The sequence below is a fragment of the Quercus suber genome, unplaced genomic scaffold (genome assembly GCF_002906115.3).
Source record: "Quercus suber isolate HL8 unplaced genomic scaffold, Cork oak 2.0 scaffold_960, whole genome shotgun sequence".
Lineage (NCBI taxonomy): Eukaryota > Viridiplantae > Streptophyta > Magnoliopsida > Fagales > Fagaceae > Quercus > Quercus suber.
Genome location: NW_027070380.1, coordinates 111,366 through 183,454, shown reverse-complemented (window position 1 = coordinate 183,454; position 72,089 = coordinate 111,366). Strand labels below are relative to the sequence as shown.

The window sequence follows — 72,089 nt, the reverse complement described above, 5'->3', positions numbered from 1 at the left end:
GGCATCCACTCCTGATGATCTCTTTATCATTAGACTAATACACCAATCTGTTTTTTGTGTAGGCGAGGATTGAACCTCAAATCTCTTATTCAATCATCAGAAACTTTACCAGTTAAGCTAACTGGAATCCACAGTGAAGTTATTAAATATATACGTAGATGGTAATTTTAATCACAGTGCAGTGAGTTTATAGAATTTTCCCCTAAAAGTATAATAATCATAAATACATTGAATCGATACCAAATTTCAACCTCTTAATTTTGTCTTAGAAAATAAGTGAAACATGTTTCAATTTTCAACATATATCATGTCCTAATTTCATTTCAAGAAAAAAATGTGTGAGATCTTATTTGAACGTGGACCTTAAATTCTTCAAAATATGCCTTGGGCAAAGGGGGTTCCAAAATTGGGAGCCACTTAATTTTTTTTTTTTCGTGAAACCTACCATAATTCTCAAGAGCTTTGAATTTTCTTGAAAAATACTGCAAAATAATGGACCCATTTGGCTTGTGCCACATGGCGACATGTCTCAGATGCTGAAGGATACGTCTAAGATTAAAGAAGACAATAGTATTATTCTTGTGTGATGCACAATTATATTCACAAAGCATGAACTGCATGAAATAAATTAAATTACCTAAAGAAGAAGAAGAATGAAGATCTCAAAATAGCAATAACTCATTTTATAAACAAACTAGCTTGAAACCCCTTGCATATGCATGGATACATTTAAAGATATACAATAAGATGCATAATATAATTCCTACATATATAATTTAAATACTATTAATAGTCATTTTTATATTTTGTTAAGTCTTTAAAAAAAATTTGTAAGGATATTTCAGTGGTCAAAAGGATCACAACACTCAAAGCATCAAGTTCAATTATTAGCTGCTGAATTCCCATCTCCTTAGCAAGAATCAACCCATCTCTAAGCGCCCACAGTTCAGCCAAGGCATTGCTAGTGTAATTGAGCCCCCTTGCAAAGCCTTTCAGCCAAGCCCCATCATGATCCCAAATCAAACCCCCTCCACCAGCTCTATCTGGATTTTTCATAGCTGAACCATCCGTGTTGAGCTTTGTGAGAGTGCCTTTTTTTCTTAGCACAGTGGCCCAAAGATCCTAGGCCAAATAATTGTTCTTGGTGGACTGGGCTTGGTTCACCACAGCGAAAAGGCTGTTTAAAAAACCAAGTGGTACACAAAACAAGCTCCCTACAACACAAATAAACTAACAAACGAAAATATATGTATTGAATAATAGTTCAACAGCAAGGAAATGCATAGCAAATAAAATACAGTATAAGAAAAAGTTAAGGATCCTTGAATTAGTGAGAGGCATTTTATTAATTTTCCTTAGTTATAATTACAGTACTCACTAAGACGTGATACAAGGTTCAACTAAGTTCAAAAATTATAGACTTTGATAGCTATTCAAGCTTCCAAAACTTGCAAAGTTTGAAGTTTTTGAATCCGAGTATGTGCTATAGTGGCTATCTCTAGGATACCATGAGCGGTTCCTCTGTTTTTCTCGAACTTTACAAAGTTCTTTCTATGGCTCTATATCTTTTCTGGGAGACCTAGAAAAATGGCGATGAATGCCTGAATAAAGAAAATTAGTGAATCGAAATCTGAATCCCATTAGCATGGATTCCTCTCTCCTTTTATAGTGCAGCTCTAGGGTTCCGGGGTACCAGCGATTTCCCCCTTTTGCCCCTCAGAGTTTGTGTTGTGCCAATTTTGCTCAGGGGCTGATCGTTTCCCTTTTTGTCACAACTTCTTGCTTTTGGTACGACCAAGCGGAAAGCCCCTAGCTGGTTTTCTATTTCCAAGTCCCCTTCGTTCGCTAATCTTCAACTACTTAGCCCTTTCTTCCACCTCTCCAGCTTTTGGTTGCACTCCAACCTTGTCATTTTCCTCAAATAGTTGGAATCTTTACTGCTGGGTTGAAAACTCCTTCCAGTCACCTCTTTTTTTTATGGTTTTCTCATTGTTGGTTCATTGAGGCACAGCTTCTGCGTTTTTGCTTCGTACTTTTTGATCCCACTGTACGTCTAGGCACATGAGACCCGCATGCTCTTTGTCTTTTATCCCTCTTTTGAATCTGCTTCAATCTTACTTCGTGCGTCCCAGGGATCCCCGAACTCTGGTGACTTCGGGGGTCCCAGCCCAGCTCTTCTTATTGGGCTCCTTTTGGTTTAGTCCTAGCCGGCTGGGCCTCTCCCTTGCTTCATGTGTTTTAAGGTCTGTTCTTCCATGGGTTTTTTTGGATCCCAATTCTTTGGACCTCTCACCCTTTTCTTCTTTCTTTTTTTTTTCCTTTTCTTCATTACGTCAGCCCAGCTCCCTTTTTCTTATTTTCTCTAGCTTCATTTTTTTTTTCATGAAATTAGCCCAATGTGCTATTTCTTTGGGCCTTGGACTGTGATCAATTTTGAACCTCAACAAGCTTCAACCAGCCTCTCGGTGGCTTCTCCCATCCCACAGGAACCACTATTTTCAATTGTTTGGTCCTAGTCACCAGCCCAATTGAAAAGAATTCAGCACTGCCTTGAATACATTTTCTCCAAACTTGAGAATTAATTGTTCCTGTCCTGAACAAAAAGTCATTCCTGTGAATCCACAAGTGCCACAAACCCATATGAAACAACACCTTCCAAGGCATCCCTTTGACTGTTGTATTCATCACATCCTTGCAATTGTATTCCAGCCACTCATTAAAGGGAAGATTGAAAAAGTGTCTGTAACAATGGGGAACCTGAACTTGCATCCAGAACTAAAGGGCAAACTCACATCCTCTGAACAAGTGCTCTATGGTTTCAAAACTCCTGTTACACACTTTACACATTGTATCGAGTTTAAACCTTTTAAACCCAGCATATGAGCCGTGGGAAGACTATTATGGAGGCATCACCAAATTAGGAATTGAATATTTGGAAGAGTATCAGTTTTCCAAACCCACTTGAAAGACAAAGAAACTGGGTTCAGGGGGTTTAAGCCTCTTGCTATAAGATAGGCTGCTTGAATAGAAAAAGAGCCGTTTTTGGAATAGGCCCATATGAGACTGTCACTATTTTGAGGCTCACAAGAGAATGGAGTGGCCATAATGGAATTAAGCACATTACTTGGGAGCTCAAAAGAAATGCTTTAAGGCATCCACACATGATTCTCATGAAAACATTGTCTAACAGTTAACTCATCTTCTCCTCAGGTTAAAGGGCCCTCAATAAGCTCCCTTAACCTCCCATAAGGTAACCAGAAATCCTTCCACATATTAACAGATTCCCCACTTCTGACTGTCCATCTCAAGCCTTTTACATATATTGGTCCTCCCTTTTTACTAGACATGGCAAAATGGGTAAGAATTTTCTGACCCGACCCGTTTGACCCGCAACCCGATTGACCAGTTTAAAAATGACCCGTTTTGACCCGCGACCCGATTGACCCGACCCGACCCGCCTGTTTTGCCATGTCTATCAACGTTAAGTGGATTGAGATTAAGGTGTAATTCTTATAAAATATTTACTTATTCTTTTTTACTTAGTATGTTATGTACTCCATTATAGTTTGTCATTCTTTACTTGCCACATTCATTTTCTTTTGCTACTTTAAACAGATCGAAGATTATACCAAGATTAGCTTCTAGAAAGCTGGAACAAGAATTGCACCAAATTTGGGTATCAAGTGTTTAGTGATAATTGGTAAGTGGTAACAGTATTACCGGTGAGAATCTAATCACAGTTAAGGAACTCAGAAACAATTGACAAATTGCATCTATTTCCAAAAAAAAAAAAAAAAAAAACTTGTTTAAAAAATATGGGTCAACTCAACCCGTCCCGTGACCCGACTCGACCCGCGACCCGATTGACCATTTTTTTTTTTTTTTTCGTGAAACCTACCATAATTCTCAAGAGCTTTGAATTTTCTTCAAAAATACTGCAAAATAATGGACCCATTTGGCTTGTGCCACATGGCGACATGTCTCAGATGCTGAAGGATACGACTAAGATTAAAGAAGACAATAGTATTATTCTTGTGTGATGCACAATTATATTCACAAAGCATGAACTGCATTACATAAATTAAATTACCTAAAGAAGAAGAAGAATGAAAAATTAGAAAAAAAGAAAGCCCCATTGCACTCGCAAAGCGCGTGTGATGAGGCTAGTATATTTATAAGAGATTTAAGACTATAAAAAGTAGGGAAATTCTTGGTGCACATCCGAAAATGTAGATGGTGCGCACGTATTGATGTGTAAAAGCGTAGTTAGTGCTAGCGAAAATGAATTTATTTGAGGGAAACCTTATCCTTGTCATTACTTTGTCAATACATTCACTTAATTTCATTTAGGGAAATGTTAACCAATGCGACATTAGTTTAAGAACTATTTTTAGAAACATTTTACTGGGAGAATGATAAAACAATAAATGTTGCTGAAGCATTTTATATTTTCCAAGAAAGTAGTTCCTAAAAATAGTTCCTAAACTATTTTATGTTTAGGAAATATTTTATGTTTCTAAAAATAGTTCCTAAACTAATGTTCTAAGGGCATTGGTTAACATTTCCTTAAATGAAATTAAGGGAATATATTGACAAAGTAATGATAAGGATAAGGTTTCCCTCAGATAAACTCATTCCATTGTAATCCAGAAAGATAAGGTATATGTATATTTTAATCACATGACTCACTAAATTATGAAAACAACTTATACAACGATGATGATGATGATTTCTTTCTCCATTTTTTTTTTTTTTTTTTGAGAAGGTACATGATGATTAAATACATTTTTTTTTTTTAAGTGAAATTTTTTTTGAGATGGTTTCAACCTATAGCATCTACTCCTGATGATCTCTTTATCATTAGACTAATACACCAATCTGTTTTTTGTGTAGACGAGGATTAAACCCCAAATCTCTTATTCAGCCATTAGAAACTGATAAGGGGAATTTTTAATTGGAAAAATAAGCTGAAAGAAGTAAGCTGAAGACAGTAAGCTGAAGGGAGTAAGCTGAAGGCAGTAAGCTGAAGGGAGTAAGCTGAAGGCAATAAGCTGAAGGGTAAGCTGAAGGCAATAAGCTGAAGGCAGTAAGCTGAAGGGAGTAAGCTGAAGGCAATAAGCTGAAGGGTAAGCTGAAGGCAATAAGCTGAAGGCAGTAAGCTGAAGGGAGTAAGCTGAAGACAGTAAGCTGAAGGCAATAAGCTGAAGGGTAAGCTGAAGGCAATAAGCTGAAGGCAGTAAGCTGAAGGTAATAAGCTGAAGGGTAAGCTGAAGGTAATAAGCTGAAGGCAGTAAGCTGAAGGGAGTAAGCTGAAGACAGTAAGCTGAAGGGTAAGCTGAAGGGTAAGCTGAAGGCAGTAAGCTGAAGATAGTAAGCAAACCTCCGTCGGGACCCATTAGTAAGTGACAATGTTAGGGAGTCCACAAAGCTCACCGCATAGCCGACGAATTGACCTTAGGCAATGAAGATGGGTAGCCGACGCTAATAAAGCTGACGACCCTAACGAGGTTGTAGGCAAAGCTGACGACCCTAAAGCTGACGACCCTAACGAGGTTGTAGGCAAAGCTGACGACCCTGACGATGGAGTAGGCAAAGCTGACGACCCTAACGAGGTCGTAGGCAAAGCTAACAATCCTGGCGAGGGAGTAGGCAAAGCTATGTGTAAAAGCATAGTTAGTGCTAGCGAAAATGAATTTATTTGAGGGAAACCTTATCCTTGTCATTACTTTGTCAATACATTCACTTAATTTCATTTAGGGAAATGTTAACCAATGCGACATTAGTTTAAGAACTATTTTTAGAAACATTTTATTGGGAGAATGATAAAACAATAAATGTTGTTGAAGCTTTTTATATTTTCCAAGAAAGTAGTTCCTAAAAATAGTTCCTAAACTATTTTATGTTTAGGAAATATTTTATGCTTCTAAAAATAGTTGATAACCTAATGTTCTAAGGGCATTGGTTAACATTTCCTTAAATGAAATTAAGGGAATATATTGACAAAGTAATGATAAGGATAAGGTTTCCCTCAGATAAACTCATTCCATTGTAATCCAGAAAGATAAGGTATATGTATATTTTAACCACATGACTCACTAAATTATCAAAACAACTTATACAATGATGATGATCATGATTTCTTTCTTTTTTTTCTTTTTTTTTTTTTGAGAAGGTACATGATGATTAAATACATTTTTTTTTTTAAAGTAAAATTTTTTTTGAGATGGTTTCAACCTATAGCATCCACTCCTGATGATCTCTTTATCATTAGACTAATACACCAATCTGTTTTTTGTGTAGGCAAGGATTGAACCCCAAATCTCTTATTCAATCATTAGAAACTTTTCCAGTTAAGCTAATTGGAATCCACAGTGAAGTTATTAAATATATACGTAGATGATAATTTTAATCGCAGTGCAGTGAGTTTATAGAATTTTCCCCTAAAAGTATAATAATCATAAATACATTGAATCGATACAAAATTTCAACATCTTAATTTTGTCTTAGAAAATAAGTGAAACATGTTTCAATTTTCAACATATATCATGTCCTAATTTCATTTCAAGAAAAAATGTGTGAGATCTTATTTGAATGTGGACCTTAAATTCTTCAAAATATGCCTTGGGCAAAGGGGGTTCCAAAATTGGGAGCCATTTAATTTTTTTCATTCGTGAAACCTACCACAATTCTCAAGAGCTTTGAGTTTTCTTCAAAAATACTGCAAAATAATAGACCCATTTGGCTTGAGCCACATGGCGACATGTCTCAGATGCTGAAGGATACGACTAAGATTAAAGAAGACAATAGTATTATTCTTGTGTGATGCACAATTATATTCACAAAGCATGAACTACATGAAATAAATTAAATTACCCAAAGAAGAAGAAGAATGAAAAATTAGAAAAAAAAAAGAAAAAAGAAAGCCCCATTGCACTCGCAAAGCGCGTGTGATGAGGCTAGTAAATTTATAAGAGATTTGAGACTATAAAAAGTAGGGAAATTCTTGGTGCACATCCGAAAATGTAGATGGTGTGCACGTATTGTTGTGTAAAAGCATAGTTAGTGCTAGCGAAAATGAATTTATTTGAGGGAAACCTTATCCTTGTCATTACTTTGTCAATACATTCACTTAATTTCATTTAGGGAAATGTTAACCAATGCGACATTAGTTTAAGAACTATTTTTAGAAACATTTTATTGGGAGAATGATAAAACAATAAATGTTGTTGAAGCTTTTTATATTTTCCAAGAAAGTAGTTCCTAAAAATAGTTCCTAAACTATTTTATGTTTAGGAAATATTTTATGACACTTTTTTTTTTTTTTTTTCGTGAAACCTACCATAATTCTCAAGAGCTTTGAATTTTCTTGAAAAATACTGCAAAATAATGGACCTATTTGGCCTGTGCCACATGGCGACATGTCTGAATGCGTGATAACGGATAGCTGTCCTTGGGGCAAGCCTTGTTTAAGTCAGTAAAATCCATACACATCTGCCACTTGTTGTTCGCCTTTTTAACCATTACTACGTTGGCCAACCAATTTGGATAGTACACCTCCCGTATAAACTTCGCCACTATCAGCTTTTGAACTGCGTCTTTAATAGCATTATCTCTCTCAAGAGCGAACACTCTTCTTTTTTGTCGTATTGGCTTGTAGGAAGGACACACATTTAGTCGGTAGGTGATGACATTAGGATCTATACCTAGCATATCCTTATGACTCCAGGCAAATACATCAATGTTTTTCCTCAGAAACTAGACGAGGTCCTTCTTAATTTCTTCTTCTAGATCTACACCAATCCTAGTACATCTTTCAAGGTTACTATCATCCAAGGAAACATCTTCTAACACTTCAATGAGTTTAGCCACAATTCTCCTTTCTTCAATGCTCATTGTCTGTTGTTGCTCATCCATGGCGAGCATGGCCAAATAACACTCTCTTGCTGCTAGTTGGTCTCCCTACACTTGCCCTACCCCATGCTCTATAGGAAACTTAACTGATAGGTGGTATGTGGATGTGACTGTCTTCCAACTATTTAAAGTCCGTCTTCCAATTATGTCATTGTAAGAGGACGAGTAATCTACCACAAGGAAGTTTACATTTTTGGTTACCTGCTGCGGATATGCCCCCACCACTACTGGCAGCGTAACAGTGCCAACAGGCTGTACCTTCATTCCTCCGAAGCCCACTAGAGGCGAGTGTACTGGACAGAGCTGGTCTCGTCCAACCCTCATTTGCTGAAAAGCTGGATAATATAGGATGTCTGCTGAGCTCCCATTGTCTATCAATACTCTTCTAGTTGTGTAGTCAGTAATAACTAAGGTGATGACAATAGCATCACCGTGAGGGTGGTGAATTCCTTTGGCATCTTTGTCCATGAAAGTGATTGCTTGCTCACATGTGGTCCTTGCTTTTGGTAGAAAGTTGGACACTCTGCACTACTTTCAAGTACGCCTTCTTTGACTTGGACGACTGTCCTGCCAAACTTCCCCCTATGATAACTCTTATCTCGCCTAGTGGTGGTCGTGATGATTCCTCTACCTTCCCTTTCAATTTCTCATCCTTATGGTCTCGTCCAAGGCAATTTCTCAGCTTCCCTTGCCTTGTGAGATTCTTAATCTGCTGCTTCAAATCAAAACACTCGTCTGTGTCATGCCCGTGGTCTCTATGGAAGCGACAATACTTATTCTTATTGTGCTTGCTGGGATCTCCCTTCATTTTCTCAGGTCATTTCAAGAATGGATTGTCCTTGATTTGCATAAGAACCTGCTCAAGTGGCACGTTCAAAGGGGTATATTGTTGATTCTGCGCTGAAGAACCTAGCTTCTTATTATCTCGGTCCTTTTTATCTTCTGTTCATCCCTTCTTTGGATGAGGACCCTGTCCAGAGTGACAAACAAGGTTTGTTTCCATTCTTTCAACTCTCTTCCTCCTTTTAGCTATGATCGCGTCTTCTGCATTCATGAAATTTTGGGCGGAGTGGACGAGTTTAGCCATGGACTGAGGTTCTTTTTCATAAAGTTTGTGTATGAACAAGTTAGAGTTAACCCCGTTGTGGAAAGCTGCCAACAGTAGCTTGTCATCTACCTCGTCCATGGTCAAGGCCTTCCTATTGAAGTGCATGATGAAGGAACGTAAGCTTTCATTCTCTCCTTGCTCTATAGTCAACAAGCTGGACGAGGAATGCTTGTGTCTGTCCCCCAATGAAATTATTAACAAATAATTTGCTTAACTCCTCAAAAGAACTTACTAAATTAGGGGGTATTTTGCTGAACCAGACTCGCGCAGATCCCTTAATAGTGGTGGGGAAGACTCTACACATTATCTCATCTAGAACCCCTTGAAGGTGCATGGTAGTCTTGAAGGTGGCGATATGGTCAAATGGGTCACGTGTCCCATCATATGAATCCAAGGAAGGCATCTTGAATTTCGGAGGCAGAGGATGGCCATTGATAGAGGCTGTGAAGGGGGAGTCTGTTCGGTGAACTAGATCTTTTACAGGGTTAGTTCTTCTCATGTTCTCCCACATCTTAACCATAATTTTCCTCATCTAATCCATCTCTCTTTCTAAGTGTGGCACCCTTCTTGGTGCGGTACCCCTCAATTGGCTTTCTGACTCTACATTCCTTCCATCTCCTTGGCTCTAACCATGCTCTTCTCCATAGACATCATATCGTTGTCCTCTGAGATTGACTTCCCTTCTCAATTCCTGGTTTTGGCAAGTTAATTCTGCCATGCCGGCAGCCATAGACTGCACATGTTGGACCGATGAAGGCTGCATGGCAGGTGCTGATTGACGGTCATGATAAGGGTTGCTGGAGGTGTCCCTTCTCTGTTGAGGGCCTGGACTAGTGGCCCTTGATCTTGTCCGGACCATTTTAGCTCTTTGTTGGAGAAAGAAATCGCAGAATTCAACGATGAAATTCAAACGCAAAAAATGTTATCTTTCGCACAGACGACGCCAATTGATGAATTATGTTATATCAATGGGTTGAAAGTCTCGGATGTTGACAATTTTGTAATTGAGTCCTGAGAAAATAAACACAGAATCAGAGGAGGCCAGTGGAAGCCGGCCAAGAATCCTCTGATGACAAAGTTAGTCTTTTTATAATTCCAAAAATGTTGGAAGTATCTGAATGTCTTACCCTCTCATTGGCGATCGTTTATATAGCATGTGAGCAACGGTTACTTATTTGATAACTGTTCCTATTGCTGAGTAGCACGAAAGATTCGGAAGTAACTTCCATAACTGCCATGGACGTTACATTATTTGGATATGCCTTCCACAACGGTTGGATTTGGCATAAAATGGTTCGACTTTTCTCACACCTGGTGAAAATATGCTCGTCTAAGGCTCAAGGTGTTCAAGACACAACAACCTCGTCCGTCCCTTAAGGATGGACGGATGAGGTCGCCATGGACGAGCATGGGGTAACTTCCTTCCTTCTCTTTGGACGATAGGTATGGACGAGACATGACTTGTGGATTTTTATTACACCATTAGTAGTTAATGTATGTGAGTTTTTCATGAAATGACATGTTTCTTCTTCTTCTATTAGCATGGTCATACTGCTTCCAAATTATTTTCTATTTTTATTAAACATGTTTTAGCACAGTTCCAGACCTGCCATTGCTTGTTAGCCTGTTAATGCACATATATACTCCCTTGTTGCACTAATCCATTTTAATTGGTGTCTCTAAGAAGTGAGATTGATTCTTATTCTATAATCATTGTTCGTTCTACAATGTTTGAATTTAAAGCAATGATTTGTTGTCAAAAGGATGCTGATTTTGAATCTCTTGTATACAGGATATTTTTGTCATTTAGAGTGCTTGTAAATTAGCTAATGTTATGTCTGATTAGCAGTTCTTTGATATCATTGAATTATATTGATTGCTGACGGGAATGACAAATCCGTCTAACATGGACGAGACTATAAAGACGGACGAGTATGCCTTCAGGCCTGATGGAGTGATCGTTCACACTAATGACGAAGACATCCAAGCCATTCAATGCAGTCAATCAAGCCTAGGACGGTTACAAGACCCGTTCCGTGGACCGTTGGAGTGCATTGATGCCATATTAAAACAGCGCCAAAACGTTTCGAAGAGGAACATTAAGACCTCCATTACTACTCCAACGGTCACAAGCTGTGAAGACATATATAAAGCTCCTACATCGCCAAGAATGGGGTAAGGACACATCGAAAGACTTATTTCTGCTATATCAATTCATTCTGTTTCATTATCGTTTAGCACCATATATTAACTTTGGCATCGGAACTGTTGTGGCAGGCACCACACCGGTGACCACTTGTCAAGGCTGAGGAATTCGTCCATCTGAGATTCTCGACTGACGAATTTATACTTCATCAATTGCACTTTGATCCATTATTTTAGTTTTTAATGATAGATTGAGTAGTGAAACAGGAATACAATTACCAGCTAAATATTAAATGGAACGAGTTACTTACTGTCAATGGTTATGTATCACATGCATGTTACAGTAATAATTATCCACCAAAAAAAAAAAATAAAGAAGAAGCGTGGTACAATAATGTCTGATTAGTTTTTGAGTATTGTTGCTCGTGTCTGTATTTCCACTTTGTTGCAGTGTTGGAACTTTCTGAGAAATATCAGAAGCGCTTTGGTCCTCTGCGTTATCTTGTTGCTGGATTTCTCAAGTTCTTAAGCTTGTTAAAGTACGACTATGAAGTGGAATATCTTCCAGCATCGAAAGAGGATTGAGAGGGAAAGTTCTCAGCTGACTGGGAGGTAGTTGACATGTCAGAACTTTACACAGACATTATGAGGAGATCAAGCAAAGACAGCATTCCTAGAGCCTCTAGTCTATCTAGTATTGACTCAATAATGACCCCTAGTCGAATGTCTGGAGAAGATTTGGATACAAGCTGTAGTAGTACCCATGCTAGCACTGAGCCATCTGACTATGTGCGTGGCCTAGATCTAAAAGTGAAACGCCTATCGTCTGGAAGGAGCAATGTAACAGCAGAGCCAGAGGTTATTCATCCTCAGCCACCTCTGTCAACAACTCCAATAGGAATGACTCATGGCTTCATGATCAAAAGGAATCTATTTTCAAAGTGGGCATATCAAATGAGCAAAAGTCTAATCAAGTAATGTAATAAGGAGGGCCTTGAAGTATTATAAAAAATAATAAAAAAATAAAAAGGAGGGTCTTGAAGTACTAGGGGTGTTTCTCTCTCCATGTTAAACCCTTTAACCGGATGGCTATATCTTTTATGATATAAATAAAATCAAGTACAAAAAAAGTCTAGGAAACATGGTCCTTATGCATCAACTAATAATTGCTCCCTAATGGATTGGTTCTTATAAATTTGATTGTGCTGGTATTTGAAATGAAATTCGGAGAAGAGGTAGTAATATGGAATGGTGGCATTTACTGTGGTTTAACTTGGCCATTCCCAAACATTCATTTGTTAGTTGGATGCTTATTATTAACAAGCTTTCAACAAAAGGTAGAATCTTGCAACAGGGTCTTCCAAGTTCCAGTGGATGGTTTGTGTGTTTTCTGCAGCTCTAGCATTGAGTTCAGGGACCAATTATTTTTCGGTTCTTCTTTTACCAAGAGTGTGAGGCCAAGAAAACATGGGTGGGATTTAAGTTTATATTTTTTTACAATAGAATTTTAATTTTAATAAAATTTATATTTGTTAAAGATTAAATGTATAACAATGATTCACTAATTAGCTGTTCTTAAAATGTTGATACTTTTACTTGGAGTAGAAGTCAAAAGATTGGATTTTTTTTTTTTTTGAGAAAGAAAGCATGCGTCATTGTCTGGGAGTTAAGTTTTTTTTTTTTTAATTAAAAACTTTTAATTTGAATAGAATTTAAATTTGTTGAAATATTTATGTTTAGAATTTTTTATAATAGACTTTCCATTTGAATAGAATTTAAATTTGTTGAAGTTTAAATGTAACCGTCAAATGTGACAAAAATATGATAAAATGTGACGATGGAACTGTTAAATGTGAGAAAAAAAATTCGAATATGACAAAAGTATAGTCAAATGTAATATTGAAACTACCCAATGTGACAATGAAACTGTCAAATGTGAAAAAATAATGCTCCCATGGAATGTGACAATAGTACGGTCCAATACGATGTTAGTACTACCCAATTTGATGATGAAACTGTCAAATGTGAGAAAAAAAATTATGGATAATTAGGGTATCAATGAATGTGACAAAAGTATGGTCACATGTGAAACTATTTCGGTAAGTTTCTAGGTTTCCAAGGCATTGCGGTCATTTTCTTAGGTTATAAGCATATTTAAGTAATTTTTTAGGTTACAAGGTCATTTCGGTCATTTTTTAGGTTTCAATGTCATTAAGTAAGTCTTTCGGTTTTAAGAGTCTTCTGGTAATTTTTGAGGGTTTCAAAGATATTTTGGTCATTTTCTAGTGTTATAGAGTTCTTCTGGTCATTGTTTTAGGTTTTTTGGTTATTTCGATCAAGTTTTATGTTTTAGGGTAATTTTGGTCATTTTTTTTAGGTTTTAGGATCATTGGGTCATTTTTTAGGTTGTAAGGGTATTTCGGTAATTGTTGAGGATTTCGGGGGTATTTTGGTCATTTTCAAGTTTTATGAGGTATTTTGGTCATTTTATAGGTTTCATGGGTATTTCAAAATTTTTTAAGGTTTTAGGGTCATTTCGGTAATTTTTAAGGTTCTATGGGTATTTCGATCATTTTTAGGTTTAAGGTGCATTATGGTCGTTTTATTAGGTTCTAAGGGCATTACTGTCACTTTTTAAGTTACAAGGTCATTTTACTCATTTTTTAGGTTTCATGGTCATTTTTTTTAGTATTTAAGGGTATTTCGATTATTTTTTAGGTTTAGAGGGTATTTTAGTGATTTTTTAGATTTTAGGGTCATTTCGGTCATTTTTTAGTATATTTAAGGGAATTTCAGGAATTTTAGAGATTTTAGGAGTACTATTTTTGTTATATATATATTTGTCAATTATTAGGTAATTCAGCAAGGTTAGGTTGGGTTGGCTACGCCCATATGTAATATTGGTACAACTTAATGTGACGATGGTTCCCTTAATTTTTTTTTTCTCACATTTGATGGTTCTATTGCCACATTAGGCAATACTAACATCTTATTTGACTGTACTTTTTTCACATTCGGCGGTACTTTAATTTTAACTCACATTTGATAGTTTTTATCGTCACATTAGGCAGTACCAATATCACATGTAACTATACTTTTGTCACATTCAATAGTTTTTTTTTTTTTTTTTTTTTTTCACATTTAATGGTTCCATTAACAGTTTAAATGTAACTATACTTTTGTCACATTCGATAGTTGTTTTTTTTTTTTTTTTTTTTTTTCACATTTAATAGTTCCATTAACACATTAAGTAATATCAACATCACATATGACAAAACTTTTGTCACATTCGGTTGTACTCATATTTTTTTTCTGACATTTGATGGTACTATCTTCAAATTGTGCAATACCAAAATCACATGTGATTGTACTTTTGTCATGTTTAGCAGTTCAATTTTTCTTTTCTCGTAAATGATGGTTCTATTATCACATTAGGCAGTACCAACATTACATTTGACTTATCAAAAAAAAAAAAAAAAACATCACATTTGATTGTACTTTATTTTTTTCTCACATTTGACGGTGCTGTCCTCACATTGTGTAATACAAACATCACATGTGACTGTACTTTTGTCACATTTGATGGTCTTTTTATTTTTTTCTCACATTTGATGGTTCTATTGTCACATTAGGTAATACCAACATCGCATTAGACCATACATTGCTCACATTCAATGGTACTTTTGTCACATTCGATGGTTCCCTAGTTTTTTTTTTTCCTCACCAATTACCATAATACCCCTATAACCTACAAAATGACCAAAATACCCTTGGAACCTAAAAAATGACAGAATAACCCTAAAACTAAAAGAAGTTGCCAAAATTACCAAAAACAAAACCCCAAAAATGACTAAAATATCCATGAAACCTAAAAAATGACCAAAATACCCTTAAAAAAAAAAGACGAAATAACCTTGAAACTTAAAAAAAATGTCCGAAATTACCATAAAACCTAAAAAAATTACTAAAATAATCTCGAAACCTAAAATATGACCAAAATACCCTTAGAAAAGAAAATGACCGTAATGGCCCCTATACGAAGAGAATAGCTAAAAATACCCTTAGAAACTTGATAAAGACCAAGATACTCTTAATTAGGGGTGTGCATGGGTGGAGTTAAGAAATTTTTTTCAACCTAACCCACCATGGTGCTTTAAAAAAAATCCAACCCAACCCAACCCAACCCACGTGGATCGGGTTAGGTTGGTTGGACACAGGGGTTGGACAATATTTTTTCATTATTATTAAATTGAGCATTAGAACAACACCAATACAAATAAGAGCGAGTTTATAACCTAAATACCATTAAAAAATGACCTAAATACCATTAGAAAAAAAAAAAATGACTACATGGCCTTGAAAGTTAAAAAATGACTGAAATGACCATAAAACCAAAAAAAATGGTTGAAATAACCACGAAACCAAAGAAAATGACCAAAATACCCTTATAACAAAGAAAATGACCGTAATGCCCCCAATACCTAGAAAATATCTAAAAATACCCTTAGAAACTTAAAAAATGCAGAAATACCCTTAGCACCTAAAAAATGACCCTGAAAACCTTAGAAAGGACAAAAATTCCCTCAAAAACCTAAAAAGTGATCAAAATTCCCCTAAATCCCTCTAAAATGATCAAAATACCCTTAGAACCTTAAAATAATCAAAATACCAATAGAACCTATAAAATGACTATAATGCCCCTAAAATCTAAGAATGAAAGGATGCTTCCCTAGGCATTTGAGAATGATTCAAGTTGTATGAAGGGAAACTCTCACGTATAGTTTATTTTTCTTTTTGGGGGGATTTTTCATGTGATTTATCCTTCCAAATACTTGAAAATATTTTACAGTAAAATTTTTTACATTTAAAATATTTTACATTTGAAAATATTTTATATTGAAACAAAGAATAAAATTTTATATTGAAATTCTTGTGAAAAAAACGTGGGTTGTGTTTCAAAATTTTTGCAAGGAAAGAATCCTACAAACTCATGGAGCTCCAAGAATCCCACAAACCCACGGAGCTCTAAAGTTTTATCTGTTCCGCAGTTTTCTCATTTTGGTAGCAGCATTATCCTTTTAACCTCCTAGCATATCTTCTTCTCTTCGATGTTGATGAAAAAAAAAGGGGATGCTGTTTATCGCATCTAAATTTCAGTACATCCCCTTTTTTTCATTCTTTTTTACATTTGGGCTTTTTTTTTTTTTTTTTTTTTTTTTTTTTTATTTTGTATTATATAAATTTAAAATTTCAGTTTGGTCCCTTTATTGCTTGATTGTTTTTAATTTTTGGTTCCCTTTTGGTTTCGCAAGTTTGCTAGGAACACAACCTAGTGGGTTTTAATTCTTCTATTATCCTTTTGGTCCCTAGCAGGTGAGAGAATAAGTAATTGTATATACTTAAACTATGAAACTTCTATGATTATCTATGTTGTAGTGTTGGTTAATGTTTTTATTGATCCCCTATTTGTGATGTGTTTCATTATGTAAGGCAAATTCATTATTTACTATTATTTAAAGGCGACAGTAGTGAATTTTATTTCTAAATTATAAATAAGTAAATTTGTTCATTTGTAAAAAATAGTATTGATCTATTGTTTATTTATTTATTTAGGGTCGGATGGGGGCGAAGATAAAGAATTTTAATTTATATTACTAATATACCTGCACATTGTATCTCAGTTATCATTTTTTATGGGCTTGTTATGAGTATCACCTTATAGTACATTCTTGGATGTTAGTAGCTGGTCATAATTTTATTCTATTTTGAGTCCACCCCTACACTAGATTATTTTTCATGAAAATGATTGATGTGAATTCAATTAAATTTCAAAATGAGAGTAATAACTTGGAACTTAATGGACCTCATCAATCATGTCCAGCATATGTTAATGATGTCCAGCATGTGTTAATGAATTGTCATTTGCTGATATGCGGAGCCCATATGTTAAGTAATAGGTATCCAATGAAGGCAACAAACCTTCGTATGGATCTGACTGCTATTACTACTTTTTAAATGCCTTATTTTCACCCTCAAAAAACAAAACAAAAAGCCGTATTTGAATAGATGATAGGTTGGGGTGGTTTCCTCTGCCAGATACAGCTGGTGCCCAAGTCACGTGCAGATATACTTGACATGGGTACTTATTTCATTTTAATGGCCACTCTCTGCAACCCGCGCGTTATTATGAATTGAAATGTAATATATAATTTATTTTTAAAAAATTCATAAAATTATATATTAGGATTAATAATCTGTAACAAAACGTTTTTTCATGAGAAAATTTCATTTTCTTTTTTATTTAATTGTTTACCACACAAACAAAGGGCAAGTGTTTTTTTTTTTTTTTTTTTTTTTTTTTTTTTAAGTAATGAATTTTGTGTTTTCTATAAATAAAAAATTACATATATTTTTTACTTTATTTTATATTAAGATTTTCATCTATTCATATTATGAGCCAATTTGCTAGTGATAGTTTATAGTGTGAATTAAAATTTTCCAATTATGACATTTAGAAAAGAATGAGAAAAATAGCTTTTTCACATTATTTAAAAATTTCAACTTTGGGCATCCTACTTTAATACTATATATCTTTTAAAGTATACAATGTATAATCCTGATCTCTCTTCTTGAATATATTACTGTACGTTTTTAGACCCTTTAAAATAGAAGTTGTTTAACTTAGTTATTTAGTCCAGTGATTACTTAAATAAATTATCCAGATCTAGGTTAACACAAGTAAATCATATAATGTAAATAATGCGAAAATATAAAGAATACAATGAGATAATAACCCAAGAAAACCAAACCGGTAAAAAACCTGGGGAGGATTTAACCTAGCTATTTTCAAGGTAAAACAGATCCACTTTGAAAGAATTGAAGTTTTGCAATAAGACTTAGACTACTAACATCCTATTACTACCTTGAGTAGAAAACTTACTACCACAACCATGTGACAGCTCTGAGTCCACAAACTACTTCTTTCCTTGATCCATAGCAACCACAAGTTCTCCTACTTGTGTTTTTCTTTAAACTCTTGAAACAACAACTGAAGAGATCACCAAGTTCTTGACATCAATCTTGATCTTGATAACCCTAAGTATGTATGAAGGTAAACACCTCTAGATCACACAGAGCATATCAATAATCTTTAAAATGTGGCTAGGGTTTTTCCTTTTATACTTGAAGCAAAACATAAAGCCCTACATGTCATATGAGTTTGGGCTAAGTTGGAAATTCTGCAGAAAAACCAATCTGCACGAGGTTCGATCGATCGAGTCTATTTTCGTTCAATCAAGCCTTGTAGATTTAGTCCAGTAAATTCTGCAATCATTTGATTCCAACTTTACACATAAACACACTTTGAGCAGTCTAAATCAAGACTCTAAGTTTTGATCATGGTTTGCCAACACATTACACATTGAAGTTCTAATACATTTAGTTTCTGAAGTCTTAGAACCTAACACTTACTTATCTCAATACATCCATAAAAATACATTGAACTAAAACAAACCTATATGAAGATACTTTGCAAAAAAAGTAAATGTCTTATCAATCATCGCTTTGCAAAATATCATATCAATCATCGCTTAACAATGATTAATTTGATCGATTAGGAAAATAATTTGTTATATATAATCTATTAAGATTATTTTCTCTGCAGAAATTGCAAATTTGTCCACCCAAAGAGATTATAAAATAAACAATTATTAGCAAAATCTCATAATTAAGTTTCTATGTGCATCATTATAATAATTGATAATAATAATTATATAAATAAAAAAACAAAGTAATAAAGAAAATACAATTGCGAAAGCTAAAATATGTCACCAATCCAATTATTTCCATTTGATTAACCTTTTCTTTTATATAAATAAGTGACACTATATATAGAGTATTTCTAATACAATTATTAAGATTACTTTCTCTACAAAAACTACAATTTTGTGCACCCAAAATGATTTAAAAATAAACAAAACTTATTAAAGTCTCATAGTTTAACATCTAAATGGATCACTAAAAAAAAAAAAAAAGGAAATTTTTTTTTTGATCAGGAACTGGAATATCAAAATACATAATATGCATAAAAGTCAATACAACTTTTCCTACAAGAGAAACAAATGTGAAGTGACAATTAAATCAACAATAACAAAAAGAACTATTAGCGGGAAAAAAGTAGTTAAAAAAAAAAAGCATCAAAAGAGACAAATTTGGAGAGAGAGAGAGAGAGAGAGAGAGTATTGACCTTTCCGCAGTGAATAACTTAGAAAGAATAGGGGAGAGAGGTGGAAATGAAGTAAAAGAAATTTATAAGAAAATCAAGTTGGAAGAGTAAGGATGGAAGCAAATGAAATTTTCAAAAAAGTAAAACCGTAGAGTTTATGAAGATGAAAGGTTGGAAGGGTGGAAGTAGATGAAAGGTTCAAAAAAGTGAAACCGTAGAATTTATGAAGATATAAAGGAAATTAAATGAAAATTTTAAGAAGACATGATTGGAGAAGATGAAAATTTGAACTAAGAAGAAGACAATGGTTGAAGAAGATGAAAGGTTAAAAAAAGTAAAAAAATAGAAAAAAAAAAAAAAAACTACTAATGACATGGCACAAAAAGAGTTTTGTAAAATTTATTTTAAAGCTTCCATTATTATATAATAGTATAGATAGATATGTATAGACATTGTTTTTGGTTTTAAATTCTTCGTTGATTTTATTGCTTAGTTATAAACATCTAAATAAAGTAGATGAATTTATAAATGCAAAATTATATATAAAGTTGAAACTACCCAAGATGAATGTGTAAAGTAGGGTGGAATGTTTCAAAAAAATAATGGAAACTAGTAGGCTCTAATAGTTCTTCATCGTATGAGAAGAGAGTAAAGGCCAACCCTTCAAAGTGTTCAACAAAATGCTTGAGCCAAACTGAAAAAAAAGGCTTTGGCTTGGAGGCATGGATTATAAAGATAGTGCTGACATTAAGCACCATCCCAAGTTTTATTGTATATTTGTGTTCTGATGTTTGATAGTTTGATCTAATAGAAACAATCAAATCTTTTGTATAGCAACCAAAATTAGGTCACCTTGATTTCACCTTCTAATTCGATTTGTTTGACTATTTTGTTTTTCTAAAGCTTTGATTTGTTTGTCTCTCTTTGCCAATCACTCCTCTAAAAACCTATTGCTTTATTATTTTGGTGTGAACTTAGTTAATGAGACTCTATGTTACATGCACAACAATTGTTTGATAAAATACCTGGTTGTTTTGTTACTTTTCTATAATTTAAATTTGTACCATGTCCATTTTGCAGGTGTAATACGTGGAGATGTTCTTCCTACACAGTATATACATGGTCTGGCAGTATCTAAAATGTCCATTTAGCACATGGTTTTCTTCTTCCAGATTGTGGCAATTTATATTATATTTTCTTTTTGTTTATGTGTGATGTACAGTACTTCTTATTGTAGAATTGTTTTCTTGGTTTTAATCCTTATTTGAAAGTAGGAGCATAGACAAGAAGAGCTAAGATTCACTTAATTTCCCATCATTTTTTCATGGTAAGGCTGTTCTTTTCTCCCTTTTGTTTAGTATATAGACACTCATTAGCTTGAATTCAAGCTTGACTGACATTACTAATCAATCATAGAATACATGATAGAGCATGCTCAATGTTAGGTGAAAGCTATGTTATTCTATTTAGATTAAGTTCTTGGTTTCAGGTTCTTAAAGATTTCTTTGAATTGTCTATATAAAATGTTTTTATAAAATATGTTACTATCTAATCTTATAAAGAACATTTTTCTTCCATTGAGTTGGCTTATTAGACTTGGAATATATGTAGTTTGTTTTAAATCTAAGCCACATATGTAAGGAGTTTGTGATGTTTCCTTCCTTAGAGGTTTAGAGTATGGGTATGTACACGTTACATGAAACTGTAATCTATGTACCCACTTTACAAATTTTTCTAATAATAGAAATTTTTCTACTGCGATAGTTTAATGCAAACTGTTAGGATGGCTTGCAAGGCTAGGAAAGCTGTGAAATATTGACACAAATATGAGCTATGAAAACAAGTTGAGTAAAAAGTGAAGAACATAGAAGTAATGCAATGCTTGAGTGGGTTTCATAAGAGATCTCGGATTTAGTAAGAAGAAGAGTACTAATTTTGAGAAAATTTGAGGATAAAAGAAAAAAAATTATGAGGTGTTTGGCTCAGCTGTTGTGGCTGTGATTTACTTATTTGCTCACAGTCAGAATTGTCCAATATATTTTCAAAGAAAGAAATCATAGAAAAGACAAAGACATGTTGAATGTTAGAGGGTTTAAGCAAGGTTTGACTTTGACACGCATAGTAAAATAGGTGGTGAAAGATTAGCTTTTTTCGTAGGATTTCTAGAGGCTTCTTGCATGTTTATAAAGCCAGCCAAGGCGAAGGAAAAATTTTTATTATTCAAGTAGGAAGTTATTGAAGTAATAAAAGGATGTTAATTTTGAATGGAGTTTCAATGTAAAGAAGGTAGATCTGTAGTTGGGTATTACGATAATGATGATAGTGGTGGCAGTAATGTTCCCTCATCAAGTAGTTTTTTCATCCTTATGATTGCAGTTTATACTGAGCACTGTTCTTTTTGCTTTAGTTTCAAATTTTTAGTGGTTTCAATGCTTCATATACTTTCCATGGTCTGAAGAATACTTCTTTAATGATAATAGTTTGGTAGCTTTCCAAAGAAAGATTAGTGGTGCTGGCATTGTAGATTTCAATAAGTCATGGATTATAGAATGCGTCTATGCATAACTTTATTAATCTGTGTTAGTTTAAGTAAATTGTTGAACTTTCCCATCAATATATAAAATTGTTTATTAGCGACTCTCTGACTTTTTGTTGACATGATAGAGTGTTCCACCTCAAATTTGTAGCCTCCACAAATTTACATATCATTATTAATTTATAGTAACTTTTTTTTAATTCACTTCAATTTAACCCTTGAACAACCCTACTATATACACGAACACGATGGTATTTGAATACTTCAAGATGCAGAAAGTGGTGGCAGTAATGTTCCCTCATCAAGTAGTTTTTTCATCCTTATGATTGCAGTTTATACTGAGCACTGTTCTTTTTGCTTTAGTTTCAAATTTTTAGTGGTTTCAATGCTTCATATACTTTCCATGGTCTGAAGAATACTTCTTTAATGATAATAGTTTGGTAGCTTTCCAAAGAAAGATTAGTGGTGCTGGCATTGTAGATTTCAATAAGTCATGGATTATAGAATGCGTCTATGCATAACTTTATTAATCTGTGTTAGTTTAAGTAAATTGTTGAACTTTCCCATCAATATATAAAATTGTTTATTAGCGACTCTCTGACTTTTTGTTGACATGATAGAGTGTTCCACCTCAAATTTGTAGCCTCCACAAATTTACATATCATTATTAATTTATAGTAACTTTTTTTTAATTCACTTCAATTTAACCCTTGAACAACCCTACTATATACACGAACACGATGGTATTTGAATACTTCAAGATGCAGAAAACAAACCTTCAGTTCAAACTCCAACCTGAATGGTGCCTACCACAGCCCCACAGCCCCTCAGCCTTCCGCCAAGCCAAGTCTACCACCGCCCCAGAGTAAAAAACTGAAGCCTCTGACCGTCTCCTTCAAACTCTCTCTCTTTCAAATGCACTCCCATCTCCTTCTTCTTCAACTCTCTCATCCAGCGCAGCTCCCCATCATTTTCTAACCTCTCCATCGTTGAATTACAGAAGGTACAAAGGCGCATAATTGATGGCAGAGGGGACTTTCTCCCATTCTTAGCAATACCCGGTTAGGAATTTTCTTTTGGTCAATTTTTTTTTTTTTTAAATTAGTTTTTGTTAACAAGTTTGTTAATTTTTTTACTGTGATTTATTGTGGAAAATAAATTTAAATAGAAACCATGATATTGATTTTTAGGGTTTCATTCATGATCTACTTCAATTTATCTAGGATGAAAATCCCAAATACTTTGTTTTCTTTGCGAAATTTTGGTATCTGTTATTAAATTTCACCTACTTTTGAATGAATTCTGTGTTAATTTCCTTATTCATAAAAGCCAAATAGATTTTTGAGGGGTTTTGTTAGATTCTTTGTTTGGTTGAAGACCCCAGCTTCTTCTCCAATTTCCTCCTTCATTAATCTTGGCTTTGCCGTTGCTGCCATGCCCAGCGAAGGACTGAATCTGTAGAGTTTAGTAGTTGTCTGCAAATCCCAATAATAGCAAAGTGCATAATTTGGAAGTTAAGGGAAAAGGTATCAATTTTTTTATTGCTTTGTGCTGTGAGGGTAATGGCAGAGAAAGCTTAATTGGTGTAGTTTTGCTGAAGGATTTTAAGGTTGAAGTGGAAGCAATTGGACTTGCTTAATGATTTTGCTGAAGGTATCAATTGGACTTGCTCAATGATTTTGAAATGCGTAGGCGGTAATCAGAGCCTTCACAAATCTAATGTCGTGCTTATTTTTAATTGCTTTGTTTCTGAAATTTTTAGTTATATTTTTCTTTCAAGAATAATTCAGAGGTACCCAAATGAAGGTTTTTCTGTTATTGTTTATAGTGACACAACTGATTATATTAATGAGTTGGGTTTTGGGTTTTTGACTCATACGTGTGCATGTGAGAGTTTGGTGTGCTATATTATGTTAAATTAACCATAAATTTGTTATGGATTAGAAGCACTTAGTAGTTACTTCTTTAATGGTTAATCATGGATGGAGTTTGGTGTGCTTTGATTTGTTAAATTAGCCAAATCTGATATGCCTTTCAACTTTTTAATCATGATTTTGTTGGCTTTGCTGACTTTGTGTTAGTAACAAATTAACAATACTTTCAGTTCCATGTTTAACTTGCCAATAAAAAGAAGGGGAAAAAAATTGGTGGTTTGGGTGTCTCCAAGGAGGAGATCCATTCCAAATGTCAAATATTAACTCAATTGTATGTATTAGAATCAATTGTTTTTGGTAGTCTACTTGGCTCTAGTTGGAGGCCGAACTATAAAGAAATTGAAGGAATGAAAACCCACCTGAGACATTTAATTTTTGGACATTCTTATTACTATATAATAACTGTAGTTTCTATTTATCTACTTGTCATCTCTTTTATTATATTATCTTATAAATAGTATCCCAACTCCTAAACAAGAGACATGATTCTCAGGAAAATGAAATGCTGCATCATAAAGCAAACCTTAATGGATATCTCGCCTACCACACCAGTCAAAATCTTGACAGGACCAATCAGGATACTGACCGAGATTTCTTCATGAGTGCAAAAGAAGCCAAAGAATATGGGATTATAGATGGTATCATTATGAATCCTCTCAAAGCTCTTCAGCCATTGGCAGCTATGGCAGAGAGCGAGGCTAAAGTTGATTCTGGTGTGTAAATTTCTCTTGGGTGACTGCTGTAGTGGAGGACATGGCTTTGTAGAAGAGTTAAATGAAGAATGATATTTTCGGTGTGCTTGAGTCATATTAGTTCATGATGCTGATTTTCTTTGTAGCAGAGAATTAAGAACCTTAAATTTTGCTGCTGTTTACCCCTAATTTCCAAATGATCAGTGTTGGCTGCATATCATTCCTCTCTACTTGATATGGTCAAATATGAGTATTAGGTATGGCTGTGTATAAAATTATGGTGATATCTTCTTAAGAGATTCTTCTTGTCGAGCTCTATTTTTATATCTTTGGTTCTCCTTGAAATAGGTTGAGCTTTGCGATGATGATGAGTTTCTTGTTCTAGCTTATGATGGGATGGTTAGTTGGTTTCCATCTAGTTTCACTTATTAATGTGTTTTTTCTCTCTAATTTGTGAAATTTACTCTTAGGGATAATATTCGAATTTGTATTTGTTGAGTGGCAGTCTTAATTCAAAACTTTGTGAATTTGGTGAAAGTGTAGATGGTCTTATGTGTATGATGATAAACTAGGCTATAGGTGTTTGCCACTGCTTTATTGGTTTTGTTGGTGCTAACAAGTCCTAAGGGCACATCCAGTGAAAAAAAGCATTGGAAATATGCTTAGATTACGCTCGCAAGAATCAGTTGTGATAATTTATTTATGTTATGGTTGATAATGTTGTGAGCATTATCAGGTAGTCAAGTAGTCCAATTTTATAAAAATTTGTACAAGGAGTCTGAGGGGTAGAGGCCTTTTGTGGAGGGTTTGGAGTTTAATTGTATTGGGGATATGGAGAGGGTTTGGCTTGAAAGGAAGTTTGAGAGAGAGGAGATACTTCATGTTGTAAGTGATTTGGAGGGGGGCAAAGCTCCAGGTCCAGATGGGTTTACTATGGCGTTTTATCAACATTGTTGGAGAGTAGTTGAGAAAGACGTGTTAGCGGTCTTTGATGAGTTTTTTCAACATTGTAAGTTTGAAAAGTCTCTCGATGCTACCTTCATTGCTTTGATTCCTAAAAAGAATGACGCCTCTAATATTAGAGATTTTCGGCCTATTAGCTTGGTAGGGAGCGTGTATAAAATCTTGGCAAAGGTTTTGGCAAATCGTTTAAGAGTAGTTTTAGATCAATTGATCTCTGAGACTTATAATAGCTTTGTGGGTGGGAGACAAATCCTTGACTCGATTCTTATTGCGAATGAGTGTGTGGATAGCCGAGGAAAGAGCAGGGTTCCTTTAGTCATTTGTAAACTTGATATTGAGAAAGCTTACGATCATGTGAATTGAGAGGCTTTGCTATATTTGTTGAATAGAATGGGCTTTAGAGTGAAGTGGTGAAAGTGGATCCACACTTGTATTTCCACAGTTCAGTTCTCTATTTTGATTAATGGGTCTCCAGCTGATTTTTTTGGTAGTTTAAGGGGTTTAAGACAATGGGATCTGCTATCTCCTATGTTGTTTTTGATTTTGATGGAGGTGTTTAGTAGGATGTTGAGAAGAGTAGAGGGAGCTGGCTTGATCCGTGGTTTTAAAGTTGAGGGTAGGAGGGGTGGTGGGGAATGTGTTTCACATCTTTTGTTTGCAGACGATACTATCCTATTTTGTGATGTAGATGTGGAGCAAATTCTTCATATTTGGTTGTTATTACTTAGTTTTCAAGCGGTAACAACTTTAAAGGTAAATGTGCACAAGAGTGAAATGGTTCCTGTAGGGGAGGTTGGTGATGTGCATGCCCTGGTGGAAATTTTGAGCTGTAGAGTTGGAACTTTGCCTATGTCTTACCTTGGCATGCTGTTGGGGCTTCACATAACTTCCCTTCAATTTGGAATCCTATTTTAGAAAAAATTGAGCAGAAATTAGCGGGTTGGAAGAGGTTGTATTTGTCTAAAGGGGGTCGATTGATGCTACTCAAAAGTACGTTATCTAGTCTTCCTACCTATTTTCTATCTCTTTTCGCCATTCCTACTTATGTGGCTAATAACATTGAAAAGTTGCAAAGGGACTTTCTATGGGGTGATAGCAAGATTCATCTGGTAGGATGGGATAAAGTATGTGCGCCTGTAGCTAATGGTGGGTTGGGGATAAGGAAAATTACTACTTTCAATAGGGCTTTATTGAGGAAATGATTGTGGCGGTTTGGGAAGGAAGAGGGTCGGTTATGGAGGAGGGTGGTAGCGTCTAAATATGGGAAAGAATTGGGGCGGGGAGGGGGGGGGGATGGACCTCAAAGCTAGGTAGGGGAGTTCATGGGTGTGGTTTGTGGAGAGGTATTCGCATGGGATGGGAGGATTTTAGCAAGAATTGTCAGTTTGTTATTGGGTTGGGGAATAGAGTGAGATTTTGGCAGGATGGGTGGTATGGGGATCAACCTTTCCAAGTGGTTTTCCCAAGGTTGTATGGTATTGCCATTAATAAGGAGGCATCTGTAGAAGCTTCTTTGTCAAGGCAGGGGGCGGATGATAGAAGATTTTGGGATGTTCGTTTTATTCGAGAATTTAATGATTGGGAGATGGATGAAGGGCTGCATTTTCTTCGTATATTGGGAGCTAATTCTCCTCTAATGGATGTTAGAGACCGGATGAGATGGAAGTTGAAACCTAATGGGGAGTTTGACATCCGGTCGTATTATAACAAATTGTGAGATTCTTCCTCAATTGTCTTTCCTTAGAAAGGAATATGGAAAGTTAAAGCCCCTAGGCAAGTTTCTTTTTTTGTTTGGTGTGCAGCTTGGAATAAGATCCTAACAGGTGATAACTTGAGAAGATTGAGAGGATTGGATTATGTAGACTGGTGCATTATGTGCCGGCATTGTGCAGAGACTGTAGACCACTTACTTCTTCATTGTAAGATGGCTTATCGGTTGTGGAGCTTTATCTTAATAACTTTTGGTTTGTCTTGGGTTATGCCTAGATTGATCCCAAATTTGCTTTTTGGCTGGTGAAATTGGTTGGAGAAGCATTCGTCTCAGATTTGGAACTTAGTTCCGTTGTGCATCCTATGGTGTATTTGGAAGGAATGAAATCGGAGGACTTTTGAGGAGTTGGATAGTTCCGGTGTTCAGATGATTTCCTTTTTTAGTGGTACTCTTTTTGATTGGTCTCGGGCATGGGGACTCACGACTAGTGATTCTCTCCCCTCTTTTCTTAGCTCTCTTTCTCTTTTGTAATTATTCTGTTGTTTGGTTTTCTTTTTTGTTTTTTCAGTTTTCTTCTTCTTGTATTTTCTAGGTCTGTTCTATGTTTTTCATGCATAGAGTAGCCTTTCGCATATATAATATTCTTACTTATCAAAAAAAAAAAATGTTGTGAGGATCATTTTAGCTTCTAAATTCTATTAGGTTCTAAAGAGTTAGGAATTTATGTATTTAGAACTCTAATGTGTAATGTTGGCAAAGCATGATTAAAATAATATGGTTAGTCTTGTTTAGGCTTACTCAAAGTTATATTTTTTTTATGTAAAGTTGGAATTGAGAGGCTGCAGATGCATTGGTGCATTTCGGCCTGGCTCGATCAATCGAATCTCGAGCAGAATGTTTTTCTGTAGAATTTTCCAACTCAGCCCTAACTCATTAAACGTTTTGGGTTTTCTGTTTTTACCCTAGGTATAAAAAGTAAAACCCTAGCCACATTTTTAGAGTCGCTTATGTTGTATTGTTGCTCATACTTTTTTGTTTTGTGTAAATCTTTTGTGAGATCTAAAGGAGTTTTCCTTTACACAAAACTTAGGGTTTTCAAGGTAGAGATAGTATCAACATCTTGATGATCAACTCGGTTGCTGTCATTGGAGTTTAAAGAATAACAAGCGTGGCTGCTTGTAGCTGATTGGGGAATCCAAGAAAGAAGGAGTCCATAGATTCGAAGCTTGTACATGGTTGTGTCAGTAAGTTCTACTGGTGGGTAGCATTAGAAAGTTAAGCGGGGAGCTTGTATGAACTTCGATTCTTTCAAGATAGTGGATTTAGGTTTACCTTGAGGATAGCTAGGTCAAATCCTCTCCAAGTTTTTACCGTGTGGTTTCCTGGGTGATCATATCATTGTATCTTTTATATTTCTGCTATTTTACATTCTTGATATGATTGTATGTTTGTGATAACATAGAACTGCATAATCTGACTAAGTTAATCACTTGACTAATTAATTAGATTAATCTGTTGGGTTAAGGCGTCTAAAACTGTTTAGAGAGTTCTTCTCGAACATCTCTATTTGTGTCTATAATTCCAACACTTTAGTAAAGAGTTGGATACGTGGCGTAGAGTACTCCATTACTCCTACGGTAGTGGCTGATGCTCTAGGGGTACCCTTGGTCCAGCACCCAGTCTACCCTTATTATGAGTCTCCTCTGTTGAGTGATGTCATGTCTTACATAACTAGGTCTTCTATCTAGTGGGGTTCTAATCCTATGATCTCCTCTACTGAGCTATCTGAGTTGCACTATCTCTTCTTTAGGATAGCTTGTCATTCTATCTGGCCTATTTCTCATTTTCACACCATTCCTCTCGAGCGGTGTGTCTTTTTGTATGCTTTTGTCATTGATGCTCCTATCAGTTTTCCCAATTTGTTTCTTTGTTCTTTGAATGAAGTTTATAGGAGTTCTTCTTCTTTTCATGCTCTTGTTCATCCTATTTTTATTCATAAGATTTTGCTTTATCTTGATCTTAGTGGTTTCCCTTCCTCTGAGCTCGTTCATGTGATTGCTCCCATAGGTGCATCTTTTCTTAGACAGAGGGTTGCTCATCTTCGAGCTAGCTCTAAACACCCTAGGTCTGAGCCTTCTGGTAGCGCACCTCCTCCTTCTTCTTCTATAGGTCCTGCTGGTAAGGATGTTCCTAATCCTGCTGGTGATGCTGTTGCTGCTGATGTTCCTCTACCTCCTTCGGATGACTTTGATATTCATCGTATCTTGGAGATTGTCATGACCGCTCAGGCGGCTCATAGTCAGATTTTGGTGGAGTTGCTTGATGAGATTCGTGCTCTGTGTGCCGACATAGCACATCTTCGTTCACCCTCACCACCTCCTTTTGATGATGGTGTGTGATTGTCCTTTGGCATTCCATCACAAAAAGGGGGAGTAAAGTTTTGACACTGTAGAGGAGTTTTTGTAGTTAGGGGGATAGTTTTTTGTTGTTTTGAAGAGCTAATGGAGATGTTAGATTGTATCTAGGTGCTTCACTTTGTATATCACTGTTTAGGGGGAGTAACTGTTTTTGAATGTTACATTGTTTTTTATATACATGATTCTTGTTTCTTGTGATTCACTGTTTATTGATTTATATTTATGATTTATTCATTAATATATGTCTTTATTATGTGTTGTGTGAATCATACAAGAATGTTATTCCTGTTTATTTACTGTTTTCTATCACACATGCGTTTATGCGATTGTTGAGTGTCTCAGGAATATACAAGTTGATTCAATTGAGCTGTTGTCTACACTTGCAACTGATGGATAGTAGTTAGGATTGATTTTTAGTATTTATGAGCATTATTTTTGCAAAGGGCTTTCTACTTGTAAACTTTGAGTTTTGTGTTTGTATTTTGTCACAGATTGCCAAATGGGGAGTTTGTTAGGTTATAAAGAGTTAAGAATTTATGTATTTAGAACTTTAATGTGTAATGTTGGCAAGTTATGATCAAAACAATATGGTTAGTCTTGTTTAGGCTTACTCAAAGTTATATTTTTTTTATGTAAAGTTAGAATCGAGAGGTTGCAGATGCATTGGTGCATTTCGGCCTGGCTCGATCGATCAAAAGTTAGACTCGATCGATCAAATCTCAAGCAAAATGTTTTTCTGCAGAATTTTCCAACTCAGCCCTAACTCATTAAACATTTTGGGTTTTTTGTTTTTACCATAGGTATAAAAGGTAAAACCCTAGCCACGATTTTAGAGTCACTCCTGTTGTATTGTTGCTCATACTTTTCTGTTTTGTGTAAATCTCTTGTGAGATCTAAATGAGCTTTTCTTTACACAAAGCTTAGGGTTTTCAAGGTAGAGATAGTATCAACATATTGATGATCAACTCGGTTGCTGCCATTAGAGCTTAAAGAATAACAAGCGTGGGTGCTTGTAGCTGATTGGAGAATCCAAGAAAGAAGGAGTCTGTGGATTCGGAGCTTGCACGTGGTCATGTCGGTAAGTTCTACTGGTGGGTAGCATTAGGAAGTCAAGCGGAGAGCTTGTAAGTCCTTTTGTATGAACTTCGATTCTTTCAAGATAGTGGATTCAGGTTTACCTTGAGGATAGCTAGGTCAAATCCTCCCCAGGTTTTTACCGTGTGGTTTCCTGGGTGATCATATCATTGTGTCTTTTATATTTCCACTGCTTTACATTCTTGATATGATTGTATGTTTGTGATAACCTAGAATTGTATAATTTGACTAAGTTAATCACTTGGCTAATTAACTAGGTTAATCTGGTTGGGTTAAGGGGTCTAAAACTGTTCAAATTCAATTGGGCCTTCAATTATTTTTATTTTCAATTGTATAGAAAAATTGGTATTGGAAATTTGGCACATAATGTGAATTATAACGTTCACCTATGCATTTTATAGTGGTGGAAGGTTTCTGCAAGTGGTTGTCACGATTGGACATAAATGTAATGGAGAACATTTTTTGTGCATGCTTTCTAACATAATTGACTTTACTCCATCTCCTATATAAAACCTTAACAATAAGGGACTTCCAAGAACATCCATTTGAATGTAAAAATGTTGTCTTGGTGTACTTGTTGAGGGTTTGAATGATCTAATTATTTTTATTGATTAGTCTATGAGTCTGTGAATTTTAGGGGCAACACCAAGATCTTTGGGTTCCAAGTTCCAGCATTAAAGTTCAGAGTTGGCAAAATATGACTTGATTATTAATATTCAGTTATACTACTGCGTGAGGAGTGAGGACAATAGCAAAAACATTTTTGTGCATAGTATCATATAAAGTCTAAATTTTGGAGATACTGTTGCTTTGTGTGTTGGGCTTATGCTCTCATTTGATTCTCTGGTCTTAACAGATTTTGGTTATGTTCTTATTTCATATATTTGGCTGTTTTTACTTGGTTCCTTTTTTTCCCCTTACCAGGGAGATGCAGATAGTGCACTGGAGCAGAAGTCCAACAACAATAGATCAGAGGGAAGAGAGAATTAAGTTATCTTTGTGTTTATGAAATTCTATAAGAGAAAAGACAGTGTGGTCCAAGGATGTTGAGTACTAAAACATCATAAAAATTTGTTGGTTTTAGAGTTGGGATTGTCTAAGACTGAAATTTTGTAAACTCTTGTTTACATATGAACGCTGGTATTCCTAATTGGGACATTGGTGTATCATTTGACGTGAAGACGATACCATTCAATGTGACTAAGGAATAGTTTGTTTTGTTATATAATATTTTCCAAGGAAAAATTCCACTGAAACATAAAAAAATAAATAAAAATTGACTAAACCGCCCATGAGATGTCTAAATAATTTAATTGTCCCCTAAAACATCACAAAAAATTCATTGGTTATAGAGTTGGGATTGTTTAAGACTGAAATTTTGTAAATCAACCCAAATCAAACCCACAACCAAATAAAAAAATCTTTTGCTGTAGTACCCAATAGATTTGTCATACGGTGTCGGGGCACTAGACTGTATGTAAACTCCAAACACCAAGCAGTGCTTTTGGGATGGGTTTATACCCAGTAGATTAGGGATGAGTTTCAGTTGTTGGTTTGGGGCCTTTAGTTGATGGAGGTCTGGTGGGTGGCTTGTGGGTCTTGAATTATTAGTTTTTGGGATGAAGGTGTTAGTTGATGGTGGGATTTTGACATGTAAGAAGAGATTTTGACATGTAAGAACAGAGTGTTGACTTAAAGAAATTGAGAGATGGAGATTAAGGAGGAGATGCTATCATGGTACTTTTTAAAGTTTGGAAGTATTTTAGTTTAGGTCAAAAGCAAATCAACCTTTAGTCTGGTGGGAAAATTTGACTCAGCTTTTTTTTTTTTTTTTTTTTTTTAAATAGTTTAGGTCACGTGACAATACAGATGATATCCTAAGTGGCATAATTTTTATTTTTAAAATTTTGACTGTTACCCACATTAGATGGAATAAATAACTATGTATGAGTGTTTTAAAAAATAGTTAGGTAAAATAAAAAAATAAAAATGTAAATTTTTATTCTAAAATAGGCAATAAATTTTACCAAAAAAAAAATTAATTATAAAAGTAAAAATGAATCTAGAAATATTGAAATTCAATTTTTTTTTTTTTTTTTTTTTTAGCTGGTGTTTATAACATACCTTACTCCACACAACTGTACACACACATTTTGCACTAAAATTGTGACTTGTGTGTACACGGTTATGTGGAATAAAATATCTTTAATAGGTTTTATCATTTTTTTTTGTTTCTTAACACTAGAAATAAGTCTACTTGCATGCCTCAATCATAATAATAGTAAAAATAAAAAGACAAAAAACAAACCTAACAAGATCTATGAATAGTAGTTTGTCCAACTTCATTATAAAGCTTAAAAGTGTAAGCATACAAGATCCAACAGCCCAATTTTCACATGAAATATATACAAGATCCAAAAGTGTAAGCATACAAAATACGTATGAAATATATATTTCTCTAGAACTATAGCCGCGTTTTCTGGAAACGCGGCTATAGGTAACGTAACTAAAAAGTCAGTAAGCCGCGTTTTTCTAAAAAAAAACGCGGCTTCAAGTAATTCGACTGGACTTTTAGCCGCGTTTTTCAAAAAGATATAGCCGCGTTTTATAGAAAACGCAGCTATAGGTTGGCTATAGCCGCGTTTTTTATAAACGCGGCTTAAAGCCCAACCTGTAGCCGCGTTTTACAGAAACGTGGCTAAAAAACGCGGCTTAAAACCGCGTTTTTTGTAGTGATACAAGATCCAACAGCCCAATTTTCACATACTCTTTCACTTCCTGGTAACCCAATCTCTAAAAGAAAACCAAGCCCCAAACATCAACAGTATAGCATGTTTACAATAGTACCATTCAATTGAAAAATACAACTTGCAACGTCTTTGCTCTCAGGGCCATGGATATTCACTGAACCAGCTGCATAAAGCTGAGCTAATAGTAAGCAAGATTCGGCATTAGAATGGTTAATTGGCATTAAGTCATTTTGATAAGTTATTCTAATTGCAGTCAAACAATTGACACAATGATTCTTAGAGAGGTTGAGGTTATCTTTGCAAAAAGAGTCGATTGATGTTTTCCTGCTTGCAATCCTAAACCAATCATCTAATGACTCAATCCTATCACAAAAGCTAGGAATAGGACTGGACACAAAATATTCTGGGTCCAAACAAGTGGGAACCCAATGAGTTGGGACTTCCAAGGAAGCCAACTCTACTTGGAAGTTCTTCAAACAAGATATAGAAGTATGGTTATCAGGAAGCAGAAACATTGAAGACACATTTAAGTTTTGTGCTAAGCCTAAGGAAAACAATGATTTAAGGGTATGACAGCATTGGGTTTCATTAGAAATTATAGAGCTTGTATTAAAGCAAGTGGGATCAAATTGAGTGATATTCCTTACATATCCAAAATTAATTGGACAAGCAAAGATCATGAGGGGGAGCATAGAGAGAGAGAAAATAAAAATAATATTCATGGTCATGTTGGAGCTGGGCACCGTGTGGTACAGTACAGATCTGCACACAATTAAGTAAAAAAAGAGAAATTCAGATCTGTTGTTAAATAAAGCAAGTGAACTTGGAATATATATTATACATAAACCCTAAAAATTCTTCCAACTCACTACAGGATTTCTAGACTTAATAATCTAATCCACCAAATCAATTCACAGCAATATAATTTCCATTAACGCTAAGCTCCACAAAAATCTAAAAGCGAGAGATTTTCACTTTTTCACCTAAAAGTCATTGATCTATTTATACAAATTATGAAAATAAATATTTCCTAGAATTAAATAACTTCATTAAATCATCTCAGATATTAAAAAAAAAAAAAGTTTTAAAAAAAAAGTTAAAAATGTGAGCCAACAATAAGAACATAGAACTAATTGTGAATACTTCATTCAAACAAAGCTAAAAATAAATATATACACTACACACCCACCCACACAAAAATTGGTAAATTTTCAAAAGGTGCGGTTCAAAGAAATAAAATGAACTGAACTATGAATCATCACACAAAAATTGGTAAAATTTCAAAAGATGCAGTTCAAAGAAATAAAATGAACAAAGAATCATCTCTTCACCTTAATTTGCGCGTAAAAAGATCAAGTAGCTGTGTTCACACCAATAACGTGGACATATGAATCAATTATAGGGGGTGAGTGCGTGCGTACTATTTATAAGCATAATAATAATAACGTGGACATGTGAATCAATTAATATGGGGTGAGTGCATGCGTACTATTTATAATAATAGTAACAATAATAATAATAATAATAATGTGATGTTTTACATTTGCATCCTCATGGAAAAAATATCTCACTAATGTACTATTTGCTTAATGAAACATCATGTACGCGTTGTTTTGATTTGGCAAAACTATAGTACAAGTTCCTAAAGTTTACCTACTAGGTGTAATTGGTCCCTAAAGTTTTAAGTGAGCGCTGTTAGTCTCTAAAGTTTTAAAAATAAAAATTATTGGTCCATTTGTTAACTTTTGTTAGTTTTTTTGTCTATATGTCTAACAGAATAATAATGTCTTTTTTTTAATGACATGACAACTGTTTTTAGTATTAAACAATTACATGTGAGCAAACACACCACTCACCTCATGCTAAGTTTTCTCCTCAGGCTGCCACTGCTTCAAGCCCGCCATAGTCTCTGGTGCCACTGCTAGATCCGGCCAATACTTTTGTCTCCATCCTCCTTGGCTCTCCACCCCAACCTAGGTGTGGGTCAATTTATTAGGTAGCTGTATCGTTAATATGTCATATTATTAATGTGGCGATAAAAGCCTAGATTCATAGATTGGGCCTTGGATCCTATAAGAGGATGTGTGTACGTTCGAGGAGGAGTAAACGATTGAGAAAGGCCCAGGAGTAAAGAATCACGAAAGAAAAGAATGGAAAAATATAGTCTGAGGAGTGTATCCTTCTCGAACATGGTTAATATCAGTTAAGTAAATACCTGGGTGATTTTGGTAACCTTCCAGGAAGTTCCAATGATAAGGATGAACTCCAAGCACGTATGAAGATGATAAGAGTAAAGAAATATCTAAAAGAAAAGCTGCTACCACTGCATTAAATACCCTGCAGCAACTTTTCTGACCACATTTATGTGGAGAAGACCTCTGAACAGTGCAATTTCAGCTGCCACCACTCGTGGAGAGCCAAAGAAGACACCTGATGGGACATATACTCAAGTCGATGCTTGGATGAAGAACAAGTGTACGATCGAGATGGCCTAAAGGAAAACTATATAAATGTAAAAGACCTCTCATGAGAAGGGGATCGAAAAAAGGAGGGAGAAAGGAAAAACAAAGATTTATTGTAGCTTCAAAGATTGTATTAACTCTTGAAACATTAATTCATCTCCTCGGATACCAGTTTATTCAAGTTTTAAGTTTGTTCTTGTACTAGTTCATTTTTTAAATCTTTATTAACCATTTTTTAATTTACAAATTGTCCAGCTTTTTCACCCACTCTCTACAAATTCATTGTATTGGGCTCATTGGGCTCATATCCCATACCTTTCGGGCTTGGGTTACAAATCTTGACCCTACAATTGGCACCGTCTGTGGGAAGAGCTTGAAAAACAGTGAGATTAAATTATGGCAGAACCAGTACCACGACCAGCAGAATCCAAGGCATCCCAACATGTTGATCCTTTTCTCAATTTAGAGTAGAGAGGTGACTATGAGGGTAGCGTACATACCACAAATACTGACCAAAACCAACCTTGAGGTGGAGGTCATGTGCCCTATGTAGATAATAACAAAAACATGCAGCTAGAGATTGATCAATTAAAAAGGGAGTTGTGCCATGCAAAGAGGAGATGAACTTCTTCAAACTCTAATTACAATTCTGATGATGAACAAGATGTTAATTATAGGCGGAGGTCTCGAACCCCACCTAGTGAATCTTTCTCCTATGAAGATGAACATTACTACAAGCAACATCATCGAAGCCCATCACGTGGAAGTGTAGAGAACGATGCTTTGAGCAAGGCCTTGAATCAAATCTCCAAATCACCTTTCACGTGTAAGATTGAAGAGGCAAGGCTTCCTCGTCGCTTTAATCAGCCAACATTCACTATCTATAATGGCCGGACAGATCCTGTGGAACATGTGAGCCATTTCAACCAAAGAATGGCTATCCATTCCAAAGATGAAGCTTTAATGTGCAAGGTTTTTGCCTATAGTTTAGGACCAGTTGCGATGAGGTGGTTTGACAACCTAAAAGCAGATTCTATTAACTCCTTTAACGAGCTCACTCAAGCTTTTGGCTCTCGTTTTGTCACATGTCGTAAAGCCACTCGGCCCTTGGCTTCCCTGTTGTCCTTAAGCATGCAAGAGAGTGAGATCTTGAAAACGTATTCGGATAGATATTGAGAAATGTTTAACAAAATGATGGGTGATTTAGATGAAGTGGCCCTTAGTACTTTTAAGCTCAGCCTCCCCACTGACCATGGTTTGAGGAAATCCTTGACTAGAAAACCTGTCACTAGTGTTTGTCAACTAATGGACAGGATTGATAAATATAAAAGGGTTGAAGAGGATCAACAGTAGGGAAAAGGGAAGGATAAGGTTATCGCTCAGGAGAGGAGGTATTTCAGGTCAGATTATTACAATAACAACAGACCACGGAGGGATTTTGCTGGACAATCAATGTCGGCAAACCTTCAAGTAGTCAACGCCGTGTTCAGAGAGCCAGTGCATCAAGTTTTGGAGAAAATTAAGAATGAACCATTTTTCAAACAACCAAATAAGATGGTGGAAAATCCTGAAAGATGTAATCATAATCTCTATTACCAATATCAACAGGATCATCGGCATATCACAGAAAATTGTAGGAGTCTCTAGGATCATTTGGATCAACTTGTCCACGAGGGAAAATTAAAGCAACTTTTGCATTATTCCAGTGGTCAGGGGAGCAAGGGAAGCTTAGAATCTCGAAGGGATGTTTCTTCAAGACCCCCTTTGGGGACTATTAATGTCATCTTTGCGATTCCAGGGATAACAGGATCATGTCCGTCCAAAGTAATGTCCGTATCCCATGTATCCACAGATGTTAATCAAGGTTTGAAGAGGCTAAAAATGGATTTTCCACTAATCCTAGGCTTCTCAGACGAGGATAAGATTGGAATCATTCAGTCCTATGACGACGCTTTAGTGATCATCCTCAGAATTGGAGGGTATGATGTGAAGAGAGTACTGGTGGTTGTTCCAAAGGGTCAAATACGACTACCTGTACAGACAGGTCTAGAGGTAGTAGAGGTTGATTTCATTTTCGTAGACGCATATTCACCTTATACTGCTATCGTAGCCAAACCCTGGCTGCATACGCTAGGGCCTGTTTCTTCTACTCTGCATCAGAAGGTTAAGTATCCATATGAAGGTCGAGTTAGTGAAATTTTGGGAGATCAATCTATAGCCAAACAATGCCAGGTGGCCGCCATTCAACACAAGCCTGAGGCTGAGTCCTCGACCCAAGCCGAAAAGAAATTATAGCAGTTAAAACCCTCGATGTCGCCAATCGATGATTCAGACAAGGGTGCGAAATGTGAAGATTTGATAAAAGTTGCTATTGGACATGATCTGGAGAAGTTCTTCCAAGTTGGATCTCGGTTACTTCTTTAGGAGAAGGAAGAACTGATAGAATTCCTTAAAAGAAACATTGACGTATTTTCCTGGAATGCTTACGAAGCCCCAGGGGTGGATCCAGAATTCATATGTCATCATTTGAAGGTCAACCCATTGATCACCCCTAGGAAACAGCTTCCTCAGCGCCCATCCAAGGAGCAAGTTGATGCAATGCGAGAGGAAGTAACAAAGTTTAAACAAGCTGGAGCTATTAAAAAAGTTTTTTTTTTATCCTGAATGGCTAGCGAATACTATGATGGTGAAGAAGAAGAATGGGAAATGGCGTGTGTGCATAGATTTCACTGACTTAAATAAGGCTTGCCCTAAAGATCCATTCCCTATGCCTAAAATAGACCAGCTAGTGGATGCCATTGTCGGCCATCCTCGGATGAGTTTTCTATATGCTTTCCAAGGTTATCATCAAATACCATTAGCCCTGGATGATCAAGAGAAGACTGCTTTTGACACCCCTATTGGGAACTACCACTACAAAGTGATGCCATTTGGTTTGAAAAACGCGGGGTCCACCTACCAAAGAATGATGACAAGGATGTTTGAGCCACAGCTGGGTAAGAGTATTGAGATTTACATAGATGACATGGTGGTGAAGAGTAAGGTTGTTTCTGAACATGTGAAAGATCTTGGAAACATTTTTGAAGTTCTCAGAAGATACAAGTTGCATTTAAATGTGTCCAAATGCTCGTTTGATGTGGGATTAGTTAAATTTGTAGGTTACATGGTAACTCACAGGGGAATTAAGGTCAACCCCAATCAAATAAAAGCCATCAACAATATACAACCTCCTTAGAATCCTAAAGAGGTCCAGAAATTGACTAGAATAACTGCTGCTCTGAACTGATTTATCTCTCGATCAGTAGATAGGTGTAGGCCTTTCTTCTTGCTGATCAATAAGTGGAAAAGATTTGAATGGACTGAAGAATGGGCTTTAGCTTTCCAGTAACTTAAAGACTATCTAGCTCTGCCACCAATCATGTCTAGTCCTGAGCCGGATGAAGTTTTTTTTGCCTACGTTATTGTGGCTCCTTATGTCGTAAGCTTGGTGTTGATACGAGTGGATTATGGTGTGCAAAGGCCAGTTTATTACGTGAGTAAGTCTCTACATGAAGCCGAGATCCGTTACTTGCCACTGGAGAAAGCTATCTTGGCAGTAGTGCTTGGTACACGAAAGCTGCCTCATTATTTCCAAGCACATATGGTTGTTGTTCTTACCTAACTCCCGCTTAAAACCATACTTAGAAGTGCTGACTACACAGAGAGAATAGCTAAATGGGGCACTATCCTAAGGGCTTTTGACATCAAGTATATGCCTTGAACCTCTACAAATAGTCAAATCCTTACGGATCTAGTGGCTGAGTTCATTGAGCCCTCGATAGAAGAATTGGAACCAACACAGAACATGGATGAAAAATTGGTTGGCATGATCTCTCAATAGGGCCCCTCATTTTAGGAGGTGTATATAGACGGTGTAGCAAATCAGAAAGGTTCTAGAGTGGGGCTAGTGTTAATATCTCCCGAGAAGATCATTACTGAAAAGTCATTAAGACTAAGCTTCACGGCCACAAATAATGAAGCTGAATATAAAGCTCTATTGATGGGAATGGCGATGGTTTAAAGAATGGGAGGAAAATCAATGGAAATGTTCTTGGACTCAAGGCTAGTCGTCGGTCAAGTACAAGGGGAATTTAAGGCAAAAGATGAAAGAATGCAATGGTACTTGAGCCAAGTTAAATGTCTACAGTCAGAGTTCGAATCTTTTAACTTGTTACACATCCCTAATAATGGTAATGCACATGTTGATTCTCTGGCCACGCTCGCAACCTCCTCGGCACAAAATCTGCCTTAGGTTATCCTTGTTGAAGACTTGCATAAACCCACGAAGATAAGAAGAAAAGCAGTCCGAGTTCATCGGATTGGAGGTAAGCCAAGCTGGATGGACCCTATAATTCAATTCCTGAATGAGGATATTATGCCTGAAGTAAGGTTAGAAGTTGATAAAATTAGGAAGGCTACTAGATTCTGGCTATCCGAGAACCAGAAATTGTACAAACATTCCTATTCAGGGCCGTATTTGTTATGCATACATCCTGACGTAGCTGAATCACTCCTCGAGGAGTTATATAAAGGAATATGTGGAAGCCATACTGGAGGTAGATCCTTGGCACATAGAGCCATTACGCAAGGTTATTGGTGGCCAAATATGTAAAAAGAGGCTTATGAATATGTTAAAAAGTGCGATCAATGCCAGCGGTTTGCACCAAACATACATCAACCAGGTGGAATCCTTAATTCATTATCCAGCCCATAGCCATTTGCTCAATGGGGCCTAGATATTGTGGAACCATTCCCTAAAGTAGTAGGAAATAAGAAATATCTTCTGGTCGACACAAATTATTTCAACAAATGGGTTGAAGCTGAACCTCTAGCTAATATCAGAGACGAGGACGCAAAGAAATTTTTCTGGAAAAGCATTGTCACTCGGTTTGGGATCCCTCACACCCTCATTTCAGACAATGGTCTTCAGTTCGATAGCAAAGCATTCAGAAGTTATTGCTGTGAGTTGGGGATTACAAATAGATATTCCACTCCTGCTTATCCTCAAGGGAATGGGCAAGCGGAAGCTATTAACAAGGTTATACTAAATGGATTGAAGAAAAGACTAGATGATGCATAGGGCAAATGGGTGGAAGAAGTACCACATGTACTTTGGACATACAGAATTACGCCTCATAGGTTTATTAGGGAGACCCCCTTTTTCAATGACTTATGGGGCTGAAGCTGTTATCCCTCTAGAGGCTGGGTTCCCAACGTTGAGGACTAGTTCGTTCAATCCGATTGGCAATAATGAACAGCTAGAGAAGAATTTAGACCTGATTGAAGAAAGAAGGGAAAGTGCAATGGTCCAATTGGCATATTACCAACAAAAGCTCAGGTAGGGTTATGATGCCAACGTAAGGCTAAAGCCTTTAGAACCTGGTGATTTAGTGCTCAGGAAATTTGTGGGCACTACAAAAAGCCCAACTTAGGGAAAGTTAGGACCCAAATGGGAAGGGCTATATTGTATTACCTCAGGGGCTGGCATTGGGGCATATTTTTTAGAAGACTTAGATGGTCATGTAATACCACGCCCCTTGAATGTAAATAGCCTTAAAATGTACTATTATTAATCAAGTTTTTTTTCTTTGATCAAGATGTGTATCTATTACATAAAGGTTTCGAGGTAAGTGTTTAAGCTTAAATTCAATCATGCCTGAAGTCCTCAGATCAGATGATGTGGGTTAGTTAACACTCATTCACAATTCTTATAAGTGTTTAAACCAAAATCCAATCATGCATGAAGTCCTCGAACTAGATGATATGGATTAGTTAACACTCATTCACAATTCTTATAAGTGTTTAAACTTAAATCCAATCATGTTTGACGTCTTCGGATTAGATGATATGAGTTCGTTAAACATCTCATAACAACTTTCATAAACAATGAAATGAATCTTAAATCATGTTAGACCTCTCGGATTACATACTAGGGATAAAACTAATGCTTATAGGTGTCCATTATATATGTTGTTCTACGGAACCTAAATCAGGTAAGACTTTTCATTATTTACCTATCAGATAATATATAAGGCATTTATACCTTTTATGGTTTGCCAAACTCATTAGCGATTCTTATATAGTCTAATTTTTACCAGTTTTTATCTAAGATATCTGCATCACGAGCAGGATATTATTGTTGATGTTAGGACATATATGTTTTAACTTGTTTAAGAACATATGTCACTTAGTTATGTAAATTGGCTAATCCTTTGACAAAACGTACTCTGCTTGTAATTGGGTAGTTCTAGGTGTTTTTAATACTTCAAGAAACAATGTTTCAAGGTCAAGTGTTGAAGTCATCAAGTCTGTCCAGGAGAAAGCAAGCTGAAGTGCAAAGTTTTTAAAGCTCGACACCTGCTTGACAGCTACCTCGACACCTGCTATCTGTCGAGATTTAAAAAGTCAAATTTCCAATCTGATTTTCTTGGGATCCGTGAATATGTTTTTGGGCCTTCTTTTCTTCTAACCCTAAACATATAAAAGGATTATTTTAAGAGCCGTTTTGGGTGACACAAGTTGCATTATCATTGAGCAATCTCTGTTTAAGCAAATTGTGATCAATAGACGAAGTTCTTGACCTAGTTCATCTTTCATCAAGAAGTTGCTGTGTATTTGCACCATAGGGTTTTGTAACCAAGCATCTTCCTGCTATTTATCATAAAGGATGAACTGAAGAACTTTGCAGCCAACCATTCTTCCTCAGTTGGTGTTCTGAAGTCGCGTACTTGGATCCGCGCATTGGTTAGTCACGTACTTGGGAGCCGTGCATCAAAGGTGGAGACTGTCACTACAGATCAAGTCCAATTGGGTATTGGGGTAAGGGTTCAACTGTAAGTTGGTAAGGTACTTGGGATTCCTTTACTTGTAACCGCTTGATTTGATAATAGTGGAGTTTCGGGAGTGGTGACCTGAAAATCACCCGGTGGGGATTTTGCCATTAGGGTTTTCCCCATTCGTAAACAAATCACCGTGTTATTTATTTTCCACTGCATATTTAGTTGATTGGTGATTTGTTTGTGCTTCCATAAAATTGCATGATTAATTGATTAATTAATTTTTTGGCTAAATTAATTAATTAGGGTTAATCACAAGGGGTCATTCAGATTGTGACCTATCAGTTGAGCTTGCTTAAGTTAAAGTAGTTGCAGATTAACATTGTTTGCAATAACAATAAATTTAATAAGATGTACAATGAAAATGTAGAGGATAAAAGAAACACACTTCCATTGATTAAAAAGATAATATTTCTTAGTTCCTTACAAATTTTTTTTAAAAAAAAAATCCTAGTATCTAAGCCTTTTTTGTAGAGACCACGAGATCAATAGTCTTGCTGGATTGGGTGGCAGTAGCATCTGGGGCTTGATCCTTGGGTTCAAGAGGAGTTTTCTTTTTACCCAAGTCTTTGCCTTTATCTTGGGGTTCCTCAGCTTGTTTGCCTTGACCACCAGCTTGACCAGACTCTTTAGGGTCTTCAGGAAGGGTAGGAGGGACTTGGCCGACCAAAGGCTATTCCGAGACCTCTAGGAGTTCTTTGGAGGGAGAAGAGTCAGGACCTAGGAGTTTGCAAATTTCAAGGTCGTAGTAAATGCTCTCAGGTCGCCTTAAGTCAGACTCTACAAGGACCCCAGCAGCATCGAGGGCTTTACCCCAGGTTATATCACAATAATCCCTACAAACTGTAGAAAACTCTTCTGTGAGTCTGACTTGAGTCTATTCCACCCCAAGCTTGTATGCTACCTGCTTTTCAGCCTCAGCTACCTCCTTGACCAATTGGGTAGCGTCCCTGGCTTTCTGAAGCTCAGCTCGAAGATCCTTTACTATTTGTCTCTCTGTTTCTAGATTGATTTCAGTCATATGCAGTCGCTTGCGTTGATCTTCGGCCTGCTTTTCAACAGTCTTAAGACCAGCATCAAGACTATTCTTGGCCTTGGTCATTTCTTTTAGTTGCTCGGATAGCTTATCATAATCCTCTTTTAGACTACCTAGCTTTTTCTCTGCCTCAGACCGAGAATGGGCCTCTGCCTGGGCTTCATTGCAGGCATCTTTATTCCACTCCTCGGCCATATAAACTTGCTCGGTAATCTGCATAATAGAAAGGGAAAATTTCAATATAAAATAAAGAAAAAGTACAAATGAAAATAACTAACAGTTAATCGGAGAAACGGATCACATCACTTACCATGGCCAAGTCCCTCTTAAGGGATAGAAAGAGTTCATACTGGTTAAAGCGCCTATAAGCATCCATATCCTTCGGAAGGAGAAGTGGTTGCTCTAGGGCCTCAGCAATGAGGCCTGCCTTCCCCCCTTAGTAGTTCCTGACAGAGGTGTCCTAGAGGAGTTGAACACCATCCAACTCTAACTTGGGGGACCAGATGCCCTGTCCTTGGTGCACATTAGCAATGAAAGCGTCTTCTCAACTCTCAACAGACGAAGCCTTTTGGCTTTGTTGGTCCTTAGCCACCTTTTGTCATTTAGACCCTTTCGAAGGCTCCACCTCACCTTCCTCAAGACCTGTATTAGGCTTTTTCTTCTTCAAATCAGGGTTTGGCTTCAGGCCAAGGTCAGAAGGGAGCTGAGGAGGGGGTAGGGGAAGATTAACAGTGGGCTGGGACTTGGTGGCTTCTTTGGGCACCACTGCTTTGTTCCTTGTCTTCATCAGATCTCTTAAGCTCAAAGACATCTCTTCTTCCTCTTCCTCTTCCGATGAGTCATTTGGAAAGGAAGTTACTAAAATAGGAGCGTGGACATTGGAATGCCTATCAGTGTCCTCCTCGGCGTCTGAAAGGGGAATTACTTGAATCTCCCTTGGTGCATTTTCTTCAAAATGAAAATTTTCAATCTGTTCCTCTAGTGAAGCAGTCGAGGAAACAGCTTTTTCCCCTGCTGCGGTTGCTTCAAGGGGAATCTGTTGAACTGGCTGGATAAGTAGTGGTATAGCCTTCAAATTCGGATGTGGTATGGGAGAAAGATCGAATGGCGTTAGAAAATTTGGCCGAGAGACGTCTTTTTGGTTTATCCGATAGTCTCCTTGCCTTATAGCGTTGTCGACCGGTTGAAATGAGTCCGTGAGCGGCTTGAAACCGAGAATAAGATGGGTAGCCAGAAGATACCCGTCTTCACTTACAAAAATCTCTAATCTCAGCAGGTAGTTTAGTGCGACAATGTTAGTAAGGCTGAGTCAAGGAGCTATGTGCCTTTTATTTGTTAACACCACAATAGAATTTAGCATAATCAAAAACTCAAAAATACTGATACAAAGAGAAGAAAAACAATGCTAAATGATGAGGACCTAAATCTATTGTTAGGAAACCTAAGTATAGGATATCCCACCTGGCTATCCTGGTTGGGTTGGGCAATGAAAACCGTCATGTCACGCGCCCGAGACGATCAAATAATCATCTTTCATTCCCTTGTTAGACTTTGGGAGACAGGAAATGAGCCTAACAATGTCGGATCGAGATTTAAGGTAAAATCCCACCCCCTTTTGTTTATGACACTCGTATATATGTATTACGTCAAGCTAGGTGAGCTCCAAGCCTACGTGACGATTCAAAGCGTCAATCGCTCCTAGGATCCTAAAGACGTTAGGTGCGCATTGATCAGGAGAAAGCCTGTGATTACGAAGGCAGTCCCTTGTAACATGACCCATAGGAAGAGTCATTCCTCCTTCTATGAACGCTATCATAGGGATTATGACTTCTCCCATTCTTCGGTCAGTTGATAACCTTTTTGGGGGACAATACCTTAGGTTTACTTCCCGCGGTATGTCGTGTGCCTCCTTAAATGTCTCTATTAAGGCAGGACTATCAACTAAGTACTTAAATCTACCCATTTCGGACAAGTAAAAAGAGGGAGACACTAAGAACGATAACTAGGAAATAAGAATTTGGAGTTCGGGGAAGACGGCCGAGGAGAGAATGAAGAGTTTGAAGAAATTGAAACTTACACAAACTAGGTTGGAGAACGATTCTTGAATCTGTAGAGGGATTCTTGTGGATTTTTAAAGAAATGAGACTGATGATTTAAAAAACTTTGTGAGTTTGAATGCTTTAGTTTGCTAGAGAGTCTGAGAGATTGTGAAATAAAGGAGAAATGATCTCCTTTGAGGCTTTCTACAGGGGCCAAAAAACAAGTGAGAGTTATCTCACCCAAATCCTGAGAAAAAATGTCGTCCGTTGGATCATTAATCCACCGTTGGATGCCAAAAACATAGTGCCACTTGGAGCAATTAATGAACACTTCGTAAATACCGAAATGTCAGCAGCAATGATGAAAGTGCCTAAATTTATGCTCTCACACGTGCAAACTCAGGCACCTTTATATTTTTAACCTTTATTTCTGTGACAAATCAAAATCCCATTTTTTCTCCTCGGCTGCGAGGGAAAAATTAAAATTTTGAGGGGTTGTTGTGGAGATAAAAGCCTAGATTCATATATTGGGCCTTAGATCCTATAAGAGGATGTGTGTGCGTCTGAGGAGGAGTAAATGATTGGGAAAGGCCTAGGAGTAAAGAATCATGAAAGAAAAGAATGGACAAATATAGTCCGAGGAGTGTATCCTTCTCGGATATGGTTAATATTGGTCAAGTAAATACCTGGGTGGTTTGGGTGACCTTCCAAGAAGTTCCAACGATAAGGATGAACTCCAAGCACATATGAAGATGATAACAGTAAAGAAATATCTAAAAGAAAAGCTGTTACCATTGCATTAAATGCCTTTCAGCAACTTTTCTAGCCACATTTATGTGGAGAAGACCTCTGAACAGTATAATTTCAGCTACCACCACTCGTGGAGAGCCAAAGAAGACACCTGATGGGACATATACTTAAGTGGATGCTTGAATGAAGAACAAGTGTACGATTGAGATGGTCTAAAGAAAACTATATAATGTAAGAGACCTCTCATGAGAAGGGGATCGGAAAAAGGAGGGAGAAAGGAAAAAAAGGAAGATTTACTGTAGCTCCAAAGATTGTATTAACTCTTGAAATATTAATTCATCTCCTCGGATACCAGTTTATTTAAGTTTTAAGTTTGTTCTTATACTTGTTCACCTTTTAAATCTTTATTAGCCATTGTTTTATTTACAAATTGTCCAGCTCTTTCACCCACTCTTTATAAATTCATTGTATTGGGCTCATTGGGCTCATATCTCATACCTTTTGGGCTTGGGTTACAAATCTTGACCCTACAATTAATATTATTGTTTTTATTAATATTATTATTGTTATTTTTAATATTATTGTTATTATTGTTGTTATTGTTATTGTTGTTGTTGTTATTATTATTATTATTATTATTATTGAGGCTGATAGCTAGCAAATTCAAGATAAAATATTGATTTTTTAGAATATTGATAATATGGCACTAGCTTATATGTATATATATAACCATATTATTAAAACATACCTCTAATTTGTACAAAATATCCAGCTACCATCCCTCCCATAATTGAAATTGCAAATAGTTGGCCCTTGATCAAGCATTGTGACCTATTCATAATAATAACATAAATGAGATTTTTTTATATTTATTTTTAATATCATTCATATGAGTGCATACACTACATTAAAATAAGTTTATTACATCAACTGTTAATACAACAAAAGTAGTATGGTGGTATTAGACAGAATATCACATCTAAACATTAACATTCGTTGCAATAGCAACTTAAAAGTAGTAAATTATTACATTAGTAATAATTAGTTGTAATAACTAAATATCAATTATTTTACAATCTATTAAAATGACAAACATGAAGCTACAATGAATATATTATTATAATGATCTAATACCAATTATTTTACAATTGTAATTAAAAAAAAATGAAACAATTATCTATTACAATAAAGATACTATTGCAATAATTTGACCAAAATTATTTTTGTCAATTCTTTGCAATCTATTACAATAAAATTCGTAAAATCATTGTAATAAACATTTTTTGAAGTTATGGTTTCTCTATGATATTACTAATTGCACTTGCACAGAAAATAGGTATCAATATATATATATATATATAAGAATAAAATGATTTTGTGATAATACCTATCATAGCCAAACAACAATGGCTAGGATGTAGCCAGTGGGGCACTATCCTATAAATAAAAATGAAGTTAGAAAAAAAAAATTTATATAAACATAACTTGAGTATTATATATTTAACAGGGAATTTATACTACACAGATGAAAAAGTGAAAAACTCAATTACATAAGATAATTATCATAAGTATAGAGGTCTTGATACCTATGATTGGGTGCTATCACCATCACGAGGGACCGGATTAATTTCAAAACCACCCTATAAAAAATAATTCATTTAAGTAAGCATTAAAGGTGGTAAATTACAAATAATAATAATTATTATTATTATTATTACTGGTCTTTTATATATATATGTTTTTTTTTTTTTTCAAATCAATTTTTTTTTTTCATATATATGTTTGTATCGGGGGGGGAGGGGGGGGGGGGGTGGCAATTGCCTCCCCTGGCCCACCCAAAAAAATCCCTTAGTTTATCACTAATACTTATTAAAAACCCCATTCTAATTTTTTCTTTTGATAGAAATAGCAATCTAGATGAAAGTAATACATCAATTTGGAATATCTTCCTTATCTTGGGAGGAATTTCATTTAACTAATAGCTCTACTCACTCACACTTGATGATAATTTAGCCAAATTGAACTCCACTATGTTTCTTTAGTCTTGAAATAGAGCATTAGTATGCATTAGTATTGAGCCGGGTAGAATGTCTAGCAAGTTATGATAAAATAGATGAGATAACTTTTATAGTGTAAAATGACAAATGTTTTAAGAATCCGGATACTGGTGCTCTTATACGTGTGGGCCAAAGAAGATAAGATAGGGAGAAAGGGGTTGTAGCCCACCTACCTTATGCTCCTCAAAACCTAAAACTGAAGAATTAGCCCACCTATAGCAATTGTAGATATCTCCCAACTTCTACATGTAAGATCTGTCTTACATCATACATTCATATGTGTAGCATGCATTGATCATAAAAACAAGCATTTCATGCCGCAGAATCTGTTTACAAATTAATGTATTAAAATCAAACCTGTTCTAGATTATACCAGAAACGAAGTGTAGGAACTTGTATTTTACTTCTAAAGGTTTCACATACACCGCATGGCATTTTGAATTCAAAATTCAACTTGACAGAATATATTGCCTTTCTTAATGAAGCAACCCTAACACCTTTTAATGTCCTATAGAGTAGGAAAAAAGTATATTTACAAGAGAATTTTCAAGAAAACAGTAATTATTATCCTAGAAATAAGTATTTTTACCTTCAATCTTTCAACCTCTGCTGCCAACAACTCAACCCTACGGGTATCTTGTATTATAGCTAGCATCTATATTGTAAATATAAGGTGGAAGCAGAGTAACAAAAGATAATCCTCATATTGGAAAACAATAATTGCTTAACTGTCAATACAACATTTCTCCCTCAGCACTATCACAGATCTTGATGCCTTCATTTGTATATGAAACCTGAAGGCCGAGCCTATATGGCCATATGTGACAAATCCCTCAATCCTAACAAGCCCATATATGATTAGTCCCCCTTCCTCTTGGAAAGCGTCAATTTAAAGCTTGCCAAGACATCTTTCTAAATTTAAAGTTTCACTTGAGCACTGCATGTAAAAATCATACCCATTTCAACACAAGCCAATTTTACAATCAAGGTAAAAGTGATAAATAGACCATTAATATGAGTTTGTATAGTATTGAACATTCTTGTAGTAAATGTGAAAATTTTATGAAGTCTATCAAAGCGAGATTTTATTAATGTTATTGTTGTTGATGATGGTAAAGAATCAGTAGGCTAAAATTTTCGAACGTAATGATCCACAAGCCAAATCCTGAAGAAAAGAAACAAGTCAGAGGAGACCGGTGGAGACCGGATAAAAATCCTTCGATAGTAAAGTCAGTGAATTCTCAATTCTCAGGAAGGGAAAGAATTTTTTGAGTGTCCAATTTTTCTGAGTTACCTCTTGCGTTTCAGAAGAAGAGCCCTTATATAGTGTCTTTTGAGGCAGTTATTTTTTCAAGTGTTGTATAGTTCGAAAGATTCTGAGGTAACTCCCATAACTGCTTTGGAGGTTACTTCCCATTTTCAAAGGAGAAACGGTTCCATTCTAGTAGACAAGTGGAGTGCAGAGAAGATTTTCAGGACCCTCGTCCATCTTGCTAGTTTGATGGACGAGCCAATCCTAGGACGAGCTCGTCCATTCGGACAAACGGATGGACGAGCTTACAACAAACAGGGCTGCTTTCCTGTGGACAAGATATATGGACGAGTTTAGCAGTTGGCTTTTTTGGTGACACCATCACGATGGACGAGCTTACAACAAACGGGACTGCTTTCCTGTGGACGAAATATATGGATGAGTTTAGCAGTTGGCTTTTTTGGTGACACCATCAGTTGTAATTATAGAGGAAGTTATGGTTGCATGTGGAATATGTATATATAACATACATTCGGTCAACTTGAAACTAAGAGTGAAGATAAATAAAATAGAAAAGAGTCTTTTTCCTCTTCATTCTGTATGTATAGCCAATCAAGAGAGAGTTTCAAGCGAGCTCTCTTTTCCATGCAACCCTTCAAGCAACTTTTTTTTTTTTTTAGTTAAAACAGGAATAGATATATAAGAAGAGGGCAAAGGACAGTAAAAAGGAAAAAAGAGATGAGAAAAAGATGAATTCATGGGGGACACAAGGAGGAAAGTAGATAATTAAAAAATAAAAAGAGATACAAAGGACTAGGGAGGAAGACACAAGGAAGGATTAAAAGGAGGAGGGATTCATCAAAAAAGAAAAAGAAAATGGTGTACTGCAATGATTTTCCAGGTGGAAAAACTTCCTAAAACATACATCAATTTGGTAAAATCAGCAATGTTGGGGAGACAACACCTTAGAACTTCACTTACGCTTGTATAACAACAAGCAAACTAATTACCAACCATCATCTTTTTTCCCCCCTAAAATTTTTGGCAATTTTCGTGTGGGCTTATAGCTATAGTATTTAATTATATATATATATATATATAAATCTATTGTTATAAAACTGATATTTTTTATTGACATTCATCTAAATATATCATTTCAATGGTTATAAAAAAAATATGTGAAAAACTTTGTATATTTAGACTTATTGTTTTATAAATAACATCAAAAAGGAAGAAGAAAAAGGACAATATTTGGAGTAAGCTTGATGTCTCTCGTATAGTTCAATTATTTATTTATTTTTAAGTGAATTTATAAAGCAAAAGGCTTAAAGCTAAAGAATATATATAAAAAAAAAAAAAAATCTATTGTTATAAAACTGATATTCTTTATTGGCATTCATCTAAATATATCATTTCAATGGTTATAAAAAAAATATGTGAAAAAATTTGTATATTTAGACTTATTGTTTTATAAATAACATCAAAAAGGAAGAAGAAAAAGGACAATATTTGGAGTAAGCTTGATGTCTCTCGTATAGTTCAATTATTTATTTATTTTTAAGTGAATTTATAAAGCAAAAGGCTTAAAGCTAAAGAAAAAAATGTTACCAAATAGACACAATTCGGATTTGGACGTATCAAAATTCATAAAAATCACACCTCAAGAGTAAGGTCGGATATGCGTTAAATTCAACAAGAATTCATATATAGAAACAAAAACGAACTAAACTAATTAACACATAAATTAGTAAATTAAATTTAACTAGCAGTTGAAACATAAAATTTCATGAAGTAGAATGAATTATTGCATGAGAACAATTTTTTTCAATTTTAAATATAATGGTAGTCAATGTTCTTTTCTTCCTCATATTTTGTTTTCATTTTTATATGTTTTGAAACTTAAAAGACAGTGATAGACTACGAAACATTTTCTTCCTTTTTTTTCTTAATAAAGTTTGAGACAGAATATTTGTACGTATATCACTTTGGAATTTGACATTTCAATTTGAATAATTAACTCACAGATATTAGGCACGTGATAAATTAAATCAAACCTTTTGTTAATATTTTTTAGGCTAAAATGCAAAACTCACCCTCTAAGTTTTACAATTTTCCATTTCAATTTTTTAAATTTGCATTTTGTCATTTTAGTCCTCCAAATTTTGAACTTTCTCAATTCGGTCTTCTGTTAATTCACCATCCATATTTGCCGTTAACTACCCAAAATTACACTATTTTAGCCATAATTTAATATTTTATTTTATTTTTTTAATTTAAAAAAGCATTAATTAAAAAAATACCTCAAAAATTAAAATAACCCATGTTAGACCCACCCACCTCATGTGAAGAAGAACAATTTTAATCCCTAGCCTAACTAGATAAGGAGAGACCCAGAGTGAGAAGAAGAGCGAGAGATTTCCTAGTAAATCTTGAACAATTCTATCTTTGGAGCGTACATCTTGAACAATGAATTCACAATCGAAATCGGCTAATTGGAGGAAGCTAGTAACGGCAAGTTGACCTCCACCTTGTGGGTGAATGATCGTTGACTCTAGTATTAAAGGGTGTCAACCATCTTCATTGCCCTTCAAATTTTTTTATAAAAAAAAAATTGTTTAAATTTTCTTTTAAGGCTGTGTTTGGGAAGCTAAGAAAAAAAAAATGATGACTGACCTTGATGTAGGAGAGGAGTGTAGCGTTGGAATGAAGTTTCAACTTGTCCTCATAGTAATCTAGCTTCGTCATACTCACATCCATGGCTGAGAGTTCAAAACTGCTTTTTCGAACAAAACAAAACAAAGAGCACAAGAAAACTAGAAAATTATTTATGGGGTTTTTCTTAATTAAGAAATAAATAATAAAATAAAAATAAATATTAAATTACGGCCAAAACAATGTAATTTTGGGTAGTTAACGGCAAATATGGATGGTGAGTTAACAGAAGACCGTATTGAGAAAGTTTAAAACTTAGAGGACTAAAATGACAAAATACAAACTTAAAGGACTGAAATGAAAAATGATGAAACTTAGAGGGTGAATTTTGCAATTTTGCCTATTTTTTACTCAAGCCAAATGGATTTTATTACGTGAAGTGCACATGCTTTTTATTAAAACATTAACAATTTTGAAACAACATTATTATTATCATATAACAAATCTCTTTTGAGAAACAAAGTTGCTAAAGAAATGCCCCACATGCCCCCAAAAGTTTTGGTGAAATAAAAATTACATTTACATTCTTGTAACTTTTAGGGGCGACTTATTCATCTCCCTAAAGCAAAGCCTACAAGAAGTACAAAATATTAACAGGGGTATAATCAGTTTGGTTTAGTTGATTTTGAGTGTGCTTTTTTAGACCAAACTAAATTGATTAGTTTTTAAAAATCTCAACTGAAATGGTTGAAATCCCAATTGATTTTGGAAATATCGGTTTCAGTCAGTTTTCGGTTTTTGCCCTTAATCTTAGAAAAATAAAAAATATTGTTTGGTGGATTTGTCAAGCATATAGAGTTTAAGAAATATGTAATCCAATATTAGATTTGACAAAATTTACATCCAATAAAACTATATTGAGTAGAATTGTAGTCATTGGTTATATAACCAAATTTGTAGTAAAACTTTATTAATTTCAAAATGCACATTTTTTTAAGGTTGGTAGAAGTGTATGCATAAAAGACAAATTAACTTACACCCATATGGAGGACAAAAAAAAAAAAAAAAAAAAAAAAAAAAAAAATATGTTTCTAATTATTTCAGGAAAAAAATTATAATCACTACTAAAAAAAACTTAAACCAGATATAATTAGTAATGTTGAATGCTTCCCACTAATTTTCCAAAGACAAGTATATAATATCACCATGCACGTGGACACAAACACCGGGGAAAGAAAATCATCACATCTCCCAATCCTATTAAAAAAAAAAAAACTAATGATATCGTTTTTCCTTTTTTACGAGGAAAAATATATGATGAGAAGTGAGAGAAATACGAAAGGTTAATGGTTTTGTCAAACTTTTTAAAAATTTAACTTTTGTAAACGTCTATGCATTTCCCTATCTTTTAGATTAAGTTTATTTACGAGATAAGTTAGTATAGAATAAAGCATGAATTTTGTAATAAATGTGGAAAGTTTATGGAGTGATTTTTTTTTTTTTTAAATTCTAAAAAATAAAGTAAGAATCTATCGTGATGTTATCTATAATAAGTTATGTTTGGTATGTGATTCCAAATAACAGTTTTCAGTATTTAAACACTGAAAATTGTGTTTCTAAAAAAAAACAACACATTTGGTAAAGGCGTTTTTTTAGGAGTGTTTGAGTTATGTTGCTCATTTTAGGGCATTTAAATACTAAATTTGAAAAACTCATCTTATCAGTTTTCAAATTTCAAACAATGTTACTCAATGACACTTTTGTAAATATTTTGAAAAACATAGAGCCTACTTGATTAGACAACACATAAAACTTCATTCTTCAATTCCAACCAGAGGGCCAACTTGTCAGCTTTTTTAAAAAAAACACTTATATACAAAACACACAATTATGTTTTTTCACACTGAAATATGTTATTTGAAACATGGTAAGAAACACATTTTTTTTTCTTTATGAATATTATAAACATGTGTTTTCACATCATTTTAAACAACGATGTTAGAAATCTCCAACTAAATAGCCCCTAATAACTAAAAAGGAAATTATAGTTGCATGTAGAATAGATAGGGTTTGGCTTACCTCTAGTGCATTTTCAACTTGATATCTCTTTTTGTTTTAAGTATACAATGACAAGTGGTAGTGTATTTTAATCTCCACATTTTATTTAGTTAGTGTATGATGTGACAATTTCTCACTAAAACAATAGAAGATTCCGATTAAAATATATATATATATATATATATTGGAGATAAGCCAAACCTGAGTAGATATATATACTATGTGCATCCACCAATGTGAAACCTCTAGTGTAAGAAGACAAATAAAATAGGGAACTGTAATTTTTTTTTTTGGTAAACCAAAGATGATATAAATTAACTACGAATAAGTCTATTACAAAAAAGCTCGGCTTTATCAAAAGTCAACAAGTCCTCCACCATATATTAACATAGTTAGAAGATAGGGTGGCTCTAAACTTAGCCAATGCATCAACACATTGATTCAATTCATTCTCTACTTTCCTTGTTTTTGTTAGCTGTGAGTTTGAGCGTGTGTATCCACTATCCAACCAACTTCAAACAGAAAATTTATTATTTGAGAGAAAACTAATTAGGGTGTGTACCATGAAAAATCTAATAATTAATGAGAGAGAGACCCTTCCAGCCAGCCAAGCTCTCTTTTCCACACAACCCTCAAAGTGGACTTTCCTAAAGTAGGAGAGGTTTTTAAAAATTCGGGTGGCCTTATATCTACTATATTTAAAAAAAAAAAATTAATAATTGAACCAAAATTTTCTTTTATAATTTTTTCAAGCTAAAAACTATGTCCATAACATTTTTACAACAAATCTTATCATAAACTTAATGTCCAATAGTTAATTATTAAAAATGAAAAGTCTAAGGATATATAAAATTGATACTCAAAGTCCAATTCACAGTGATATTTTTTTAAAAAAAATCAAATTAGAAGAAAGAATTAAAAAAAAAAAAAAGCAATCAAATTATAAGAATGGTGTAGATTTCTTGTGAGGAAGGAGGGGCAGTGTGCACCCAAAAGGAAATTTCTAAGTAACCTAAGCATTGACTTGCGTGTTTAATCCCTACGCCTAGTGCAAAGGATTATTATCCTAATACTAGTACAAAAGGAGCAATCAATCGAGCAGGATCTTGAAGCACATCCAAACACAACAGAATAAATCTCTGTTGAGAAACATATATATAGTTCGCTCAAGACCAAACTAAAGTAGAGATACAAGGTTCTTAGTAATTATTACGTGTTAGGTTCTAAGAATTAGGAACTAATGTATTAGAACTTTATTTTGTAATGTTGACAAACCATGATCAAAACGTTTTAGTCTTGTTTATACTTGCTCAAAGTATATGCTTTTTATGTAAAGTTGGAATCGAGTTACTGCAGAATTTATTGTGCAATTCTATCTGGCTTGATCGATCGAGAATTAGACTCGATCGATCAAAAGTCATGCAGATTGTTTTTTCTGTAATTCTCGATCGATCAAAAGTCATGCAGATTGTTTTTTCTGTAGAATTTCCAACTCAGCCTAAGCTTGTTTGACACGTAGGGTTTTATGTTTTACTCTTAGTATAAAAGGGAAAACTCTAGCCACATTTTAGGTTGCTCTTTATGCTATATGTGTGAATCTTTTGTGAAATCTAGAGGTGTTTACCTTCACACATACTTAAGGTTTCTAAGATTCAAGATTATGTCAAGAACTTGGTGATCATTCAATTGCAGGTTCAAGAGCTTAAAGATTCACAAGCGGGAGTGTTTGTACTTGTTGGGAATCTAAGAAAGAAGTAGTCTGTGGGCTAAGAACTATCATAGGGTCATGGTAGTAAGTTTTCTACTCGAGGTAGTAATAGGATGTTAGTGGTCTAAGTTACTATTGTGTAAACTTCAATTATTTCATAGTGGATTCAGTTTACCTTGAGGATAGCTAGGTTAAATCCTCCATGGGGTTTTTACCGATTTGGTTTTCCTGAGTCATCATATCTTTGTGTTCTTCATTTTCCACACTTTACATTGATATGATATGTTTGTGTTAACCTAGAACTGTATAATTTGACTAAGTAATCACTTTGCTAATTAACTAAGTTAATCTGGTTGTGTTTTGAGAAGTCTAAAAATGTACATTACGTATTTTCACTAGCATGCATCAATTTGAGTAGTATAAGACTTTAAATAAAATGTCCTCGGGATAAGATAAACTCTAATATTAAATTCTTGTATTTAGTTTAAGAAATAAATTTAAAATAAATTTCTGTGACCAAATACATATTTCTATAAAATCCATAATAAGAAACATGAGATAGGTTCAAGTTACACCTAGTGTAACTTCATAAGAGTTATACCTTGTTTAAGTCATAGATTTATGAGAGATCCAACGGATAAAAACAAAACATCATTATCTATTGCAACATTAAATACTTGCCTAATTAATAGTCTCCTCATTATCTCTCTCCTCATTAAATATTTCTTATGTCTCTTTTTCTCTCTCCTTATTAAGTCTTTCTTTCCATTTTCTTTGCAATTCCTCCTTTACGTTTTTATTCAGGGATGAAGCAACTGAAATGAAGTAGGACATATAGTTTATAAATATTACCTTTTCTCTCTACGTTTTCTCTCTACGTTTTTTGTTCAGGGATGAAGCAACTGAAATGAAGCAAACATAACCTATGTTTTGTTTTTAGAAAAATTGTGATGCCGATGCAATTCCCTTCTTCTATCACAGGTCTTTGTTTAAATCCCTATGTTTTTGCAGAAGATTCAGTATAAATATTTTATGCAATTATTGAATTTGAATGGACTTTTGCCAAATTCTTTTGATAGCTAATGTTCATTTACTTCAATTGCATGTACATTTTATCCTATGTATCATGAAGACTGTGTTTGTGACACCAAATCACCATATTGCTTCAATAATATCTTTGCGTTTAGTGAAATATATGGAACCTATATTTTTACTGAAACATATACATTTAATTATTACTAATTCTTTTCCATTTTTCCTTTTCCTTTTTTTTTATTTATATAATTGGTCAAAAACAAAGGATTATGGTGGAGATGGCACTACGTACTGAGCATGTCCTGTAGCTATGACACAAGTATCTACCCTACCTCTCCTTGAATGGCTTAATGAAACAAAACATACGTTAAAATTTTCTCTCTTAATTTTAAAAGTTTCAAAGTTTTCATTTCAGTCGCTAATGTGAATGGTTTTTTTTTTCCTTTATTTTGGAACGTAGAAACGTAGGAGAAATTACAAAGAAAATGGAAATAAATACTTAATAAGGAGAGAGAAAAAGAGACATAAGAAATATTTAATGAGAAGAGAGATAATAAGGAGACTATTAATTAGGTAAGTATTTAATGTTGTAATAGATAATTGCGTTTTATTTTTATCCGTTAGATCTCTCATAAATCTACGGTTTAAAAAAGGTGCAACTCTTGTAGAGTTACACTTGGTATAACTTGAACCCATCTCAAGAAACATTATTTAAAAAAACATTATTCATATTAACATAACAACAAACTTATTTGACTTTATTTTGATCTTAAAACAATTAAATTTATGGAACGATTTTAAAATGAGATCATTAGTTTTAAGCTCCTTTTCGTATATCAATTTCATTCAAAGTGCAAATACTTCCATGCTTATCTACTTGCGAATAAGAGGAAGGTGTTGAATTTGATAGAAAATGTCTTCGTTTTTTGTTTTTAATAATTCAATAATTGAGGAAGGGGGATTAAATCTTGAACATGTCTATTGAATATTGAAATATTAGTGAGTACCGTTAAGCTAAAGGCTCTGAAATAAAATTTCTTAATTAATTAATTTTTTTTTTATTATAAATCTTTGTAAACTCAATGCACATTACCATGATAAGACCATAACAAACTTTATCTTTGACGTTTCTATGACGCTCCTAGAGTCATTGTCATTTTATCATTTTATTTGTGGTTTAAAATAGGGAAGAGTTAGTAAAAATCTAACCGACCCACTTGACAAACAAAAGATTGAAAAGAAGGAAAACAAATGATTTGACATTGTTAAACCTTCCTTTTCAATTCCTTTCATATGCAGATATTTGTGGCCAAGCATATCTGCATATGCGAGAATACAAAACGCAACATAACATAATTTAGAAATCGATTGACCAAGGCTTGGGTTGATCATGTTTGCTAAACGCACCATAACAAAAAGCACTATAGTAATTTCATAATTTGGTGTTTAGGACTCTCTCTCTCTCTCTCTCTCTCTCTCTATATATATATATATATAACGCACTCACAATATCAATCTCACAAAAAGATTGACCACCTAAAAAATAAATAATATCAATCAAAAACACCCAAAATAATAAAAAGACACTAGTTAATAGTAAAAGCCACCATGCCAAATATTCATATTGTAAATAATCATTAAAGACTCTTCATCTATAAGCTCAAAATAAAAATAATTCTCAAAGATCTTCACTAGCACTATTTCATTAGATATATATATATATATATAACGCACCATAATATAATTTACAAAAAGATTGACCACCTAAAAAATAAATAATATCAATCAAAAACACCCAAAATAATAAAAAGACACTAGTTAATAGTAAAAGCCACCATGCCAAATATTCATATTGTAAATAATCATTAAAGACTCTTCATCTATAAGCTCAAAATAAAAATAATTCTCAAAGATCTTCACTAGCACTATTTCATTAGGTTTCCTTCAAAAGAAGAAATGCATTTTTTGACAAAATAGAGACATACCATAACAAAATTGTTGTAGTTGAAGAATCTACTGGAGTTCTTGGTGGGGAAGACAAGAAAGGCTTGGGAGGCATTTGCAAGAAATCAAGGCTTCCTTCCAACATATCGACCACTTTACTCATTGTTGGTCGATCTAAGGGATCAGTTTGTATGCACTACAAACTCACTATTATCATCTTCCTTGCACTTTCTTCATCCTCTTTGATAATGAGGCCTTGCAATCCTAGTTCTTCATCTAGTTCAAGACGTTTGTAAATCCAGTGTGGAAAATATATTTCACTAGTACGATCAACTCTAACATCAATATTCTTTCCTCCCCCAATCATTTCTAAAACCATCATTCCGTAACTGTAGACATCTAACTTGTGAGAGACCCCTCCAAAATTTCTACAAAATAGTTTTGGAGCTATATATCTTATAGTCCCTCTTGCTTCCACCATTTATATGATGCTCTCTTCTCTAGAGCATATTTTTGCAAGGCCAAAATCAGAAATCTTTGTGCAAATGTTCTCATCCAAAAGAATGTTGTGAGGCTTTATATCAAAATGCAAGATTCGTGTGTTGCAACCTCTATGCAAGTATTCTAATCCCCGAGAAATACCAACTGCAATCTTGTATGATGTTTCCCATGCCAATTGATGATCAACATTTGTGGAAAAATCTTTAGATATGAACTTTTCAAGAGACCCATTTGGAATAAACTCATAGATCAGAGCTCTTTTAGAATATTCAAGGCAAAAGCCCATAAGAGTGACAATGTTAACATGAGAGGTTCTACTAATGCTTGCAACCTCGTTTAGGAATTCCTCTCCATTACCTTTTGATTCTTTCAAAACTTTCACAGCCACAAAATGACCATCTTTTAACTTCCCCTTGTATACACCACCATAGCCCCCTTGCCCCAGTTTATATTTGAAAGTGTTGGTCATTTTCTTTATATTTGAACAATTGTATCTTCTAATACCAAGTGGACCGTGATTCCTTATAAAGGCCTCTACACTTTGATAGGTTAGCGTTTGCTTTTTCCAAATACAAATAATTTTAGTAAATGAGAGCAATCCCAAGAAGTAGCAAATTATGACCACCGGAACTCCAATTCCAGCAAATGAAGTGACTGTAATCAAAGAATATTTATCACAAAGTAATATGGTGCATAAAATAGTGTAACTCAAATTACCGGCTAAGAGTCTCTTGAACTTTTAAAATTTGCATTCAATTGTGGTAACACCAAACTAGCAATGAAGAAAAAAATATGTAAGGGTTACTTGGCATTGGAGTTAGGCTTGGTTTGATTGGAGAAGAAATCATGAACATTAAAAGATTATCTACTGTTGGTCATCAAAGACGCATCATTAATTGCGATTGAAAATTTGAAGACATCTCTTTTAAAATCTTCTAATGAATTCTCTGAACGAAAGATAATAGAGTAATTTGAAAACTTATCATTGCATGAAAAATATATTTTGGTAGATACTGTAAAGCTTTGATTATTGGCCATACTCAAGAAGAAAATCATGATAGCTTGTATTTGGCACTTACTACGTGTTGAAAAATAAAATATATTACTTGTAAGATGGAATAATTTAATTTCCTTGCAAACTCAAATATATATTGCAACAAGATATCTGATTGAAGAGGCATCTTACCTAATACTATTGAAAATTCAAATAGTGTGTAAAACACCAATGAACGTTTAGACCCCCAATTCACAAATTACTAACACAAGCTCATAATCAAACAATGTATGTGCGGAAAATGAATATAAGCTAAAACATAATTGGTAAAACAATCTAAACCGAAATTAATCACAACCACAGCAGTAATTAAAAGGCAAAGATTAAGGGAAGAGAGATGCAAATACAAAGATAACACGGCGATATGTTATCGAAGAAGAAACCGAAGTCCTTGGTGAAAAACCTCTCCGCCGCTCTCCAAGCGGTCAATAATCCACTAGAGAATAAAGTTGGGATACATGAATAACAGAAGACCCTTCAAGCCTAATCTACCCAATGCACCTAAGCCCTCTAAGCTTCTTGTTCCAACAAAGTTACGCCAAACCTTGTCTTCTCTAACTTACTAGATCCCGCGCAATCGCCCATTACATCAACCAAAATGAATTGTTCCCTTCTAAATTGCTTCCTAAGCGCCAAAAAAATATTCTCATAGATATGAGTATGGTGAGATAAAGATTTGGCTAATGTACCTCTCAAGGATATATCAACGAAGAGGGTGAGAGTAGAGGAATTTGGAGAATCAAAGGATGAAGATTGTGGATGAGTCAATCTTATTTTTCTCTAGGCTTTCTCTCTCAAAATTCTCTCTGGAAAAACTTTCTACATTTTGTGGGTGTAAGGTTGAAATTTATCAACCATCTTGTTGGCTTTATTCCGTGCCAATTTGCTTGTAATTTAAGCACTTAGTAATCCTGTATTTAGGTGGGATTATTATAATGGTAGTATGTGAGAAGATGTGAAGAAAAGCTCAAGTATGTGCAAGAAGGCAGAGACTCGCGGCTAGGACTCGCGGCTAACTCGCGACTGGCAAGCCGCCAACTGTAGGCACGTGAGATGCACACAGGGGAGTTGAAGGGTCGCGCCAGCTGTCGCACTACAGGACAAAAGTCCCAAGTTGGCCAGGCCATTATCTTGCAGCTTGAACTCGTGACTCAGACCAGTCGCGAGGCCAAGTCGCCAATCAGCCTTGTTTGGCAAAAACTGAATTTTCGTATTGCAAACACACACCACTATATATAGACCCTTATACCCACTAAATTGTGAGAGCTTCCAGAGAGAATGTTTTAGAGAAACCTTAGAGAAAAAACAAGACTGATTCATCCACAATCTTTACCTTAGAGTCTCTACAAATTCCTCTACTCTCTTCCTCTCCATTGTCATACCCTTGAGAGGTTCTTTGCCAAATCCTTCTCTCACTACACCCACGTCTGTGAAAAGGTTCATTTGGTGCTAAGGGAAGTAGTTTGGAAGGAACCAATATACATTGGTTGATGTTATGGTATAGTAGCGGAATTCAGGAAGCTAAAGAAGAAATAGGTTCAGCATAATCTCGTTGGAGCAAGAAGCTTGGAGGGTTTAGGTACTTTGGTAGATTAGGCTTGGAGGGCTTTCTGCTGTTCATGTATCCCAACTACATTCTTTATTGGATTATTTACCGCTTGGAGGGTGGCGGAGAAGTTTTACGCCGAGGACTTCGATTTCCTCTTCGATAACACATCGTGTGTTGTCCATGTGTTTGCATCTTCCTTCTGTTTATCTTTGTTTTATATTTACTGCTGTGGATGTATTTATATTTGACTTAGATTTTTTATCAATTCTGTTATAAGTTTGTTATCATGTTCCACACATTAATTGTTTGATACAAAGCTTGAATTGGTGTTTTTTTTTTTTTTTTAAGGACGTGATGAAGGTGATCGGTGCCTTCACAAATTGCCTTGAAAGCTTCACATGAAGTTTGATAGTCCTAATTCTCGTACCCAATCCGTTAAGGATATCACCCCAAAGCACGTGACGTGTGGGTGACGAAGGATACTCATGCATAAGCATTACAACAAGTTCATCATCAATACTTCCCATGTTTATGAATATGCTTGGTTGTGTGCTTCTTGCTAGTATTTAAGTTGTTATTTTGTGTGTGTGTTTGTCTTTGGTTCAAATGTTTTTACATTTTTTTGTTATGTTTTTTATCAATCTTTTACTGCTTTTGTGTCAAAAATCCAAAAACACATAAAAAGTAGAAAATCCAAAAAGTTTGATCGGCTTTGTTAGTTTTTGTCTCAACACATGTTTTGCCTTGTACCTTTTACTAATGGCTTTGTGCATTTAATGAGCTTAGCTTGTCTCTCATGCACTTATATCATTGTGGAAGAAATTCGAAATCTATGTGACTGTTGTAAATAGATCTTCAACCTTTTATGAATAATTAGTGAATGGTTTTGTTGATCTTGAGACATGCATAGACTCATGCCTATATATCTTCCCACTTTTTATTTTTATACTTAAAAGAGCTCTCTAAATGTAAATCTCCAAATGAAAAGAGATATAGAGCTGCAAAAGCCTGTCGCACATATAGTATTTGACTAGGAAAAAGGAAAGCTACCAAAATAAAATGTAGATGCCCAAAAAGCAAAAGCTAACTCATCAACTGAAATATAAAAATTTCAAGCATCTATCTCAAAATGAGATTTTCTTTGCTCAAAAAGTGCAAATGATATGTTGAATATGGAGCAAATGAAAAGTTTCAAAAAATTGTTATCAAGTGCTTGTGGAGGTCATATATGCATGTTTCTATAATTGAGATTGGTCATATTATCTAGTGCTAGTTGTGTATGCCTTGATTGAATTGATCATTGAAGCTTCACATTAAACTAAGGATTATCTCATTTTTGATATCCAAACACAACACACAAGTCTATGTTTAATGAATGTCATATTCATTTGTGTGATTGTACTTGATTAAATGTGTTTTCACAAGCTCAATCTTTGTTGATCATACACAAAAGATTTTTGAGCGTTTTAGCTTGTTTTTTGATAGTGTTTTTGTTTTTACAGAATGTCAAAATTTTTAAAAACAGTGTTGCCCTGTTTTAGCGACTCAGTCGGAGTAAACCTAGTGCATGCTCCAGTCGCGAAGCTCTCTCCAGATTTTCGCGGTCACTGGCGGTCAGCATCCCAGTCGCAAAAAGACTTAGAAACTTTTTCAAAATTTGTGTTTTTGCATATTTCACGGCTCAGTGTGGCGACTTGTTCGCTGGAAGGTCCAGTCGGAGGGGCACACAGAGATTTTCGGCTCAGCTCGCGACTCCCTCAGAGTAGATCTTCCAGTCGCGAAAAACACTTAGAAATTTTTCAAGAATCTTGATTTCACAGTGTTTTGTGGCTTACCCTGGCGACTTACTGGCGACTTGATTCAGTCGCGAAAAACGCGTGTTTTGCGTTTTAAAGACAGTTTTTAAAATAGTTTTTCAGTTTTTCCCTCGAACTATAGGGACTGTTCATTAACTTCCCCAAATCACTATTTCAAACACTCGTGTTCACTCTTGTGATACCTCCATTTCTGCATTTTTTTCTTCTCAAATCTTTAAGAAAAAGGTATGGGTTTTCTATCCTTTACTTTAGATTTCCTGTTCTAAGTGTTTTTTCTTGAATTGTGTGTTTTGAAAAAGGATTATGTTTTTGGGTGTTTAGTTTTGGGTTGTTCATTATAGTGAATGTCATCTGATTGACTGTTATTGTTGTTGTGAATATTTTGTTCTTTTAGTTGGATTTTTGAATGGGTTTTTGTTGGCAATAACTTGTTCAGTGTGGCTTCACAATGATTTTTGACTTATCTAGTGTTCTTACCTTATTGACTCTGTCTGTGCATATCACTTTCATGATATTGTGTTGAAATGCTTGTTGTTTGTGACACTTTGCTACTCATGTTTGACAGAGTGTGTGTAATGCCTATTACTCTTGTGTGTTTGGAATGCTTATTCTGTCACTTTATTGACTTAGTTCTCGTTCTGTGATTCTATGTCTTCTAAATCTATTTGGTCTTTGTACTCTCATCTCTTGACTAGATCTAACAAAATGAGTGTGCTGTGGATTTGGTACTTTGCTGTGTGTTTGCTCTTTTACAGATGTCTCGATGATCCTCCAAAGGAAAAGAGGTTATGACAGAAGAGGAAACATTACCTGTTGCAAAACGAACACGTTCTTCATCACAGCCATCTACTAACTCAATAATGAGTTATTCAGAACTCCTTAGCACCTACATGCTTACTCAAGTATTTTTGACCGGGCAACTCCTATAGTGGAACAGGAGGTCAGATTTGACACTTTGGAAACCACTTTTGTCCCTCGGATCTTCGAGGCAAAAGATTGGGCAGAATTATTTGGAAATTTTGTTGATCCAATAATGGAACTAGTGAAGGAGTGTTTCGCCAACACAGTTGATCTTGAAACTGAACTACACTATATGGTAAGAGGGACGGAGTTCATCATTAGTCCGGACACCATAACTGAACTTCTCAAAATCACTAGACTTAAGAATGCCGACCTAACTCCTTATGATGATCGCACTCCAGTGATTCAAGACATTCTCCAAGTTCTTAGTCCTGGCCATGACATCTCCAGTGCCGGCACATCGATAAGTACTACCAAGTTTTCACCTAAGTTGACAACATTGAAGCTGATCATGTTTACCAACCTTTATTCGTTGAGCAATACGGTGTATATCAACCTTGGAAGGGCTCAATTTCTATGTGATCTCATCACAGGCACCACCATTGACATCTATACCCATATTTTTTATATCATAAGAAAGACAGCGACTCGAACAGTAGCATGAAGGTGCCTTCCATTTTGTAGTCTCATTATGAAATTCATTCTAAGTGAAGGTGCTACTCCTCCCTCAGTTGGGAAAATAATTGCTCGTCCTCGACTAATCTCTATGTCTACTCTACAAGCTAGCAGAAGTCATTCATCCAAAACTCCAAAGAGTGCACATTTCTTTCTTGCTACTCTTTCTACTCCTGAGCCAGATTCACATGTACATGCCACCCATGTATCACAGCAACCTAGCACTACACAAGCACAGTCTGCCCCTCAACATGATAGGTTGGAGATGCTATTTGAGAACCTCCACAAGCGCCTTGAGGAATTGGAAAAGACTCTCAAAGAAGGCCAGAGAGAGCAGTCAAAGAGAATGGCAGTCATGTAAGACCGATCGATGTTTTAGCAGCTTAAGTTGATGGCATTTTCACCAAGTTACAACAGTGACCCTTTGGCCATTCCGGTCAAAAAGGGGGAGATTTTTTGGCCAGCACCTGAGGGGAGTGCTTATTTGAGGGGGAGATTCATAATCATATGTGTTGTTTTGGTTATAGTTTTGTTACTTTGGTTTGGTTATCTTTGTTATTATAGGTTTTAGTCTTGGTTTGGATTAAACTCATATCTTTGAATGTTTTTAACACTTTGGTCTATTTATATATTAATGAGTTATTCAGTTAATTAGCATATGTTCTGTTTTTTCTGTTTATACCCATATTTCTTTTGTAAGCTTCTAGGGTTTGGTTTTATGCACTTGTAGGCCTTTGTGGTTTGTACCATGCTTTATGTAGCCTTTGTGCATTGTTAAATCAGTACTTCTAACTAATGCTATGCATTCTTTTTAAGTACTGTCACTCTTGTGCCCGTGTAGGATTTTTCCTAGATGCACATACTTCATGTATTGTGCATTGGTTGAGTGTTGGTTATTCAAGTGATTTGCCTTGTGTTTGTCAACTTGAATGTCCGGATTTCATTCCAAGTGTGAATGAATATTGTGATCACTTGTATGAAGGGATTACCTGTTTTTGGTCTTGCCATGTTTATTGCTTTACTCCATTGGCTTGATCGCATTATGCTTGCTCCATTTGATACAAATTTTCTGCATACAATGAACTTATTGTGTTGTTGTGTTTCAGGAGTTACTTGTTCTTATGGTTCTAAAGCTTCACAGATTTTAGAATTAGATGTGAGTGAGTTTTCCAATGTTCTCAACTCACGCGTTAAGTCTAAAGTTTGTTTTAGGGTTTTGTCATGAATAGCCAAAGGAGAATTGTAAGGTTGAAATTTATCAATCATCTTGTTGGCTTTATTTCGTGCCAATTTGCTTGTATTTAAGCACTTAGTAACCCTGTATTTAGGTGGGATTATTGTAAGGGTAGTGTGTGAGAAGATGTGAAGAAAAGCTCAAGCATGTGCAAAAAGGTAGAGATTCCGGCTAGACTCGTGGTGACTCGCGACTGGCAAGCCGCCAACTGAGGCACGTGAGATGCATACAAGGGAGATAAAGGGTCGCGCCACTGTCGCACTACAGGACAAAAGTCCCAGCTGGCCAGGCCGTTATCTCGCAGCTTGAACTCACGACTCAAACCAGTCGCGAGGCCAAATTGCCAATCAGCCTTGTTTGGCAAAAAGCTGATTCTTCGTATTCCAAACACACACCACTATATATGACCCTTATACCCACTAAATTGTGAGAGCTTCAGAGAAATTTTTTAGAGAAACCCTAGAGAAAAACAAGATTGATTCATCCACAATCTTTACCTTAGAGTCTTTACAAATTCCTCTACTCTCTTCCTCTCCATTGTCATACCCTTGAGAGGTTCTTTGCCAATCCTTATCTCACTACACCCAGTCTTGAGAAGGTTCATTTGTGCTAAGGGAAGCAGTTTGGAAAGAACCAATATACATTGGTTATGCTATAGTATAGTAGTGGAATCCGGAAGCTAAAGAAAAATAGGTTCGGCTACCTCGTTGGAGAAGAAGCTTGGAGGGCTTAAGTACTTGGGTAAATTAGGCTTGGAGGGTCTTTTGCTGTTCATGTATCCCAACTACATTCTTTAGTGATTATTTACCGCTTGGAGGGCGCGGAGAGATTTTGCGCGAGGACTTCGGTTTCCTCTTCGATAACACATCGTGTGTTGTCCATGTGTTTGTTTTTTTTTTTTTTTTTTTTTTTTTTTTTTTTTTTTTTTTTTTTTTCTGTATATAAAACTTTGATAACTCAAAATACTGTGGTGGTAGTTGTTTATTTCAGCACTTATATAGTATGATGTTATTCAGCTTTAGCACTTTATGTTGTTCGTTTGTACCCATTGTTGCTTTTGTAAGCTTTGAGGGTTGTTTCTTGTTCTTATGCACTGTTTTTAGGCTTGTATAATTTGTGCCATGTATTTGCAAAACTTTGCATATGCAGCCTTTGTGCTTTGTGCTTTGGTACTTGTTAATGCCTTACATTATCTTAAGTACAACACTCTTATGCCCGTGTAGGATTGTTCCTAGATGCATATATGTTTGTACGCATTGGTTGAGTGTTGGACTTGCAAATGATACTCTTCAATTGAGTTTATCATTTTTGCATGTCCAGATGTTCATTCCTTGTGTGAATGAACATAGTAATCACTTTTGCTTAAGTGACTACTGTTGTTGATCTTGCCATGAATCATTGTTGTTATGCTTATGTTCATTTTTGCTTGATCATGCTTATTTTGCTCCATATGCATATTAAGTTTTCTGCATACAATGATATTGCTATGTTATTGTGTTTCAGGAGTTACTTATTCATATGTTCAAGAGCTTTACAGAATCTAGAGTAAGGTGTGAGTGAGTTTTCCAACTGTTCTCAACTCACGTTTAAGTCTAGAGTCTGTTGTAGGGTTTTGTCATGGAATAGCCAAAGGGGGAGATTGTAAGGTTGAATTTAATCAACCATTTAATTGGCTTTATTTCGTGACCAATTTGCTTGTAATTTAGCACTTAGCAACCCTGTATTTAGGTGGAAAAATTGTAAGGATAGTGTGTGAGAAGTTGTGAAGAAAAGCTCAAGAGTGTGCAAGAAAAACAGAGGTTCGCGGATAGGGCTCGCAGGTGGATCGCAACTACCAAGCCGCCAAAAGCTGGCACGTGAGAGGCACACTGGGAAGCTGAAGGGTCGCGCCAGTTGTCATGCTACAAGACAAAAATTCCAGACTGGCCAGGCCATTACGTCGCGACTTGAACTCGTGACTTGGACAAGCCGCGAGACTGAGTCGCCAGCTTGCCCTGTTTGGTAAAAACTGATGTTTTGCATTCCCTTCTCACCCTACTATATATACACCCTTATACCCATCATTTTGAGAGAGCTTCCAGAGAGAGAATTTTGTGAGAGAAAACCCTAGAGAAAAACAAGATTGCCTCATCCCCAATCTTCATCTAAAGAGACTCTACAAATTCCTCTACTCTCTTCCTCTCCATTGTCATACCCTTGAGAGGTTATTTACCAAACCCTTATTTCACCACACCCACGTCTGTGAGAAGGTCCATTTGGTGCTTAGGGAAGCAGTTTGGGAAGAAACCAATAGTGATTGGTTGATGCTATGGTCTATAGTGGAATCTGGTAAGCTAGAAAAGAAAAAGGTTCGGCGCAACCTCGTTGGAGCAAGAAGCTTGGAGGGCTTAAGTACCTGGGTAGATTAGGCTTGGAGGGTCTATTGTTGTTCATGTATCCCAACTACATTTTCTAGTGGATTATTGACCGCTTGGAAGGCGGCGGAGAGGTTTTACGCCGAGGGCTTTGGTTTCCTCTTCGATAACACATCAAGTGTTGTCCTTGTGTTTGCATTTCTCTTCCCTTTATCTTTACCATTTAATTACTGTTGTGTGTGTGATTATTTATGGTTTAGATTGTGTCTCTATTCCGATATAAGCTTTTTATCATTTTCTGCACATAAGTTGTTTGTTATATAGCTTGTATTGGTATTTTTGTATTTGGGGGTCTAAATGTTCAAGGGTGTTTCATACCCATATTGAACTTTCAAAGAGAGTTGAGGAAGATTACAAAAGCCTGCTAGTCAGATACAAGAAGGCAAAATGTGAAATTGAGACACTAAATGGTAAGCTATCAGAAGCTTATACCAATGTAAGATTTCTTGAGCAAAAGGTGGTGCAAGCACAAGCCAAGATAGAAAGGGTCTCCTCTAAGAAGTTAGAATATGTTATTTCATCACAAAAACCTTATTTAGACAAGTCCTGGTTAGGATACACCGGAGGAAGTAGCTCGTCAGCCAAGGTCACCAAAGAAGTGAAGTTTGTGAAGGCTAAGGAGACGATTGTGGATAGATCTAGTCCTGAGAAAATTAAGGCTGAGAAGAAAAAGAATGTGGCTGATCAACGGGTGTTAAATAAGTCCCGTAATCAATCAGAATCCAGATATGGAGCTAGAGGGAGATCAGTTCCAAGATCACAATAGGGTTCTAGAACGGATTATGTTTGTCACTATTGTGGATTACAAGGACATACCAGACCTAACTGTCAAAAGCTGAGAGCAAACAACAATGCAAGTGCACCTCGGTCACAAGGAAGAAGAAATGACATGAGGTCTTGGGGTGGTGAGCAATCAAGAAGTCAAAACCGTAATCCAGGAATGATGGACGTGATGAAGGTGATCGGTGCCTTCACAAATTGCTTAGAAAGCTTCACATGAATGTTTGATAGTCCTAATTCTCGTACCCAATCCGTTAAGGATATCACCCCAAACGCACGTGACGTGTGGGTGACGAAGGATACTCATGCATAAGCATTACAACAAGTTCATGCATCAATACTTCCCATGTTTGTGAATATGCTTGGTTGTGTGCTTCTTGCTAGTATTTAAGTTGTTATTTTGTGTGTGTGTTTGTCTTTGGTTCAAATGTTTTTACATTTTTTTGTTATGTTTTTTATCAATCTTTTACTGCTTTTGTGTCAAAAATCCAAAAACACATAAAAAGTAGAAAATCCAAAAAGTTTGATCGGCTTTGTTAGTTTTTGTCTCAACACATGTTTTGCCTTGTACCTTTATACTAATGGCTTTGTGCATTTAATGAGCTTAGCTTGTCTCTCATGCACTTATATCATTGTGGAAGAAATTCTGAAATCTATGTGACTGTTGTAAATAGATCTTCAACCTTGTTATGAATAATTAGTGAATGGTTTTGTTGATCTTGAGACATGCATAGACTCATGCCTATATATCTTCCCACTTTTTATTTTTATACTTAAAAGAGCTCTCTAAATGTAAATCTCCAAATGAAAAGAGATATAGAGCTGCAAAAGCCTGTCGCACATACTAGTATTTGACTAGGAAAAAGGGAAAGCTACCAAAATAAAATGTATGATGCCCAAAAAGCCAAAAGCTAACTCATCAACTGAAATATCAAAAATTTCAAGCATCTATCTCAAAATGAGATTTTCTTTGCTCAAAAAGTGCAAATGATATGTTGAATATGGAGTCAAATGAAAAGTTTCAAAAAATTGTTATCAAGTGCTTGTGAGAGGTCATATATGCATGTTTCTATAATTGAGATTGGTCATATTATCTAGTGCTAGTTGTGTATGCCTTGATTGAATTGATCATTGAAGCTTCACATTAAACTAAGGATTATCTCATTTTTGATATCCACACACAACACACAAGTCTATGTTTAATGAATGCCATATTCATTTGTGTGATTGTACTTGATTAAATGTGTTTTCACAAGCTCAATCTTTGTTGATCATACACAAAAGGATTTTTGAGCGTTTTAGCTTGTTTTTTGATAGTGTTTTTGTTTTTACAGAATGTCAAAATTTTTAAAAACAGTGTTGCCCTGTTTTAGCGACTCAGTCGTGAGTAAACCTAGTCGCATGCTCCAGTCGCGAAGCTCTCTCCGAGATTTTCGCGAGTCACTGGCGGGTCAGCATCCCAGTCGCAAAAAAGACTTAGAAACTTTTTCAAAATTTGTGTTTTTGCATATTTCACGGCTCAGTGTGGCGACTTGTTCGCAGGTGGAAGGTCCAGTCGTGAGGGGCAAACAGAGATTTTCATGGCTCAGCTCGCGACTCCCTCACGAGTAGATCTTCCAGTCGCAAAAAACACTTAGAAGATTTTTCAAGAATCTTGATTTCACAGTGTTTCTTGGCTTACCATGGCGACTTACTGGCGACTTGATTCAGTCGCGAAAAACGCGTGTTTTGCGTTTTAAAGACAGTTTTTAAAATAGTTTTTCAGTTTTTCCCTCGAACTATAGGGACTGTTCATTAACTTCCCCAAATCACTATTTCAAACACTCTGTGTTCACTCTTGTGATACCTCCATTTCTGCATTTTTTTTCTTCTCAAATCTTTAAGAAAAAGGTATGGGTTTTCTATCCTTT

The 72,089-nt window shown here is 35.4% G+C and overlaps 1 protein-coding gene, 1 long non-coding RNA gene and 1 pseudogene across 2 annotated transcripts; 2 read left to right on the top strand and 1 right to left on the bottom strand.

Annotated features, from left to right (window-relative positions):
- Positions 1 to 22,628: 22,628 nt before the first annotated feature.
- LOC112001781 (uncharacterized) lies at positions 22,629 to 24,912 on the top strand. The gene is made up of 2 exons (XR_002881820.2): positions 22,629 to 22,985; positions 24,352 to 24,912. It is a non-coding gene; the product is annotated as an uncharacterized LOC112001781 (long non-coding RNA).
- A 12,863-nt stretch (positions 24,913 to 37,775) lies between these two features.
- Positions 37,776 to 38,243, top strand: LOC112001804 (uncharacterized). Its single transcript, XM_024033984.1, has one exon. The coding sequence runs from the start codon at positions 37,776 to 37,778 to the stop codon at positions 38,241 to 38,243; it is 468 nt and encodes a 155-aa protein (XP_023889752.1).
- Positions 38,244 to 59,339: 21,096 nt separating this feature from the next.
- On the bottom strand, positions 59,340 to 65,121 carry LOC111987828 (PR5-like receptor kinase; annotated as a pseudogene).
- Positions 65,122 to 72,089: the final 6,968 nt, after the last annotated feature.

Coding starts and splice junctions, on each gene's coding strand:
- LOC112001804 (XM_024033984.1), top strand. CDS start 37,776: ATGTCCGTATCCCATGTATCCACAGATGTTAATCAAGGTTTGAAGAGG.